This window comes from Chenopodium quinoa, unplaced genomic scaffold (assembly GCF_001683475.1).
Source record: "Chenopodium quinoa cultivar QQ74 unplaced genomic scaffold, ASM168347v1, whole genome shotgun sequence".
In the NCBI taxonomy this organism is placed as follows: Eukaryota; Viridiplantae; Streptophyta; class Magnoliopsida; order Caryophyllales; family Amaranthaceae; genus Chenopodium; species Chenopodium quinoa.
The window spans coordinates 2,422,178-2,494,266 of NW_018745410.1; the positions used below are offsets into that span (position 1 = coordinate 2,422,178).

The 72,089-nt window shown below is 39.1% G+C and overlaps 1 protein-coding gene across 1 annotated transcript; it reads left to right on the top strand.

Annotated features, from left to right (window-relative positions):
* The first annotated feature begins 26,536 nt into the window (after positions 1-26,536).
* On the top strand, positions 26,537-35,626 carry LOC110713250 (dolichyl-diphosphooligosaccharide--protein glycosyltransferase subunit STT3B-like). Its single transcript, XM_021891707.1, has 6 exons — positions 26,537-27,755; positions 27,966-28,499; positions 29,790-30,244; positions 31,208-31,330; positions 34,246-34,305; positions 35,159-35,626. The coding sequence occupies exons 1-6, from the start codon at positions 26,844-26,846 to the stop codon at positions 35,286-35,288; spliced, it is 2,214 nt and encodes a 737-aa protein (XP_021747399.1). The 5' UTR covers positions 26,537-26,843; the 3' UTR covers positions 35,289-35,626.
* The last annotated feature ends 36,463 nt before the right edge of the window (positions 35,627-72,089 follow it).

The following is a 72,089-nucleotide window of genomic DNA, read 5'->3' on the forward strand; positions in this document are numbered from 1 at the left end:
TGCTGATGGTCGTCGGCTGGCGCTAATTCCCAACTGCTGGCGCTGGACTATTTTCCGTGACGCCGATATTTCGCCGATCTTCTATCAAATTTTTAATTAATTCTGGGCGCGAGATTTTTTTTTTTAAAATAAAGTGGCAGCGCCCGTAAAGGGTTGCCTACATATCCTTTCTTAAGGAATTAGGCCAAACGTAGCTCTCTTAAGTATCCTACTCAAGTAATTATGGGTAGTATTTATTAAGTTGGTCAAGATTTGTTACGTTCGAGAACTCATTGCCATCCATATCAGTTAGTTTTGCTGGACCTCCTGACAGGATTGTTTTGAAAATGTAGGGTCCAGACCAATTAGGTCTAAATTTTCCCCTTGGATCTAAAACATTTTTCTTAATGCTTTTAACACCAAGTCTCCTACTTTGATGTTTCTTGTCTTGACCTTCTTGTTAAAATGCCTAGCCATATGAGTTTGATAACACTGAGTGTGATGTAGAGCTTCTAGTCGTTTTTCATCGAGTAGAATTAATTCTTCATATCTCGCCCTAGTCCATTCAACTTCATCGAGTTTGCTCTCTAATGCAATGCGTAGAGATGGAATTTCTAGTTCGACAAGTTGTACGGCATCCATTCCATATACCAAGGAAAATGGCGTATTTCCTGTTGATGTGCGAATTGACGTGCGGTAACCCCACAATGCGAAGTGAAGTTTGTCAGGCCAATCCTTATAATTTTTCGTCATTTTCTTGATGATAGTCTTTAAATTTTTATTATCTGCCTCGACTGCTCCATTTGCTTGAGGTCTGTAAGGGGAAGAGTGATGATGTTGAATGCCATATTTTTGTAACAATTCTTCACATTCGTCTTGAAAGTGAGTTCCATTGTCACTTATCATTTCATGTGGGACTCCATATCAAAAAATAATATTTCTCTCGATAAAGAGTGCTACATGTTTTGCAGTGAGTTTAGCGTATGATTGTGCTTCAACCCACTTTGTGAAGTAATCGATTGCTACTAATATATATTCGTGGCCTCCTATTCCTAGAGGAGTGATTTTGTCGATGATGTCAATTCCCCATGTAGAAAATGGCCATGGCGATGTGTAGGTGTAGAGCAAGGATGGAGGAACATGTTGTAAGTTGGCATAGATTTGGCACTTAGGGCACCTTTTTACATATTGATGGCAATCCCTATTCATTGTAGTCCAATAATATCCTTCTCGCATTATTTTTTGGACTAACATTTTGCCATTTATATGAGTGCCACAGATTCCTTCGTGGACTATTCTCATTGCTCTTTGTGCATCCTTTTTTCCTACACATAAGAGAGCTCGACCCTTAGGTACCCTTTTATGTAGCTCGTTGTCTATGAATACATATTGGGAAGCCAAAAGCCTTAATGATCGTTTCGCTCTTTTGTCAGCGAAGGGAGGGTATTCTCCTTTGGTGACATAATTGAGTATATATGTGTACCACGGTTCTTCTTCTTCTTCTTCTTCTTCTTCTTCTTCTTCTTCTTCTTCTTCGTCTTGGACTACTTCGTCGTCTTCTATAGCCTGGATGTATGCTGGTTTGTGCCTTTTCTCTATAGTTAGAGGCATTTGCTCGATTTCCGTGGGAATCCTAACCGTTGAGGCTAGTCTAGCCAAGGCATCAACGAATTGATTTTCTTCCCTAGGTAGATATGTGTATTCTACCTTCCCTAACTGATCGGTAAGAGTTTCCAGATAGGTTTGGTAAGGGGCTAGACTTTCGCTCCTTACTTTCCACCTCTTAGATATTTGATTGATAATCAAAGAAGAGTCTCCGAATATCCTTAAATTTTTTACTCCCAATGCCAAAGCTGTTTCAAGGCCTACCACGCATGCTTCATATTCAGCGGCATTGTTGGTAATGTCGAAATCAAGCTTTATGGTGATTGGAACATGCTCTTCTTTAGGTGATACTAGTTTTACTCCAACGCCACATCCCTTTTGGTTTGAGGCTCCGTCGAAGTATAAGGTCCAAGTATCATCTTCAGTAACCATTAAATCCTCATCTGGAAATTCATTGTCTTGTATTCGCGTCGAGTCTTCTATTGGAAAGTCTGCTAGAAAGTCTGACACCACGGATCCTTTGATAGCTTTTTGCGGCATGAATCTTACATCATACTAGGCTAAATTGACTATCCATCTTGATATGCGTCCATTGAATGTAGATTTCTCAAATAGATACTTGAGTGGATCTAATCGGGAGACTACGAAGACGGTGTGTACTAGCATGTAATGTCTTAACTTTGTTGTGGCCCACACCAAGGCGAGGCACAACTTCTCAAGTGGTGTGTAGCGTGTTTCGTATTCGAGCATCTTTTTGCTTAGATAGTAGATCGCGTTTTCTTTGCCTTCTACTACTTGTGCTAGCATAGCTCCCATTGTCTCTTTAGTAACCGTCAAATATAACCTAAGAGGTATTTCGGGAAGTGCTGGTGCTAATACGGGAGGATTTGCGAGATAGGCTTTGATCTTTTCAAAGGCCTTTTGACACTCGTCATCCCATATTACTGGTACATTCTTCTTAAGCTTTTTAAAGATTGGTTCACATATTGTTTTCAATTTTGATATGAACCTACTTATGTATTGCAACCGGCCAATAAATCCTCGAAACTGTTTCTCAGTTTTGTGCGGTGGCATTGACATGATTGCTTTGATTTTGGTTGGGTCTATCTCTATTCCTCTAGAGCTTATGACATAACCCAAAAGCTTTCCTGAGGTGACTCCAAAAGCACACTTAGATGGGTTTAACCTCATATTATATTTTCTTAGCCTTTCGAAAAATTTTCTTAAGGCTACTTGATGGCCTGGACGGTCTTTTGATTTTACAATCATGTCGTCAACATATACTTTGACTTCTTTATGCATCATGTCATTGAGTAAGGCAGTTGTTGCACGTTGGTAAGTAGCACCCGCGTTTTTCAACCCGAATGGCATTACCGTGTAGCAGTAAGTGCCCCATGGTGTTATAAAAGTTGTTTTCTCCATGTCTTCTTCTGCCATGAGAATCTGGTTGTAGCTTGCGTACCCATCCATGAATGAGAGAAGCGCGTGATTTGTTGTGTTATCTAGCAGAATATCGATGTGTGGTAAAGGGAAGTCGTCCTTTGGACTTGCCTTATCTAGATCTCAATAGTCGACACACATTCTTACCCTTCCATCTTTTTTCGGAACTGGGATGACGGTGGCGACCCATTCGGGGTATTTTGATACGTTGATGCAACCTGCAGTTATTTGTTTTTGGACTTCTTCTTTTATTTTAAGAGCTACGTCAGGTTTCATTCGACGTAACTTTTGTTTTACAGGTTTTACAGGTTTCATTCCTGGAATTAGTGGTATAGTGTGTTGAGCTATTTCTCTATTAATGTCTGGCATATCTTCGTATGACCAAGTGAATACATCGATGAATTCTTTAAGTAAGTTAATTAAATCGGTTCTTTCTTGTTCATTAAGTGTTAATCCGATTTTAACTTCTCTTTTATTGGTTGAATCATTTGAAATATCAACCGTTTCAGTTTCTTCAATTACCGGTGTTTTCTTTTCGAGTGTTTCCATTGCTTTAATAATTTCTTTGTCTTTTTCATTGTTAGTTAAGCAATGCTCGTCATCTTTGGTTAGAGAAGAACACAAGAAATAAGGAGAAGGAGAAATATTATTATACTCTGAGATCATTACATTAAAGAGTGATATGTCCTCAAGGACTTGATCACTAACTATTCCTAGGAGAAGAAATAGGAGGGGAAGGTGCTACTACTAAAGACCTAGCTGACTCTATAGGGAGAGACTCCGACTCAGACTCAGACTCAGATGACTCTTCAAACATTGGTCCTTGCCCTGTCGTGATGGATAATTTCCTTCCACTTGGAGTAGTCACCTTGATAGTCTTGCGCCACCCTTGTAGTGATCCTTCAGCTGGAGTGATTAGTTTTGAGGGATCGAAGCTTTTTCTTTGTAGGACTGTCTGAATGAGCAAGGAGTTATCTTCTCTGTAAGTTGGCTCATTCTTTTCTCGCCCAAATAGTAATCCCATGACGTTAAAGTCAAAGCATGGGGGTGCTTTCTCCTTATGGACAGGAGTTTAGATTTCATCTGTGAAATAAGAATCCAAGAAAATCTCAAATCCCGGTTGCCTTATGCCGTTTACAACAAATGGCTCGGGAAATTCATGGCATGGATAGTCCTCTCCTTCTTTTATAAATTGACCATTAAGTGTAAGAGGATACTGATCCATTGGGATTGCTTTCTTTTGAGTGCGAGCGTCTCTACGTGCCTTTGACTTTTCCTGAGCCCGCTTAAGATCTTTCTGAGTCGGTTCAAAACCAAGTCCGAAAGTGTCTAACTTAGGGAGGCTAGGTGACTCCAGCATTTTTGCTATCCCTTTCTTCTTTCCTAAGGTCATCCCAGGAAAATTTCCTTGTTTCTTCAGAATAGCATTTACAATCATGTTGGAATGGGGGTCATGGAAAAGAAGGGTCCTTTCATCCTCCTGGATTAAGGAGACTTCTTCGTTAAAGCCCCATAAGTCGTCATCATCCGCGTCGTGCTCCACATTAATTATTGGATTTTCTATAGACTTGATCCTCATAGGTGAAGCGTCGATGGTGATAGGAATTCCCCCAACTATGGCTTTTACTTGTTGGTGGAGAGATGAGGGGACGGCCTTTAGGTCATGAAGCCAAGGGCGCCCCAACAGCAAATTGAACGAAGCTTAAATGTCTAAAACTTGGAAAGTAGTAGCATGTTCTATTGCTCCCGCCGTTACGTTCAGGGTAATTTTACCAAGAGCTTGACGACGACTGTTGTCGTAGGCCCTTATTCCTTGTGTAGACGGAGTTAAATCATCATCCCTTATGCTTAGCATCCTCGCAGTTCTAAGTGGACAGATGTTGATGGCCGATCCATTGTCTACAAGAGTCATAGGGACATTCATTCTCTTGCAAACCACTGTGAGGTTTAATGCCTTGTAATGTTTGTCACCTTCTGGAGGTAAATCCTTGTCAGAAAAGGTGATCAAATTAATTGGACTAGGAAGATCACTTGTGAGGAAGTTGGCCAACCCCTCAGGAGTAGTGTCAGAATCTATCCCTATTTTGTCCAAGGCACTCATTACAGCCAACCTATGCCCTCAAGATGTTGCCAAAAGTTTCCATACATTCATCTCAACTTTTTTCTTCTTAAACTGCTTAACGATATCATTATCTTCAATGATAGGTATGGGAACTTGTTGTGTGGTTGGCATAGGTTGTGTTGAAATGGGAGGTTGCATTCCTCCGGATCTTGTGAGGACGTTTATTGATGAGTCTTCTTCAGCCCAAAAGTCATCCATGGCGTACGACACAGAAGGTGGAGATCCTACTATGTCTTTTAAATAGACTTCTTCTTCATCACTGTCCCAAACTCCATTAATGGTTGCATCGTCCTCTTGTGGAACTTGGACTAGTTTCTTTTCATCAATCATTTTCTGAACTAAATCCTTGAATTTAAAACAGTTTTCGATGGTGTGACCCCCTAATTGAAGATACTGACAGTAATATCTATATGTCCTCTTCAGTGATTCGAATGGTCTCGGTTCGAGAGGTTTGATTTCGCCACTCTCGGAGAGCATTTCAAACATTTGTGCATATGGGATCCCAATTGAAGTGTAAATTCTATTACTCTTCTTGGGTTTTTCAGTGACTTGTAAAGGAAAACACTTTGCCTCATAAGTCGTTCTCATGGGTGTGAATTCTCTCTTGGGTTCATCTTTCGGGAGTGGAACCTCGTCATATTTCTTTTGAAGTTCCTTTATAGCTTTAAGGGTTTCACGTTGCAAATGCGACCCTTCCATCATAGACAGTGTGAGCGATTGTATGTCTTCTTTACTTGCCGGTTCTGGAAGGCTATCCATGGCGTTGAAGAATATCTTCTCGTCTTCTTCAATGGCATGGATTTCTTTTACAGGTTTAATAAGAGACGAGGGATCAACCTCGTTTTCCTTATCAGAGATAGCCAATGCATGAGCGAGAGGCGCATTATCAATGCTTGGCTTCTTACTGGCAGGGGGTAATGGTAGCTTGTTGTTATCGATTAAGTCTTGGATAGCTTCCTTAAGCTTCCAACAATTTTCGGTGAGATGGCCCCTACCTTGGTGATAATTACAGTGTGCATTGGGGTTCCAATTAGCCGACCTCTTTTCGGCTGGTGGGTCCCCAAATGGTCCAATAGGAGTTATAAGACCTTTTGCATTTAATTGAAATGCGATGTCATAACTCATGCCGATAGGAGTAAAGTTTCTCCTAAATGGTTTCTTTTGTCCTTGATTGTTCATAGTAAGGACTTCACCTAAATTATAAGTGCTAACGTTGTTTGAGTGGGTGGTTTTGGAAGAAGAAGGATTGTCGTTCTTCTTTCCTTTCCAGCCATTGTTGGAGTTATTGTTGGCAGCTTTTAACTTAGCCAGATCGTCTTTAATATTGATCCCAATGTCGTAGACAGCCTTGAAGGTATGGAGATTATTTTGATACTTGAGATGCTTAGAATATTTTTCTTGAAGGTTTTTTATGTACAACCTTACAGACTCTTTTTCACTTGGCACCTCAATCATCTTAGCTGAGGCTTCTCTCCATTTGTTAAAGAAAGACGTGAAGCCTTCGTTCTCTTTCTGCTTGAGGATTTCAAGTTCTCTATGGTCAGTCTCAACTTGAATGTTGCACTTGTATCTATCAACGAAAGTGTTTGCTATGGACTCCCAGGTAAAGGTCTTTTCTTTTTCGAGAGAAAAGAACCATTGTTGGCAAACGGTCTCGAGAGATAGTGAGAACAGAGAGGGGAAAACCTTCTTATCGATACCCTTAATACTCATTATTGTTTCGAAGGCTCTTAAATGAAAATAAGGGTTATCAGTTGCTTTTAATTTCGGGATGTCGTTGGCATTGAACTTCTGCGAAAGAAGATCTTTGTCCACCGAGACCCCTTGTGAAGTAAGCCCTTGAAACTTATAGTCGCTAGATAGCTTGCTTAGACTCTCTTGCATGAGGTCCATCTGTTGTTGTTTCACGGGATCATCGATCTTAAGTGTGAGGAGCTTCAGTGCCTCAGTCACGGTAACCAGTTGGTTCCTAAGCTCATTGACTTCTTCTTGTGTTGCCATTATGGTCTTAGCTTTCCTCTTACGAGCTATGGGTTTGTCGAAAAGTTGGACTTGAACAAAAAGGTTGTCTTTGATTAACCGCCCTTCCTTTCTTGACCACGCGCTGTAATTTAAACCTTTTTGCGTTTTAATTACTTAACTCAAATCGACTTGACTTTACGGTTTTTTAAAGAGGCAAAAATAAAAAAATGGGTGCATATTTTTTGGCAAAAATAAGGTACATATTTTTAGGGAACTAAGTATAGTTTTTAAATTGGAGGATAAATATTCGACTTACCCCCCTAAAAATGACGGAAAAAACGCGCATACAAGACTCTCTTAGACATGGTCAAAGTTTGTGTATTGGTGTGTGCGTTGAGTGTAAGTGACATGCTTGGACTCTTATGTAAGACCATGGGACTTAGTGCCTAAACTCGATTAATGACTCAAACAAGTACTATTGACAGCGAAAATTAACCGAATTAATTAGCAATCTAGTTAATTAGACACTAGGTGATGACTCGACCAATAATCCGAACTGTCGGCAAAACGACAGGAATGGTGTCGCAATGTGTAGTGTAGCGCTAGACGATAAAGATGTCGCCAGGCGCCACACTCCACAGAGTGGCGCTACAGTCCAGACTTTGGCGCCAATGCTGGATCTTCAATCTGAGATTGTTTTCGGTGTTATTAATCAACAGGGGTATGCTTAAAGTCGTACTAGGTCAATTCTGATATTGGACTTTATTGACTCAAATTAATTAATTAATTAATTAGGCAAAGTTCTTTAAGTTATTCATTTATTTAATCTCAACACAAGTCAAACAAACGGCTAAGAAAACATATATATGCACAACAATTAATGCACAATTAGTCAAGTAGGCACAATATGATGCAATGGGTTTGCAACCTAACCATGGCTCTAGTTCTCTAAAGTTCGGGATATGGTTTAGTCAATAGAGGGTCCATGGTTAATTGTCCAAATGCACCGCGCGGAAGCCTAACCGTGAAGGGTTGGCGCGAGTGGATGGGACACCGCGAGTTTTAGAAAAACTTGCTTCCATGGTTTGGTGAATTCAACATTCTCGGATGTACCCTTTGTTGCTCAGAGCGTTCAATCAGGTAGATGGAGCATGAATTCCCAGAGGGTTATGTCCATATGTAGAACACATATGGGTTTCAGAAAAGTGAGAAAAACTCAATCAAGAAGTAGGATCGGGCAAACAATACGAAAAACTGGTAGAAATTAAAACGCATATTTCTGGCTCGGTATTGGAAGAATTTGGCACCAGTAATCGGAGATTGGCGGCAAGTTTTAGCTGTAGCGCCTGGCGCCAATGCTGGCGTCTGGCGCTACAGTTAAAATTCTGGCGCCAATGCTCTGGTTGCTGACGTTAATTCCTACATGCCTCAGCAGCTTTGTGTGCTCGATAAAATTTTCCAGTTTCGCGCAGTGTTATTTCGGACCTAATTGTGAAAGATATTTCTCAAATTTCCTACGTGTAAAATCCTATGTTTTTAACTCATTACGGTTGAACTTTCCAATGAGATCTTTTTTATGCATATGACAATAATGTAAATCAAAATTACGCACATGAAATACTTAGAACGTTTCGAGTCTCATCCACTCATTCATAATCATTACCGAAACAAATTCAGGAATTAAAATAGAAATCCTCCCCAGTGGAGTCGCTAAAAACTGTAGGGAATAATTTCAAGCGTTAACCCCTAGCTTGAACCCCACTATGATCATGCACTAAAGTACGGTGGCGTTCAAAGGGAAAGAAGATAGAGCAAAAGAGTCGCCAACAAGTTTTTTAGGAACTTGTAAACCGTTCACGAGGTGAAGGTTACACCCCTTAACGATCCAAGAGATCGTCAACTCCATAAGGTCTTGAACCAAATAAGGGTTCGGGGATGAAGGTACAAATCCAACCTAAAAGAGATAGAACCTGCCCTAATAATAGGCCTCTACTTTATTCTGATCATATTCATGTGCGCTTTCTGACTAACATGCAATCAATAGGTTTAACCCTAAACCTGTTTAATCTATGTTGGTTGAATATAATGCACAAACAAATCAATTATTGGCGATCACTTGAATTATAATCAAATTAACCCTAAATAAGATTATTAATCATCTCATTAAGCGTGATTACAAGTATCAATTCCCTTTAAACATGCAATTAAAAGGTGTGATCAAGCAATAACAATAAATAAGCATCAAGCAACATAATAAATCATAATAATTATAATAATAATAATCATCATCATAAAATTATAATAATCAAAACAATTATAAAAATAATCATGAATCATGTTAAAGCATAATAATAGCAAGATCCTAGGCATGATACTAACAAGATTAATAACAAACCCTAGCATGTCACTAAGCAATAAAAATCAAATCTTTAACCCTAACATGATACTAACAATAATAAATATTAGGAAAAAAAATAGGAAGCATCGTAACAATCATATTTAATATTAAAGTTACCCTAGACATGATACTAGGAATATCATAATAATAATCTAATCATGAACTATATATCATAACATCAATAAAAACCATTAAAGTACTTATTTTGATGCCTCGTACCTCTTTCTAATAACAAAATACACACGTTAGTAACTTCAACGAAAATAATAATTAACAATTAAATAATTGAAATAGAGACTTGGGACCAAACCCTCATAAATTAAACCTTTCACGTCTAGGTCGAAGACAACTTCGAATATGGATAGGTGTATCTAGATCTAATGAATGCGGAATTTTTATATTTGAGAGCAGCTAGTTTAGAAAAGAGAGAGAGAATAATAAAGAGAATCTTGATGAGAGTTGGTGAATCATAGAGAGAATGAGAGAGAATTGATTAAAACTGGTTATTGGTCCCTAAAAACGGAGTTTTTATCACGTTATTTATAAAGAAAATCAGCCAAAAAGATAAAATATCAAAACAGAGTCTGGCGCATGTAAAACGTGATCAGCGTCAACGCTGGCTATTGGCGCCAGACGTCAACACTAGCACCAGGCGCTACAGCTGGCGTTTGGCGCTGATTCAGAAAATCACGCGTTTTCTTAAAATCAGATAAAAATTGTCGTACAGGAGGATAAAATTGTATTTCCCTCAAAAATGCTATTTGATTTTAATTAAAACTCTGAAAAGTCAACAAAAGTCAATTTATCAATGCTAATTGAATTAGGAATGAAAAGAACCTTCTAGTAGAATCTAGAAGACTAAAACCATTCCTAATTGCATTAGGAATGATAAATCTTTATTAGGCCCTCCCCTAGATCATTGGGCCGCACATAAGGCTCAAACCGGGTCCAGTTTAGTAAATTGGCCATAACTTCCTCAATAGTCATCGGAATTGAGCTTATAATATAGCGTTGGAAAGCCCTTGTCAAGCCCCATCCAACTACACCACTATTGGACCTATATCATGGATCAAACAAACTGGATTGGCTGTTTTCTTAAAATAAGTTTTCAAAAACAGAGAGAAGAGAAAAGAAATTAAAACTATCCGCAACACTAGACTTTCAACACTTTCACTTCATTCGATTATGATTCAACGTGAAAGGTACTCATCACTGGGTTTGGTTTTGGGGAGACACAAATGGGTGTCTACAACTGCGAAAGATAAAGGAAAAAGGAAAGCTGACACCACAGAAAAGAAAGCTTAGATAGACTAGAAGCATGGGGTCCTAGCTGAGGGGGAAACTATTTACTCCAAGATTGAATGTAGGTCCTCTAAAGGATGCCTACTAGCTAAAGTTATGGTTGAGGAAGAAGAAGAAGACAAGAATTGGAAAAGGGCTAAGAAAGAGAAAGAAGATTAAGAGCATTGCTTAATTTCCAATTATTAGACTTAGTTTTTTTATTTAAAGTTAATTTATTTAAGCTTTATTTGAATTCCATCAATAAAGTAATTTATTTTATTAATGAAATTTCAGCTTTTTAATTAAATTATTTATTTTATTAAAGCAATGAAAACCGAAGAGTTAATTTTCCAGGAAAAAAATTTTCGAGTACAGAAGTTGAAAATTTTCTGAAAAACACCAAAATATTCCCAGACATTTAACTGTGAATTGGCGCCACGATTCTGCGACTGGCGCCGGCTGCGGCAGTCTGGCGTCAGGCGACAGATGCCGTCGTCTGGCACTAACGTTCATCGGCTGGTGCCAGAATAATTTTCGTGACGCCGATGTTTCGTCGATCTTCTGTTGAATTTTTTATTAAGTATGAGATGCGAGATTTGAAAAAAAATAAAGTGGCCGCTCCCGTAAAGGGTTGCCTACGTATCCTTTCTTAAGGAATCAGGCCAAACATAACTCTCTTGAGTATTCTACTCAAGTAATTATGGGTAGTATTTTTTAAGTTGGTCAAGAATTTTCATGTTCGAGAACTCATTGCAATCCATGTCAATTAATTTTGCTGCACCTCCTGACAGGATTATTTTGACAATGTAGGGTCCAGACCAATTAGGTCTAAATTTTCCCCTTAGATCTAAAACATTTTTCCTTAATGCTTTTAACACCAAGTCTCCTACTTTGATGTTTCTTGTCTTGACCTTCTTGTTAAAATGCCTAGCCATACGAGTTTGGTAACACCGAGTGTGATGCAGAGCTTCTAGTCGTTTTTCATCGAGTAGAATTAGCTCTTCATATCTTGCTCTAGTCCATTCAACCTCATCGAGTTTACTTTCTAATGCGATGCGTAGAGATGGAATTTCTAGTTCGACAGGTTGTACGGCATCCATTCCATTAACCAAGGAAAATGGCGTATTTCCTGTGCCACAATGCGAAGTGAAGTTTGTCAGGCCAATCCTTGTTATTTTCCGTCATTTTCTCGATGATAGTTTTTAGATTTTTAATAGCTGCTTCGACTGCTCCATTTGCTTGAGGCCTATAAGGGGAAGAATGATAATGTTGAAAGCCATATTTTTGTAGCAATTCTTCACATTCGGCTTGAAAGTGAGTTCCATTGTCACTTATCATTTCATGTGGGACTCCGTATCGACAAATAATATTTCTCTCGATGAAGAGTACTACATGTTTTTGCAGTGAGTTTAGCGTATGATTGCGCTTTGACCCACTTTGTGAAGTAATCAATTGCCACTAGGATATATTCGTGGCCTCCTGTTTCTGGGGGAGTGATTTTGTCGATGATGTCAATTCCCCATGTAGAGAATGGCCATGGCAACGTGTAGGTGTAGAGCAAATATGGAGGAACGTGTTTTAAATTGGCATAAATTTGGCACTTAGGGCATCTTTTTACGTATTGATGGCAATCCCAATTCATTGTAGTCCAATAATATCCTTCTCGCATTATCTTTTGGACTAACATTTTACCATTTACGTGAGTTCCACAAATTCCTTCATGGACTATCCTCAATTCTCTTTGGGCATCCTTTTTTCCTACACATAAGAGAGCTCGACCCTTATCTGTATACCACGGTTCTTCTTCCTCTTCTTCTTCGTCTTGGATTACTTCATCATCTTCTATAGCTTGAATTTATGCTGGTTTGTGCCTTTTTTCTATAGTTAGAGGCATTTGCTCGATTTCCGTGGGAATCCTAACCATTGAGGCTAGTCTTGCCAAGGCATCAGCAAATTGATTTTCTTCTCTAGGTAGATATGTGTATTCTACCTTCTCTAACTGATTAGTAAGGTAGGGTTTCCAGATAGGTTTGGTAAGGGGCTAGACTTTCACTCCTTAATTTCCACCTTTTGGATATTTGATTGATGATCAATGAAGAGTCTCCGAATATCCGTAACTTTTTTACTCCCAATTCCAAAGCTGTTTCAAGGCCTACCATGCATTCGTATTCAACAGTGTTGTTGGTAACGTCGAAATCAAGCTTTATGGATATTGGGACATGCTCTTCTTTAGGTGATACTAGTAATACTCTAACGCCACATCCCTTTTGGTTTGAGGCTCCGTCGAAGTATAAGGTCCAAGTATCATCTTCAGTGACCATTAAGTCTTCATCTGGAAATCATTGTCGTGTATTGGCGTCGAGTCTTCTATTGGAAAGTCCGCTAGAAAGTCTGACACCTCAAATCCTTTGATAGCTTTTTGCGGCATAAATCTTACATCAAACTGGGCTAAATTGACTATCCATCTCGATATGCGCCCATTGGGTGTAGATTTCTCGAATAGATACTTGAGTGGATCTAATCGGGAGACTACGAAGACTGTATGCCCTGGCATATAATGTCTTTACTTGGTTGTGGCCCACACCAAGGCGAGGCACAATTTCTCAAGTGGTGTATAACGTGTTTCATATTCGAGCATTTTCTTGCTTAGATAGTAGATCGCATTTTCTTTGCCTTCTACTTCTTGTGCTAGCATAGCCCCCATTGTCTCTTTGGTAACTGTTAAGTACAACCTAAGAGGTATTCCCGGAAGTGCTGGTGCTAATACGGGAGGATTTGCGAGATAGGCTTTGATGTTTTCAAAGGCTTTTTGACACTACCCATCCCATATTACTGGTACATTCTTCTTAATCTTTTTAAAGATTGGTTCACATATCGTTGTCAATTTTGATATGAACCTACTTATGTATTGCAACCGGCCAATAAATCCTCAAATCTGCTTCTCGGTTTTGGGTGGTGACATTGACATGATTGCTTTGATCTTGGTTGGGTCTATCTATATTCCTCTAGAGCTTATGACATAACCCAAAAGCTTGCCTGAGGTGACTCCAAAAGAACACTTAGATGGGTTCAACCTCATATTGTATTTTCTTAGCCTTTTGAAAAAATTTCTTAAGGCTACTTGATGGCTTGGGCGGTCTTTTGATTTTACAATCATGTCGTCCACATATACTTCGACTTCTTTATGCATCATGTCATGGAGGAAGGTAGTCGCTGCACGTTGGTAAGTAGCACCTGCGTTTTTCAACCCGAATGGCATTACCGTGTAGCAGTAAGTGCCCCATGGTGTTATAAAAGTTGTTTTCTCCATGTCTTCTTTTGCCATGAGAATCTGATTGTAGCCTGCGTATCCATCCATGAACGAGAGAAATGCGTGATTTTCTATGTTATCTACCAGAATATCGATGTGCGGTAAAAGGAAGTCGTCCTTTGGACTTGCCTTATTTAGATCTCGATAGTCGACACACATTCTTACCCTTCCATCTTTTTTCGGAACTGGGACAACGTTAGCGACCCATTCGGGGTATTTTAATATCTTGATGAAACCTGCATTTATTTGTTTTTGAACTTCTTCTTTTATTTTAAGAGCTACGTCGGGTTTCATTCGACGTAACTTTTGTTTTACAAGTTTCATTCCCGGAATTAGTGGTATAGTGTGTTGAGCTATTTCTCTATTAATTCCTGGCATATCTTCGTATGACCAAGCAAATACATCGATGAACTCTTTAAGCAAGTTAATTAAATCGGTTCTTTCTTGTTCATTAAGTGTAAGTCCAATTTTAACTTCTCTTTTATTGGTTGAATCATTTGAGATATCAACCGTCTCAGCTTCTTCAATTATCGGTGTTTTCTTTTCAAGTGTTTCCATTGGTTTAATAAGTCCTTTGTCTTTTTCATTGTTAGTTAAGCAATTCTCGTCATCTTGGGTTAATGAAGAACACAAGGAGTAAGGAGAAGAATTCATATTATTATACTCTGAGATCATTACATCAAAGAGTGATATGTCCTTAGGGACTTGATCACTAACGTTTCTAGGAGAAGATATAAAAGAAGGTTCTACAACTAAAGACCTAGATGACTCTATAGGGAGAGACTCTGACTCTGACTCTGACTCAGACAACTCTTCGAACATCGATCCTTGCCCTGTCGTGATGGAGATCTTCCTTCCACTTGGAGTAGTCACCTTGACGGTCTTACGCCACCGTTGTAGTGATCCTTTCGTTGGAGTGATTAGCTTCGAGGGATCGAAATTTTCACTTTGTAGGACTGTTTGAATGAGCAAGGAGTTATCCTATTTGTATTTCGGCTCATCCTTTTCTCACCCAAATAATAATCCTATGACATTAAAATCAAAGCATGGGGGTGCTTTCTCCTTAGGGACAGGAGTTGGAATTTCATCTGTGAAATAGCAATCTAAGAAAATTTCGAATCCCGGTTGCCTTATGCCGTTTACGACAAATGGTTTAGGAAATTCGTAGCATGGGTAGTCCTCTCCTTCTTTTATGAATTTTCCATTGAGTCTGAGAGGGTATTGATCCATTGGGATTGCTTTCTTTTGAATGCGAGCGTCCCTATGGGCCTTCGACTTTTCCTGGACTCGCTTAAGATCTTTCTAAGTCGGTTTGAAACCAAGTCCGAAAGTGTTTAACTTAGGGAGGCCAGGTGACTCCAGCGGTTTTGCTATTCCTTTCTTCTTTCCTAGGGTCATCCCAGGAAAATGTCCTTGCTTTTTCAGAATAACATTCACGGTCATGTTGGAATGGGGGTCATGACAGAGAGGGGTCCTTTCATCCTCTTGGATCAAGGAGACCTCTTCATTAAAGCCCCATAAATCTTCATCGTCTTCATCATGCTCCACATTAATTATTGGATTCTCTATTGATTTGATTCTCATAGGTGAAGCATCGATGGTGATAGGAATTCCCCCAACTATAGGTTTTTCTTGTTGGTGGAGAGATGAGAGGACGAACTTTAGGTCATGAAGCCAAGGGCGTCCCAACAATAAATTGAATGAAGCTTTAATATCTACTACTTGGAAAGTAGTAGCATGTTCTATCGATCCCGCCGTTACATTCATAGTAATTTTACCAAGAGCTTGACGACGAGTGTTGTCGTAGGCTCTTATTCCTTGCGTTGACGGGGTTAAATCTTCATCCCTTATGTCTAGCATCCTCACAGTTTTAAGTGGACAGACGTTAATGGCTGATCCGTTGTCTACAAGAGTCATAGGGACGTTCATTCTCTTGCAAACCACTGTGAGGTTTATGCCTTATAGTATTTGTCACCTTCTGGGGGGTAAATCCTTGTCAGAAAAGGTGATCAAATTGATGGGACTAGGGAGATCACTCGTGAGGAAGTTAGCCAACCCCTCAGGAGTGGTTTTAGAATCTATCCCTATTTTGTCCAAGGCATTCATTACAGCCAACCTATGTTCTCGAGATGTTGCCAGAAGTTTCCATACGTTCATTTTAACTTTTGTTTTCTTGAATTGTTTGACGATGTCATTATCTTCAATGATAGGTATGGGAACTTGCTGTGTGGTTGGCATGGGTTGTGTTGAAACAGGAGGTTGCATTCTCCCAGATCTTGTGAGGACGTCTATTGATGAATCTTCTTCAACCCAAAAGTCATCCATGGCATATGACATCGAAGGTGGAGGTCCTACCATATCTTTCAAATAGACGTCTTCTTTGTCACTGTCCCAAACTCCATTAATATTTACATCCTCTTCTTGTGGAACTTGGACTATCTACTTTTCATCAATCATTTTCTGAATTAAATCCTTAAATTTAAAACAGTTTTCGATAGTGTGACCCTCTGATTGATGATATTGACAGTAATATCTATCTGTCCTTTTCAATTATTCAACTGGTCTCGGTTCGAGAGGTTTGATCTTGCCACTCGCGGAGTGCATTTCAAACATTTGTATATATGGGATCCCAATTGGAGTATAGAGTATATTACTCTTCTTGGGTTTTTCGGTGACTTGTAAAGGAAAACATTTCGCCTCATAAGTCGTTCCCATGGGTGTGAGCTCTCTCTTAGGTTCATTTTTCGGGAGTGGAACCTCGTCATATTTCTTCTGAAGTTCCTTTATAACCTTGAGAATTTCACGTAGCAAGTGTGATCCTTCCATCATAGATAGTGTAAGCGATTGTATGTCCTCTTTACTTGCTAGTTCTGGAAGGTTATCCATGGCGTCGAAAAAGATCTCCTCCTCTTCTTCGATGGCATGGATTTCTTTAACAGGTTTGATGAGAGACGAGGGATCAACCTCGTTTTCCTCATCAGAGATGGCTAAGGAGTGAGCGAGAGGCGCATTATCAATACTTGGCTTTTTACTGGCAAGGGGCAACTGCAGCTTGTTGTTGTCGATTAAGTCTTGGATAGCTTCTTTAAACTTCTAACAGTTCTCGGTAAGATGGCCCCTACCTTAGTGATACTTGCAATGTGCATTGGGTTCCAGTTAGCCGTCCTTTTTTCAACTGGTGGGTCCCCGAACGGTCCAATAGGAGTTATAAGACCTTTTGCATTTAATCGGTCAAATGCGGTGTCATAACTCATGCCAATAGGAGTAAAGTTCCTCTTAAATGGTTTCTTTTGTCCTTGATTATTCATAGCAAGGACTTTACCTAGGTTAAAAGTGCTAACATTATATTGTTTGAGTGGGTGGTTTTGGAAGAAGAAGGATTGTCGTTCTTCTTGCCTTTCCAGCCACTGTTGAAGTTATTATTGGCAGCTTTCAACTTAGCCAGGTCGTCTTCAATATTGATTCCAATGTCGTAGACGGCCTTGAAGGTATGGAGATTATTCTGATATTTGAGATGCTTGGAGTATTTTTCTTGATGGTTTTTGATGAATAACCTTACAGACTCTTTTTCACTTGGCACCTCAATCATCTTAGCTGAGGTTTCTCTCCACTTGTTAAAAAAAGAGGTGAAGCCTTCATTCTCCTTTTGCTTGAGGATTTCAAGTTCCCTATGGTCAGTCTCAACTTGAATGTTGCATTTATATCTATCAACGAAAGCATTTGCTATGGACTCCCAGGTGGAGGTTTTTTCTTTCTCGAGAGAAAAGAACCATTGCTGGCAAACGGTTTCGAGAGATAGTGAGAACAGAGAGGGGAAAACTTTCTTATCGATACCCTTAATACTTATTATTGTTTTGAAGGCTCTTAAATGAAAATAAGGGTTATCAATTGCTTTGAATTTCGGGATGTCGTTGGCATTGAACTTCTGCGGAAGAAGATCTTTGTCCACCGAGACCCCTTGTGAACTAATCCCTTGAAACTTGTAGTCGCTTGATAGCTTGCTCAGACTCTCTTGCATGAGGTCCATCTGTTGTTGTTTCACAGGATCATCGATCTTAAGGGTTAGGATCTTTAGTGCCTCAGTCACGGTAACCAGTTGGTTCCTGAGCTCATTAACTTCTTCTTGCGTGGCCATTACTGTCCTAGCTTTCCTCTTACGAGCAATGGGTTTGTCGAAAAGTTGGACTTGTACGAAAAGGTTATCTTTGATTAACCGCCCTTCCTTTCTTGACCACGCGCTGTAATTTAAACCGTTTTTGTTTTAATTACTTCACTCAAATCAACCTTGACTTTACGGTTTTAAAGAGGAAAAAATAATAAATAGGTTCATATTTTTGGAAAAAATAAGGTATATATTTTTAGGAACCAAGTATGGTATTTAAATTGGAGGATTAATAATATCTGACTTACCCCCCTAAAAAAATGACGGAAAAAACGTGCATACAAGACTTTCTTAGACATGGTCAAAGTATATGTATTGGTGTGTGCGTTGAGTGTAAGTGACATACTTGGACTTTTGTGTAAGACCATGGGACTTGGTGCCTAGACTCAATTAATGACTTAACAAGGTATTATTAACAGTAAAATTTAACCGAATTATTTAGTAAACTGGTTAATTAGACACAAAGTGATGACTCGATCAATAATCCTAACCGTCGTCAAAACAACAGGACTGGCGCCTCTCTTTGCAGTGTAGCGCCAGACGACAGAACTTTCGCCAGGCGCCACACTCCACAGAGTGGCGCTACAGTTCAAACTTCGGCGCCATTGCTAGAGCTTCGATCTAAAACTGTTTTCGGTATTATTAATCAACAGGGGTATGCCTAAAGTCGTACTAGGTTAATTCTAGTTAAAATATTATACTTTATTTTACTCAAATGAATGAATTAATTAATTAATTAGGTAAAGTTCTTTTAGTCATTAATTTATTTAATCTTAGCACAAGTCAAACAAACAGTTAGGAAAAACACATAGAGTATGCACAACAATAATGCATAATTACTCAAGTAGGCACAATATGATGCAATGAGTTTGCAACCTAACCATGGCTCTAGTTCTCTAAAGTTCGGGATATGGGTTAGTCAATAGAGGGTCCATGGTTAATTGTCCAGATGCACCGCGCGGAAGCCTAACTGTGAAGGGTTGGCGCGAGTGGATGGGACACCGCGAATATTTTTTTAAAAAAATAAAAATTCGCTTCCATGGTTTGGTGAATTCAACATTCTCGGATGTACCCTTTGTTGCTCAGCGCGTTCAATCAGGTAGATGGAGCATGAATTCCCAGAGGGTTATGTCCATATGTAGAACACATATGGGTTTCAGAAAAGTGAGAAAAACTCAATCAGGAAGTAGGATCGAGCGAACAATGCTAAAAACTGGTCGAAATTAGAACGCATATTTCTGGCTCGGTATTGGAAGAATTTGGCGCCAACAAACAGAGATTGGCACCGGCTTTTGGCTTTAGCGCCTGGCAACAGGGCTGTCGTCTAGCGCTAAAGTCAATATTCTGGCGCTAACTTCTGTTCGCTGACGCTAATTCCTACATGCCTCAGCAGCTTTTTGTGCTCGATAAAATTTTTCAGTTTCGCACAGTGTTATTTCGATCCTAGTTGTGAAAGATATTTCTCAAATTTCCTACGTGTAAAAATCCTATGTTTTAACTCATTATGGATGGTCTTTCCAATGAGATCTTTTTTATGCATATGACAATAATGTTAATCAAAATTACGCACATGAAATACTTAGAACGTTTCAAGTCTCATCCACTCATTCTAAATCATTGCCGAAATAAATTCCAGGAATTAAAATATAAATCCTCCCCAGTGGAGTCTCCAAAAACTGTAGGGAATATTTCAAGCATTACCCCTAGCTCGAACCCCACTGTGATCATACACTAAAGTACGGTGGCATCCAAAGGGAAGGAAGATAGAGCAAAAGAGTCGCCAACAAGTTTTTTAGGAACTTGTAAACCTTTCACGAGGTGAAGGTTACACCCCTTAACGATCCAAGAGATCATCAACTCCAATAGGTCTTGAACCATGACTGGTAGTTCGGAGATGAAGGTACAAATCCAACCTAAAAGAGATTGAACCTGCCCTAGTAATAGGCCTCTACTTTATTCTGATAGTATTCATGTGCGCTTTCTGACTAACATGCAATCAATAGGATTACCCTAAACCTGTTTAATCTATGTTGGTTGAATTTAATGCACAAACAAACTATTATTGGCGATCACTTGAATTATAATCATATTAACCCTAAACAAGATTATTAATTATCTTATTAAGCATGATTACAAGTACAAATTCCCTTTAAACATGCATAAAAGGTGTGATCAAGCAATAACAATAAATATAATCAAGCAACAAAATAATAATCATTATTATTATAATAATAATAATCATCATTATAACAATCATAATTAAAATAATCATATCAACGCTAAAGCATAATAATAGCAAGATCCTAGGCATGATACTAAAAAGATTAATAACAAACCCTAACTTGTCACTAAGAAATAAAAATCAAAGCTTTAACCCTAACATGATACTAACAATCATAAATATTAGGAAGAACATAAAAGGCATCATACTTTTAAACATACTTAATATTAAAGTTACCCTAGACATGATACTAGGAAGATTAAAGCGCCCTAACATAACATTAGGAATGATAATAACATCCTAAGCATGATTTCTACATAATAACATCAATAAAAACCATTAAAGTACTTACTTGGATGCCTCGTACCTCTTTCTAATAACAAAATACACACGTTAGTAACTTCAAGGAAAATAATAAACAAACAATTAAATTAAATAATTGAAAGAGAGATTTGGGATCAAACCCTCAGAAATTAAAACCTTTCACGTCTAGGGCGAAGGAAACTTCGAATATGGCTAGGTGAGTCTAAGTCTTGTGAATGCGGAATTTTGTATTTTGAGAAAAGCTAGTTAGAGAAAAGAGAGAGAGAGTAATTAAGAATTTCTTGATGAGAGTTGGTGAGAATTGGTGAATGAAAACGGAGTTTTTAGAAGGCTATTTATAGAGAAAATCAGCCAAAAAGATAAAAATATCGAACCAGAGTTCTGACGCGTAAAACGAGGTTAGCGCCAGACGCTGACATTAGCGCCAGGTGCTAACGCTGCGCTAGGCGCCAAGCTTAGCGTCAGGTGCTAATGCTGGCGTTTGGCGCTAACTTAATTATTGACGCGTTTTCTAAAATCAGATAGAAATTGTCGTACAGGAGGATAAAATCGTATTTTCCTCAAAAACATTCTCTTATTCTGATTAAAACTCAAAAAAGTCAACAAAAGTCAACTTATCAATGCTAATTGAATTAGGAATGAAAAGAACCTTCTAGAAGAATCTAGAAGACTAAAACCATTCCTAATTGCATTAGGAATGATAAATCCATATTAGGACCTCCACTAGATCATTGGGCCGCATATAAGGCTCAAACTAGGCCCAGTTTAGTAATTTGGCCATAACTTTCTCAATATTCATCGGAATTGGGCTTATAATATATCGTTGGAAAGCTCTTTTCAAGGCCTATCCAACTAGACTACTATTGGACCCATATCACGGACCAACCAAACTGGATTGACTGTTTTCTTAAAATAGGTTTTCAAAAACAGAGAGAAGAGAAAAGAAATTAAAACTATCCGCAACACTAAACTTTCCACACTTTCACTTCATTCGATTATGATTCGGCGTGAAAGGTACTCATCACTGGGTTTGGTTTTGGGGAGACACAAATGGGTGTCTACACTAGTCAAGAAATAAGAAAGGCTATGTTCTCTATTCATCATTTGAAATCACCAGGGCCCGATGGAATTATAGCAAAAAAATTTCACGTACACTAGAATATAGTTGGGAACACAGTGGTAGAAGCAGTGCAACATTTTTTTTCAGAACGGGGCTCCTCTTAAAAGAGTTCAATAATTCGCTTTTAATCATGCTCCCAAAAGTTGAGTATTTGGAATTAGCTACACACTTTCGACCAATAAGTCTATTAAACACAATAAACAAGTGCATCACAGAGTGTATGGTTAATAGAATGAAGAGCACTCTGCCGACTCTAATCACGGATTTTCAGCATGTTTTTGTGCCAGGAAGGTATATGGAGGACAATATCCTCTTGAGTCATGAATTAACCCATGTCTTTAATAATACAAATATCAAAGCTCCAATGGCGGCGATAAAAATTGATATGTCAAAAGCTTATGACAGGGTAAACTGGACTTTTGTCATCAAAATATTGAGAAAGTATGGGTTTTCTAGCCAGTGGGTTCAATGGGTGGAACAGTGTATTACTAGAGTTTCGTACAAAACTTTGGTGAATGGAAGGGTAACCGATTCCTTTAAACCATAGTGTGATTTAAGGCAAGGGGATCCACTATCCCCTTACCTTTTTATTTTTTGCATGGACATTCTCTCATGAATGCTCCTTCTTGCAGAAAATATTGGCCAGATTCAAGGAATTAAGGTAACTAGAAGATCACCGCCCATTTCTTACTTATTTTTTGTAGATGATGCGATGATCTTTTTTAAAGCCACTACGAATTCATGTGAGAACATCATTGCTAGCCAGATTTGAAAGGGTTTCAGGACAACAGTTAAATCTTAAAAAATATTTTGTGAAGTTCAGTCCTTCAACGATAGTGCTAGAAAAGGAAAACTTCAAAAATATTCTGAAAATGGAACAACGGCAAGATTTGGGAACTCATCTCGGTGCCCCAATTGATCTTAAAAATAAAAAAGCGGACAATTTTAGATACTTGGTGGATAAGGTAGCCACAAAGGTTATGCAATGGAGTTCGTTAAGACTTTCACAAGCGGCAAAACTTGTTCTAATTAATACAGTTCTAGTGAGCATATCCTCCCATGTTATGAAATGCTCCAAATTACCTCTCTCCACAGCAAATGCTATAGACTCTATAATATAGCAAGATTCTTTTGGTTTTCTAACGGAGAAAAGGGTATGCATTGGGTCAAGAAAGACACCATCCACCTTCCAAAGGGAATGGGAGGTCTGGGAATTCAATCAATCTTAACTTTAAACGATGCTATGCTTTTCAGGCAAGTGCAAAGGATGCACTGTAACCCCCAACTTCTCGTTTCTCATATTCTCTACAACAAAAATTCATGCCCTCTTGTTACTGCAAGACGACAAATTCTCACTAAGCCCTATTTATCTTGGGGAAGGAGGGGGCTATAAAAGGTTGCTAATACCTTCATCGACGGTTGTGCATGGAAGGTAGGTTCAGGTGAGAAAATTAGGTATGAAAATATGAAATGGGTTAATGGCAAGGTGCCTGAGGTGGCTTCAAATCAACTTCTGAGAGGAGTTGGAGCGAGCATGGTTAGTAGTTTGATCTTAGAAAATCTAAGAATATGGGACATAAGTGGCATTAGGGAGCGGTTCAATTGGAATAACGCCAAGGAATTCTAAATTTGGAGTTATAAGAAAGACATCAAGATGATTTGTTATATTGGATTTCTCATAAATCTGGGAAGTATACAACAAAGATAGGGTGTGCTTACCTTCAAAGCATAAAAATTCAAAACGAAGACACTATGTTAGACTCACAATTTTGCAAAGTTATTTGGAGGATCAATATTCCCCCAAAGTGGAGTCTTTTTATCTGGAAATTAGTCATGAATGGGTTTGTTGTAAGGGCTAATTTACACCATAGAGGCTTGCAAGTGAACTTGGCTTTGTGAATTATGTGGAAGGGAGCAGGAAGATACAATTCATATCTTTAAAAAATACATTGTAGCTAGAAGAATGTGGGAGGATAGCTCATTAATCCTTCAATCAAAAACGACTGGAGCTACTCATATGCGACAACGGGTCCAGAGTCATATCCTGTTGTTTTATAGCGAGGATGGTACTCATAGAAATCGAATTACTATGTTTATAGTAAATCTTTGGAGTTTATGGATAAATAGGAATGGGAAGATTTTCAAGGGGGAAGAGGGAAATTTGGTTAATCTAAAGCGCCACATTGAAAATGCGAGGAAGAAACTAGACCTCTACAAAACACAACCAAAAGTCCATAAAGAAGCTTTGACACTGAGTACGAGACCACCAGGTTTTGAGTATGCATCTATAGGAAGGGATGATTACAAACTACGACAATATCAGGTGTGTAACCAAGGAATCACAATTGAAATTGATGGATTGTGGCAGAAGCTGACGGGTAATGCAGGGCTGGGCTGGATACGCATAAGGGAGGAAGAGGAAATAGAAGAAAGAAGAGGCCACTACTGCAAGGCGATTTCGAGCCTTCACGCATAAGCACTAGCTTGTTTAAAGGCCATCAAGTGGGTCCACAACAAAGGATACATCAAGATTTTCCTTCTTACATATTGTGTCAATTTGGTTAACACTCTGGAAAGACGACATGAACCGGATATGAGGATGTTGTGGACAATTCAGGATATTTGGAAGCGTGCAAATATGTTCAAACTTTTGTAGTATGGAAGGTTAGCAGGAACCAAGTTTAGAGGGCACACCTACGAGCGAATGAGTGTAGGAACAATTTTACTTGCTTTGTTACTTAGTTTTATTTTCTTTCTTTGATGTCAAAAAAAAAAGGAAAAAAAAAGGAAGACCTTGATACTATGCTTGTTGATATGATGAAAAATTTTAATGTGAGTCTTGAAGGAATGAATGAGAAAATTGAGAAGAGTATGCAAGAAATTGCTCAAACCAATCAAAGGGTTGAAACTTTGTCAACTCAAGTGGTTGGGGAAGGATGAATAATCAACAATGAACATCCTAGGGAGTCATGAGAAATTTTTCCATTGACAATGTTCGAGATTTTAAGTTGTTGGAACTTCCGGAATTTACAGGTGATGGGGATGCTGAAGACTTTTTAGATTGGGTTCGTTAGATGGAAAAGGTCTTTGACAACAAAGGGTTTGATGAGCAAAAAGCCTACAAGATTGTAAACCTAAAACTAACTAAATATGCTTCTCTATGTTTGAGAGTTTACGTGCCAAGAGATTGAGAGAAGATGAGCGATAAATAAATACTTGGAGTGAGTTGAAGAGACAATTAAGGAAACGGTTCTTACCACGGGAGTTTATCCAAGATCAATTCTTGAAGTTGAATCATCTTGAACAAAAGAATCTCAGTGTTGCCGAATACACTAAGAGTTTGAGAAATTGTGCATGCTTTGTGATTTGCAGAAAAAAGAGGAGATGAAGATCGGACGATACATGAAAGGGTTGACACTTTCGATTTCTCACAAGGTGGAAACATCAAATTATGTGTTCTTTGATGATGTCTTAAGGTTGGTAGAAAGATTTGAAAAGCAGGAGAAAGAAAAGAAAACTTCTTATTTCAAGGAAAGAAAGTCATTCTTTACTGGTGAGGGTTCGAATCACAATAGTGCTCCTAACTCTAACAATTCGAACAATGAAGGGAAGATGATTGTTGTTACTCCCGAACAAGCTACATTGACGAAAAAAGTTTGTTTCAAGTGCCATGGTGTAAGACACGTTGCTAGAGATTGTGGCAACAAAGTGACGATATCCAAAAAGGAACATAGAATGTTGTTGGCTTATCTTGACCAAGAAGAGTAATATAAAATCAACAGATCGAGTAGTTAAATAAAGCAAAAAGATAGTTATAAGAAAGGGGACTCGATTCACATCATTATTTTGGCAGAGTTTGAGAATGCAATTTTAGTTTTTTTATTACCCGGCCCGAAAAGCCCACATAACCTGACCATTTTAGATGGTTTTAGGCACGTAGTTTTCAGCCCGACTCGAGAAATGGGCTGATATTTTTGGACTCGACGGGTAGGACCGACCCTGCCTGCCCAATGAGATTACCTCCACCATCCGTCAATTAGGGCTGAGCAAAACTACCCGAAATACCGAAAGCCCGAAAAAACCGATCCGTAACCGTTTCGAAAATTAGGGTACCCGATCCTGATAACCATAACGATTCGGGTACGCGTTCCGATAATTTGTTATCGAGTATGGTTATGGGTGTCATTTTAAAATTAACGGTTACCCGATCCGATCCGATAAGCATTTTTTTTGCTTTTTTTTCCCTACTTAAATCTATTAATATAAATCTAAACTTTTACTTTAGTTCATAATCACTTTATAATATCAATGATTAGTAATATTATTAATAATTTGGTCAAGATCATATGGTATTGTTTTTAATTAGTTGTAAATTATATCATAATAACTACATACTTAAGTTTAATTATCATTATTGGATATCTTATTGGGTACCCAATAATCGATCCGAAAATCCGGGTACCCGAACTTATCGGTTCCGATTATGGGTATCACTTTTAGTAATTTTGGTTATCGGGTACCCGAACCGTTAATACTAACGGTACGGGTATCAGTCCCATGCTCACCCCTACCGTCAATCACTCACCCAAATGATCTCTAGTCTCTACCGAAGAACCAAAAGTCAGTTACGCCCTTGCAATCGATCCTAGTTCCTGAAGTTTTAAACTATCCTCAACTTAAAACCTTTGTCACTGCTCGAAAATGTCACTGTTTCAATCCACACTCAGTTGAATCACCTCAAATTCTTCCCTTTCACCTACTTTACAAGGGTTTTTCAATTTCTTCATTTCCATAAACCCTACATTGTTTGATCACAATGCAAGATTGATGCTTTAAAATTCAACCGCCTTTAATTCAATTTCATTCTCTGTTTTCCCCTTTTAAAATCTCAACTGCCCAGATCAACAAATCTGATCACAATGGCGGCCAAAACGGAAGCCATGGCTAAACCTCAAGATCCCAAATCATCAGATCCATTGATCAGCAACTCAGGTTTCAATATCTCTCTCAAATCTTTTAAGCTGAAAACTAAACAACAAGAAATCCTGATTAGGGTTACAATCCTTTTCCTTGTTTATGTACTTGCTTTTAGTACTCGTCTCTTTAGTGTTCTTCGTTATGAAAGTATGATCCATGAATTTGATCCGTATTTTAATTATCGTACTACTCTCTATTTAACTGAAAAAGGGTTTTATGAATTTTGGAATTGGTTTGATTCTGAGAGTTGGTACCCTTTGGGAAGAATCATTGGGGGTACCCTTTACCCTGGTCTTATGGTAACTGCTGCCTTGATTTACTGGGGTCTTCGATTTCTCCGTTTCGCGGTCCATATTCGTGAGGTTTGTGTTCTTACTGCGCCATTTTTCGCATCGAATACTACTATAGTAGCTTATTTCTTTGGGAAAGAGATTTGGGATACTGGGGCAGGGCTTGTAGCTGCGGCATTGATTGCTATTTGTCCCGGTTATATTTCGAGGTCGGTTGCTGGGTCTTATGACAATGAAGGGGTTGCAATCTTTGCCTTACTGCTTACTTTCTATCTGTTTGTTAAGGCAGTTAATACAGGTTCGCTTGCTTGGGCATTGGCCTCTGCTTTTGGGTACTTTTATATGGTTTCAGCTTGGGGAGGTTATGTATTTATCATTAATTTGATACCTTTGTATGTGCTGGTGCTTTTGATCACGGGGCGATACTCAATGAGGCTCTACATTGCATATAATTGTATGTATGTGGTGGGTATGTTGTTGGCAATGCAAATTCGGTTTGTTGGATTTCAACATGTGCAGTCTGGTGAGCATATGGCTGCCATGGGCGTATTTTTCTTGATCCAGGTATTGTTTCTGCTTGTGTAAATTCACTTGTTACTGTTGATAGAGTTCTTTGCATACAAATAATTTCCAATTTTGATGCTCAAAGCTTCCAATCTCATGCATATTCAGTCGTTTAACTTTCATTTTCAGTAATGTGCTGTTGGTTTATCGTTATTTTTGTTTGATACATTAGTTTGATTGATATTAACTGGAATTGTGTTGTATGTTCAGGTGTTTTACTTTTTGAATTGGGTGAAGCACATGCTTAGTGATACAAAGCTGTTTGAGTCCTTTTTGAGGATAACAGTTACCTCAGCAGTTGGTGTGGGTGTTGTTGCATTGGGAGTCGGCAGTGCATCTGGCTACATATCTCCCTGGACAGGACGATTTTACTCTCTCTTGGATCCAACTTATGCAAAGGATCACATCCCAATCATTGCTTCTGTCTCTGAGCATCAACCTACAGCTTGGTCATCCTTTATGTTTGATTTCCATATTCTGCTTTTCCTTTTCCCGGCAGGTTTATATTTTTGCTTTAAGCGGTTGTCTGATGCCACCATATTTATCGTTATGTATGGCTTGACCAGTATGTATTTTGCTGGTGTTATGGTTCGGTTGATCCTTGTTGCCACTCCTGCCGTATGTCTTATAAGTGCTATCGCAGTTTCTGCAACTATAAAGAATATAACTTCACTGCTGAGGTCTAAGAGCAAGGTTAATACTGGCTCCATCAAGGGAAGTGCTAGTGTCAAGGCTTCTTCTAAGGTCAGTTCAACTACTGAATTTAATGCTCCTTATCTTATTTGTGAAAAGAGAAAAAAAGAAGGGGGGGGGGGGGGGGGTTCACTTCATGTCTGCTGCTTTATTACCAAGGAATTTGAAGGGGTGTTGTAGTTATTACAGTTATTGTTATTTTCATACATAAGTAAATTAATTACTTGGACTTCCAAAGAGCTTTCCGTGCTGTAGATCAATTTTATGTTGTTTTTAACTTATGCTATGTTCATTTCAAGGGATTATTTAATTTGGTATGGTCAAAGGTTTGAGCATGACTGTTAAAGTGTTAAGTCACTTGATGTACGCCTATTTTTCCAATTCTTACTCTTGGTATTGGTAACATAGGTTTATTAGAAGAAACTTCAGCAATATGCTTATTGAAGCAAAACATAGGTGTCATCAACTAGTTTTATATTTATTGAATGGCTGCACTTTGGATTAATGAAGTAAAAGAGACTAATTTAGTGCTCTCTAGGTGGTGTATGGCTGTATGCAGTGTGCCTTTTGCTTTTGTTGCACTTTCTAGAAATTTCCGTAAAGCACTTTTTTAAAAAAAAAAAAAGTTTCTCTAATATATTGTCTCTAAATTTATGAAATTCATGAAAATTTTGGGTTGCACTTTAAATTAACAAAAGGAATGAGAAAAAAGAGCTTTTTCAACCATGGTTAGGTGTGTGCCTCCTTGTTTTTATTTTTATTTTTTATTTTGCTTGCATGTGTTTTAGATTTTAATTCAAGTCTTTAGCATTCAGTATTTATTTATTTTCTTTGATGTATACATGAACATTTGCTTGGTGTTTGGTTGATTAATAAGTCCTTCCTCTCCCAAGTTTATTTTAACTAAATATGTTACTAGATTAGTCTCCAATAGATTTAATTTCACCTACCTTTTTTTCGGGTTGTTTTTGCAACGGTGGTCTGTATCTTAGGTCTGAAATTTATGTTCTAGAACCTAATTTTCCTGCTGGGCTTGGTTGAATTTGCAGGTTGGGACTATTGCTTTCAGATCTAAATTACAAGATACTTGCTAGACTTTTTGCTGATTCACAAGATCTTATTAGATTTTGAATACTTGGTAGACTTGTTGATTTACATGTGCCTTTGTTCATAATCTCTGCTTTATTTCTAGTGCAGTGGTGTGGTATTAACCACACTTTGGGTAGTTTAGAAGGGTGGTGAATAGCTTATATTCAATAGTGATGCTATGCATGTTTCTGCACTTGAATTTCTTATTCATCTCTTCCTTTCTTCTTGCTCTTATGTGGTTTGACGAAGCAGGCTTCTGTTGATCAATCGTTGCCTTTCCAAAAAAATGTCGCTATCGCGTTGCTTCTGGGTGCATTTTACTTGCTCAGCAGATATGTTATCCACTGTACATGGGTCACATCAGAGGCTTATTCATCTCCATCTATAGTTTTAGCTGCAAGAGGTGCTCATGGAAACCGGGTTATCTTTGATGATTACCGTGAGGCATATTACTGGCTTCGACAAAATACACCTGCTGACGCAAAAGTAATGTCATGGTGGGATTATGGTTATCAGATCACTGCAATGGGAAACAGAACAGTAATTGTTGATAATAATACTTGGAATAACACCCACATTGCTACAGTTGGACGGGCAATGTCGTCTTATGAAGATGAAGCATACGAAATCATGCAATCACTTGATGTGGATTATGTATTAGTTGTATTTGGTGGTGTAACTGGCTACTCTTCAGATGATATTAACAAGTAAGTGACTTTATCATTATTATAATTTACAATAAATATTCTATTGCCAATCCCATAAAGTTACTGAATTTGTTCCTTTTTCTGATCTGCAGTTTATTACTGTGAAGTTAATTTTGTGGTTATATCTTTAATCATAGTGGCAAGCAAGTTGCTATTTGTTGCTTGATGAGATAAACTCTCTTATAGTATTACTAACAATTGATATGTGACAATGTGATATAGGATCTTTGCATCTTGCAGGCAACATCAGGTTAGGGGTCAATTGACTCTTGACTTGTGCTGATAGTGCTTTACTTATTGCAGGCTGTATTTCTATTTGTCATTTCAAGAAGTTATGATGATTGTTTTTCTTTTTCCGGTTTCATCATACTACCGGTATTTTCTTTGTTCTACTCACTTTAGTTTTGCAACCCAAAGAATATGAATGTGGCTGTATGAAAAAGGTGGATAATTTATGAGAGATGGAGTAAAAAGGTGGGTGGGTGTAAGAAAAATGATTGGAAAGGTGGATACATTGTGGGGAAAGTAAGCATAAAGGTGGATAAATTGTGAAGTAAGAGGGGATCAACAGTAAAAGACGTTTGTAAAAAGAGGAATAAAGTAGAAGTGGGTAGAACAGATAGAAACCCAATAACGAAAGATGGGTAGAACCTACAAAAATGGAGCTATTAGTGTTACACTGTTACTTTTATAATGACCAGAAACTCGGACAAAAATTAAAACCTTGGTATTTATTATAAAGAGAACTGTAGTTGAGGAAGCATTGTTTTTCCTTTAGTTGAAAGTTTGAATAAATTGGTTGTTGCTATATGTATGCGTGTATTAATAATGCTTTTATGATTCCATATACAGCTTTACTGTCGTTGCAAGTTACTTTAACGGCTGTTGTTTTTGCTACTTTATTTTGTAATTTAAACAAATTTTAGAAATAGACCATATTCATTTCATTTATTTCATTTTCAGGTTCTTGTGGATGGTGAGAATTGGCGGTGGAGTTTTTCCTGTCATTAAAGAGCCTGATTATCTTGTCAATGGAGAGTATCGTGTTGACAAAGGGGCTGCTCCTAAGATGTTAAATTGTCTCATGTAAGTTCTTATAATAGTTTTGTGTTTTTTTTTTTTGGTTTTGTTTTGTTTTTTTGTTTTTAAAAAAAACTCCTTTGACGACTTTGATTAACTATTACTTATTTCCTATACATCAACATCATTGGACTTGCTTGAGCTAGACCGCTTATTTCTTTGTTCATTGTTACATCAGTTGGAATATAATCTATTGTTGATGGAATTTCGTGAGAGTCATGGCATTTATGATTAAAAATCAGTATCCATATCAGCACAGAAAGATAATGAATTAATTGCTAGAAATAAGGTTCAAATTTGTATTTTCCTTAACATTATACTTTCAGCTGTTTGAAAACCTTAGAATTATTACCCCCAAACCTTTCTTTGCGTCCTCAATGTTGCCACTTATTATGTGTAGCCCTTTACTAAAATCCAGCTTCTTAAGATGTTGTTTGGTTGGAAGTAAAAGACATGGGAAATTTCATTTCCTAGGAACTAAGATATGGGTGTGGTGTTTGATTGACACAGAATTATCAAATTGGGGGAAATGAAATTTCCAAGGGAAGTTTCAATTCCCGTGGAACATGGGAATTCACTTACCAAGCCCTTCCTTGGTAAGTCACATTTACCATGACTAGGTTTGATCCCGTGCCTTGCACGACCATATTTTCTTTTTTATGGCATACAAAATAAAAATTAATATCTTTGTAGAATAAATTATATTCCACCAGAATTACATCTTCTATAATTTTTTTATTTCCTTATTACTCTTTACCTAATTGCGTAATAACATTAGAAAGTTGAATATTATTGCTTGTTTATTTTGTTGACAAAAAAAACTTTTTTTAAAAATAATTTCCTTTAAAAAAAATTTCTTATTAAATAAATATTTTTAAAAAAAAAAAACCAAAATACTAAGAACACACCATAAATTGACACGTGTCATTACTAGTGTGTCTTTTAGTTTATAGGTTATTGATTATTGATTGATTAAATAAATATTTTAAAAAAAAACCAAAATACTTAGAACACACTAGAAATTGACATGTCTCATTACTGGTGTGTCTTTTAGTATGTAGTTATTGATTATTGTGGGGCCTAGTTGCATCATTAGCGCTAATCATTTAGTCTCTTTCTTTCTCTCTCCAAATTAGACAACAAAAAAAAAAAAAAAAAAATCAAGCTTACCATAAAACATAGGAAATCAATTCCTAGGAAAGTGAAGTTCCTATATTATCAACCAAACAAACTTATGTCGATTCCTAGGAAATGGGTAAAGGAAGTTATTTCCCATGAAATATAATTTCCTTTGGGAACTCATTTCCCATGTTAACCAAACAACACCTAAGATAACCAATTTCTTTTCCCTACAAGTGTATCAGCATTAGGTTGCTTTAGCAAGTTTTTAATTGCGGGATGAATCCCCAGGCTTGTGGCTTTATGAATTACTCGTTGATTGGCCTGAGTGTCGATCACCAGATGTCTGATAAGGTCCTGTTATCCCTATTTGTTGATTTTACTAGGAATAGTAGATAGTACACTTCCTTAATCTGTGATAGGCTTGTTGTGAACCCTACTGAGAGAAGGATATCATAGGACCAATGCATACCATAGGGATGCATGGGGGTATTCAGCAAAGTGCATTTATGCCTTGAAGCATTTGATGAGTATGTTGAATTTCTGGTGACATGCAGGTAGCAGTGGTCTGATCTATTCTAAATTGTGAACCATGCATTTTGTGTCTGAAAAGTAGCCTCATGGAATGTCTAGAAATTGTAGTCATGTTTTCTGATACAGTAATGTGTATACTGTATATGATGGGATTACTATAAAGTCTCCCTTTTGGTATGAATGAGGCAGAGAAAATGGGACTCATGGGAGAGACCATTATTGTGGAAGGTATTTTGATGTAATCATATAAAATATTTAATCACCCTGGGTTGGGAATTGTGGCAATCATTTATTAATGATGGGATTAGGACATATGCCCAGTATAAGAAAACATTGTCCATGAAATATGTCTAATCTAGAGTGTCTCTGAACTCTCTCTATGATGCTTTTGCTGTTCAGATATGAGGGAATTATAGTAGTAGGAGTGTAGGACTAGTATCCAGTTTCTGCAACCATAAATGGAGGATAAGGCACCCACAATTGTGCAAGAAATTAAAAAATTAAGTCCTTAACAGTTTGACCTGTAATTTATTGAACAACTTGCAATTTCTGACTAAAGTGAAACATGGGCCAATGTTGACAATAATGTTTCATATTACTTGCTTCTAAAATCCAAGTATCTATCTTGAACTTAAACCTCTACAGAACTGTCATTTACCAACCTACCAAATCTTGCCGCAAAAAATGGAGTGGCATTGGTATTATTTAGGAATCAAAGATTCAACTAAAGAGAGTTGATTGGTGCTGAAGTTGTATAAAGATCTGCCTCTACTTTACGCTTGCTTGATAAGTACACAGTGTGAGTGTTTTGCTCAAGTATTAGAGAGTTGAAAATCTAGACGTTTAAAAAATTGTATTGAAAACAATAACCAAAAAAAAAAAAAAAAATGGTTTGGGTGCTGTCTGTTTCTATCAGAAATGTGCTTACTGTTTGTTTCTGAGATTTTGAACCTTGTTAATGTATCAAATGCTTCATCCATCCAACTTGGAGTGAAGTTGACAGTACTGTCGGATAGCCCTTTCATTTTCCAGCCCTTGTGCTTGATAAAAAATAATAATACTTCTGGCACTGACCCCCCGGGAAATTAGATATGTGGAAGTAAATTTCAAAAGTCTTCTGAATGTGGCAGTGGCAATCCTACTTCTGTTTACTATTTTCTTTCTTATAAGTGGGTAATTGGTGCATTGCATACGTTTTGTTGTGTATATACAGTTTATGAAAAGAGAAATAAACTCATGAAATTTTTATGTTTGATTGTGGGCTGTAGGTACAAATTATGTTACTACCGGTTTGGAGAGATGCGCACAGAATACGGCAAGCCTCCTGGGTGAGTTTATTTTCATTTTCTTTGTTTTTCTGTTTTGACCCGAGATAGGCTTTTGATGTTTAATGGTCTGTGTTCTTTTTATGGTGGTGGTGAAGCTATCTAATGGTTGTAGTTTCAAGTTTGCTATAAAGATGACAATTAAATGTGCATTTTCTTGATAAGATTACGGCATATCTGGCAGCAAAAAATTTTGATGTTGATGCATTGCATAATAAATACAGTATATGGTAAGATATTATGCATAGTCAAAGCCATTACAAAACATACTGGTTATCTATGTACAGTGAATGTAAGATATTTACATATTTCGTTATCAAAATTATCAATGACAATCTTTGATTACCATTTATTGTATACTATATTCTAAACACTTGTGTATAGCCTTAAGAAAGCAAATATTCAATTTCTGGTGCACTATATATTTTTTTATAGTATTGGTACCTCCTTATTCAAATTGTGTTAACATTTGTGCCATAACATTATCTGCTTTGTTACTGCCAGCATAATCATTATTTTTTTAATTTTAAATTGATCAAACAAGCAAGCTGATCTCATGTCTGCTCGTAGATTTGCATTACTAAACACGTGCAAAATTATTACGTTTATAAGTTTATCTCTATGGCCTATGGGTGACAAAGTTAGGTGTCTAGATGGACTGTGTCCGTCTGTTCCCTCATTTGGCAGTTCATATTGAAAAATCCTACTTGTAGAATGTTTAGTTTTGCTATATAATCCAGGAATGATTGCTTTTTATTAAGAAGTTTTTAAGAGCCAATAGTTTAATGTTTCCTCTCTTTGTTAGTTTATTGTACTTGCTTCTAATGCCATTTGCTTATGATTTTCCAATTGTCAGTTATGATCGTGCTAGAGGTGTTGAAATCGGGAACAAGGATGTGAAGCTTGAATACTTGGAAGAAGCATTCACAACATCAAACTGGATAGTTCGGATATACAAAGTTAAACCACCTAAAAATAGGTGGTGAGGTCTCAACTCCCTCCCCAAAACAAAAGGGACAAAGGGTGCCTTGCGGACAGGAATAGATGTGATCTCGACAAATTCAGATTATTCCTAATTTGACGACAGTTAGAAAGAGCTTTGTTTTGCTTAGTCTAGTTTTATAACCTTTTTTGTTTCTCCATCTTCTATTCAATATATTAAGGAGTGTGTAGAGCCGTAGAGAAGATTGCGGACTGGTTTTTGACCTTATATTGGTAATATTTTGGGACTTCAAGCTTCTACCTGAGATTCACATTGGGATCAAAATATCATTTACATCATATATTAGGAAATTTTATCAGAAATGACCTTTTATGACTTTTATGTTGGCCATGGTGAGAAAAAACTTGTTTTTTAACTGCTTTGGGACATTAAATTAAGTTTTCTTTAATTCTCAACCACCATTTCCACCATCCCACCACCATCCATTGTCATGCCTTCCCATCATCGCCTGGTGCTTACTCGACAACAGTTCATACACAATATCAAATGCTATTAAACCATGTTTGATTTTTTTTTTGTATAGTGGAATTAGAAGGGGGAAGTAGAAAAGAGAAAGTAGGTTGTGTGGGTAAGTGTTGTTTGGGGCAAAAATTACCCCAAAACGTGGACCACTCCCCAATAGTGACATGTGGCCCAGTCTCGAGGTGACACGTGTCACTATGAAAGATACCACGTATGCAAACCCTATTAAGGGCACTTGAATTAGAGAGAAAAGGGCCTCATTACATAAGGAGGCCCAAATGCCGAGAAAGCCGTTAAACGACGCTTCTCAAGGACACGTGTCCCTATCTGATTGCGCCGTCAATCAGAAAACGCCATTCTAAGCCGTAAAACGACGCTTCTCAAGGACACGTGTCCCTACCTGATTGAGCCGTCAATCAGAAAACGTCATTCTAGGGTACCAACCCTAAAAAGCTTAGATTCCCACCCCTACAAATACCCCAATCATTTATGATGGGAGGGGTGGATTCAGGTTACAAACATAATCGTCGGAGGTAAATATTCCGTCATCGGAATATTCGTGTTTTGCAGGTATCCGAGTCTACTTGTCAGAAGAACGTGACCAGTGTCCCAGGGAAAAATCACAAAATCACCCGAAACATTTGGAGTCGTCTGTGGGGATACTCGTCCGTTATGGCAATAGACAACCAGACACTGAACATAGGTCCCGCTTCTGGTGAGGACGAACATGTAGAGGATATAGTTGTAACAATCAATTCTAGTTATCCTCTCACCTTGAGCAAGCTCCAAAAGGAGTTTGAGGGTAAGATGCCTTCTTCCTCTAGGCAACCGCCCAGGAAAGGAGGAGAGGGCACTCAAAAGAGGACCCAAAGCAAGGCAACTAATGCCGAAGATGCTGGAAACACCAATTTTAGTGGAAGATCTCCCAGGGTGACACGGACGAACATGTATAGGTTTCTTGAGAAAACACAGTTGGGGGGACAACCTCAAAAGGAAGAGCTTGAATCGTCTTTGCGCTGGAAAGACGCAAGAGAATACATCCGGTACAAGCAACGGGAACCAGCAGCCAAGTCAGAGACTGCCTCTTCTCCCATAATGCCCGATGAATTTTCAAATTCCTTTCTTTCCATACATACCAGCTCGGCCAGGACTAGTAGAAGTCAAGCTCATCATACGCAAACTCCTATTCCAGTTGTTCAACCGTTTCAATATCAGACCCCCCATAATTTTAATGCATTTCTACTGCCTAACCCTCCTATCTTCGGACAGTATGGGCAATATGGCCAGCCGTTCGGCCAGGCAGCTTACTTGGTGATATGAGTATTTTACACTCGTCCCTTGGTCATAATTGGTAGTGTTTTTGGCTCTTTAGAGCCACTTTTATTACTGATTGGTGTTTTCTAGTGTTTTCGTAGTTTTGGTTGAGTTTTGTAGGGATTTTCACCTTTAGAGCATTTTCCCAGGATTTTTAAGGAGCAACTACGAGCATGGGAGGAGCACGACCAGTTTTCATAGCCCAGCGCCGGTTAGAGTTGTCATACCGGTGATTAAAGGCTTGGTGCATGTGTTACCGAGGCATTTGGACCGAGTATTCAAGACCCGGAGAGGAAATTCGGATTGGGTCGAAGAATTGGAGCCCAATCGAGAAGTCCAAGTTGCAAAAGAGTGTGGCCCGGCCAAAATAGGCTCCGCTTGAAGTGCGCCCGGCCGGGCGGGGAAGAATACCTTTCGCCCTGTCTCGCGCTCGGCCTGGCGCGAGAGACACCCATGATGGAAAAAAGGCGGGCTCGATAAGGCGGTGTGGCGCCCGACCGAGTGCGATTTCTGAGGAGTTGACTTTGGTGATTTTCGTTAGTTTTAATTAGGATTAATTAAATGTTTAATATAAATACGTTTTTAGTGTTTTTTAGACGATCTCTCTCTCTCTCTCTCTCTCTCTCTCTCTCTCTCTCTATTCTCTTACTTCTATTATTCTTTTGCTTAGTCTTTCTCACTCTACTTAGTTTTTAGATTATTTTCTCTCTTTACAACTTTGTTCTTAATTCAACTCTTTGATTCCGATTACTTTGGTAACGATTTCTTCTACTTTAATCTCAGTTATTTATTTTATTTCTTTCATCATGACTTGTTTAGGGTTCGTTTGGCATTGCTGTGGTTTTCTGTTTTTTTGTTTTTTAAAAGTATATGATATATGACCCATAATGAATCAAAAATTATTTAAACATATTAAAATTATAATAATTTTGAAAACTGACAACAGAAAAGTGGAAACACCTTTTTCTTGTTTGTCGTTTTTGGTTTAAAAAAAAAAAAACCAGAAAACTGAAAACCAAAAATGATGCCAAACAAGCCTTTAATTGCTTTGTTTAGTTTATATTTAATTATGTGTGAGTAGTTTTCTTTCTAAGGTTTATGGGGATCCATAAATAATATGAAGGGGTAATTTATTGTTGTTGATTATCAATGCTTGATTAATTTCCTATTGATTGATTTAATGCTCTGCAACTAGATTAGTGTGGTCTTTTATGTATGAGTTTAGCAATATTGATTCTAGATTCGAGAGATGAGAATTGATATTTAGGCTTAGTTTCAATAGGCAGGTTAATTTATAAATGGTTAAGTCGAGATTCGAGAGATGAGATTTAATACCGGTAGATTAATTATGTGATTGTAATAAGTAGCGAGAGCCCTTTATGATCTGATTAATTGATGCATTGATGATTGATTATTATGTCTTACCCTGGAATATTATTTATTGGTGAACCTATGCCCTAGGTATTTTATTCCTTGATTTTCCTCCTACTTTTAATCCTTCCTACTTTTACTCTTAGTAGTTTAGTTCTCCTTTATAATAACAAATTGGTTACTTGATAATCTAGATTTTATTGATTAATTAGGAATAAATTGACTTGTTTCCATGTGGTTTGACCCTTCTTCCCTATCTACATAGTTAGTGGATTTAGGTATTATTTTTTATTAGGTGATTACGACTTTAGCCTGTCATTGGCGCCATTGCCGGGAAAACGGTTTCATTTTTATTTCTGATTGTTTTCTGTAGTCTAGGTTATTTCTTCTTGTATCAGAGAACGTTAGTTCTTTGAGGCAAGTCTCATATTTGATTTTTAGTTCTTTGTTTATGCCCAGGTGTTTCAGATCAGGTTATATTCCATTCGATCCTGAGACCGAACGTTGTTTTCATAGACAAAAGAATCTTTACAGGAAAATCCTGGCGGGTTATTGGGATAACAATAATCGCCGAGACCATTCAGAAGTTCCTTCAGATTCAGAATCAGAGATGAAGACACCTAAGAAGCTTAGTGATTATTCGCAGCCGACGCTAACAGATTTTCCACACCTTACTCCCACTCCAGCTCTTGATGGGGTGCAATTTGAGATTAAACCCCAAATTATCACGCTGATAGAAAGGAAGCAATTCAGTGGAGCTAAGGGTGAAGACCCAAATCTTCATATTGTAGACTACTGTGAATATTGTAATACCGTCAGGCAAGCTGGGGTCACACAGGACCAAATCAGGGAGATTCTCTTTCCTTTTTCTTTATGTGGAAAAGCCAAATTATGATATACTGGATTAATAGAACTGCACTTGGTATAACTAATTGGAAGACTCTTGTTTTGAATTTCTATAATAAATATTACCCTGTAGAGAGGACAACTTTGCTAAGAAGCGCAATTCAAAACTTTGCCCAAGAGCCAGATGAAACTTTGTATGAGGCTTAGGAAAGATTCAAGGATCTGCAGAGGGAGTGTCCCCACCATATATAATTTAGCACAGTGGCAGTTGATCAAAGCCTTTTATAATGGGATTAGAAATTCATCTAGAACAATATTGGATTCTGCAGCTAGTGGGAGGTTTATGAACCTTAATGTTGATGATGCAGGTCAAGTTATCGTAGATATGGCAATCCACAATTCCAATATGGGAATCATAGAGACTTTGCTAACAAAGTAAAACATAGTGTCGACTTTGTATCCTTTTTACAAGCTCAATTAACCTCTATTTGTCAAAAATTAGATAATCTTAGTACTGCAAATATAGTTAATGTTTTTGCAATTAATAATAATTCTAATGAGGCATTATGTGAAAATAGTGGAATTGCAGGTCATTGGGAGCAAGATTGCAGGAGTTCAGTGGAGCAAGTCAATGCCTTTCAAGCTTATAGACAGAATGACCCATACTCCAACACCTACAATCCTGGGTTCCAGAATCATCCATATCTTTCTTACCGGAGCACCAATGTTCAAAATCCGCCACCTCCACAACAATCACAGGGGCCACAACAAGCACTGCAAAAATATTACCATCCCAATGCTGGCCAGAAGAACCAACCACAACAACCCTCCTCATCTTCCTACCCTGCTTTAGCAGAAATTAGAGCAATGCTGGCTAGTATGCAAAACCACATGGAGAGTAGAGACGCTCAAATTGATTCGATCATAGCACATAATAAAATAGTAGATAATCAAATTGCGCAGATTTCATTCTACTCTACAAGCCCATCAATAGGGAGCTCTGCCAGCATAGCCAACCAGGCCTACGGATCAAGCTTTTGCAATTACTCTAAGGAGTGGTTCATGCTATGATGGACCCCATATGCCCAGAGATGATGAACCTGTTTTAGTGAATAATGCTAATCTTGATTCCATTAAACCTAACAGTGTTGCTAATAGCCCTACACGACTAAAGAGTAGTATAATATTTCTGATAATACATTGCAGGGTACAACTCTAGGGAAGGTAGCAGCTCCAAATAAGAGCAGTAATGCTCCAAAGCCAATTATCAAATTTCCATTCTCCAGTCCTCATTTAAAAACAAATTTGGATAAGAAGTTTAGTAAGTTTTTGGAGATGGTTAAAGATTTGCAGGTAATAGTTCCCTTCACAGAACTAATTACACAAATTCCTGCATATGCTAAATTCATGAAGGAAATATTGACTAGAAAGAGATCTATTAGTGAGGTAGAGGCAGTCTCTTTTACTGCAGAATGTAGTGCCGTACTACAAAATAAATCTCCACTTAAACTGAAAGATCCGGGTAGTTTTTCTATCCCTTGTCATATTGGCAATCTAATGATTGATAATGCATTATGTGATTTGGGTGCTAGCGTTAGTGTCATGCCATTGTTTGTGTGTTCCAAGCTAAATATGGGTAAATTAATGGCCGACCGTTCTTTTAAATACCCCTTAGGTGTTCTAGAGGATGATCCTGTTAGAGTAGGTAAATTTTATATACATGTTGACTTTGTTCTTGATATGGCTAAGGATTTTCAAACCCCAATTATTTTGGGCAGACCATTCCTTAACACTGCAAGAGCAGTTATAGATGTGAAATGTGGCAAACTGACACTATCAGTGGGGGATAATAAAATCACTTTTAATTTGAATAATACCCCTAAAAGCCCCATGACAGAGGAGAAGTGTTTTAGTGTTAATGTGGATGATAATTGTTCTAATAAGCCCCAAGCTCTTATAAAAGATCCCTTGGAGGCGGTATCTTGTGTTGCATCTTCTACAGATGAATTAGACAAATGGAAAAAGGAAGTTGATCCATTCAAAAAAAAAAATCATACCCATTTTTCAAGTATGGCATCAAAGAGGTCAAGGACGATTCTTGGGAGGAGTTCTAGCTCAAGTCAACAATATGATCCGGAATAGCAACTTCCGCAATGTCCAACCATCCGAATTGCAACCTAGGAGCAAAAATAACGGCTTGAGCAACTCTACGGGCCAGAGGTAATCCCTTCACGGTGGTTACACCGCTCCACTCTTGAATCTTGTGGTTTATATGATTATGTTAAATGTTTTTTGAATGATATAGGAATGAGAAAATTTGTCGATATGCACTACCCTACTTATCGTGAATTAACGTGTGAATTCCTTTCCTGTTTGTCTGTTGTGAACAGTAAAAATGGGCCGAAATTGATGTTTAGGTTAAATAATAGGAATAATATTCTAACCTTTGTTGAATTTTGTAAAATTTTTGATTTGAATTCTGAATTACCCATCCAATGGCATGAACAATACAAAATGGAAGATATCTATCATGTTTTGATTGGTTTACCGGCGCCTAACAACCTACATGCTAGTGCCAAACCTATCCATCACCCTACACCTTAAATCTGGCAAAGAATTACAGGTGTTTGTTTTCTAGGTAGGAATGAGCCGCATAATGCCCAAATTAATGAACTAGCTGTAATTGGACATTATGTGTTTGGGTACGGTAAACTGAACATTGCTAGATACATCATCTTTCACCTTAGTAGACATGCCTTAGCTAGTAACCATAATACTACCTTGATTCGTCTAGGAGGCCTAATTACTAGGATATCAGTTAAGAAGGCCGAGTTTGTTGAGAGTGAACCTTGTTTAGGGTAAAAATACCCTATGTATGTGGGCCAATCCCGTAGCAACACGTGGCCCAATTAAAGGGTGACACGTGTCATTGGGAAGATGACGCGTGTTTAAGGCTCAAATGGGCACCTGAAATCAGTATTAAAAAGGGCACTTGAAATCAATATTAAAAAGGGCCTTCTTACATTATGGCCCAAATCCCGAGACATATCCATGAAAGTTGCAAAACGGCGCCCCCGTATTACACGTGGCACCTCTTGATTGCACAGCCAATCATGTCACGGAAATTTAGGGTACAAACCCTAGAGGGGCACAAACTCCCACCCCTATAAATACCCCAATCATTTATAATGGGAGGGGTGGAATGACATTGCAGAAAAAGAGCATTAAATAGCTCCAACTTCTCTCTACTTTCTCTCACCCGCCTTATCCGTTAAGATCTCTAACTTGATCGCCGGACGCGAATATTTCTGTAAAGGAATATTCATTTATTTTGCAGGTTTCCGAGTCTCATTGCCTGGAGAGCGCGACCAATATCTGAGGAAATTCAAAAAATACACGAAACATTTGGCGTCTTCTATGGGGATACACGTCTGTTATGGAAATAGATGGTCAGACGCCTAATGTCGTCCCTGGTCCAGGCGAGGACGATCATATAGAGGACCTAGTCCATATAATTCATTCCAGCAATCCATTGACTGCCTCATTCCAAGAGGTCGATAATCCTCCTATTACTTTACTTCCTTGTAGATCGCACTCAACAAACTTCGAAAGGAGTCTGAGAGCAACCGAGCTTCTACCTTTAGGCAGCCGCATAGAAAAGAGGGGGAAAGAGCTCTAAAGAAAACTCAGAACAGAGCAACCAATGCAACAGATGCTGGGAATACCCCATTTCGCCGGCCGAATGGGAAGTCTCCAAGGGTGCCACGGACGATTTTTTCTAGTCTGTTGGCAAAAACCCAATCGACTGGGGGAGGGGCAGACAACCTCGAAGAGAGGAGACAGAGTCGTCTCGACGCTGGAAGGACGCAAGAGACTACCTTAGGCATAAACAACGGGAACGTGCCTGTAGACACCCATTTGTGTCTCCCCAAAACAAAACTCAGTGATGAGTACCTTTCGCGTCGAACCATAATCGAATGAAGTGAAAGTGTGGAAAGTCTAGCGTTGCGAATAGTTTTAATTTCTTTTCTTTTCTCTCTGTTTTTGAAAACTTATTTTAAGAAAACAGCCAATCTAGTTTGGTTGGTCCATAATATGGGTCCAATAGTAGTATAGTTGGATGGGGCTTGCAAAGACCTTTCCAACGATATATTATAAGCCCAATTCCGATGAATATTGAGGAAGTTATGGCCAATTTACCAAACTGGGCCCGGTTTGAGCCTAATATGCGGCCCAATGATCTAGAAGAGGGCCTATTATTAATTATCATTCATAAAGCTATTAGGATTGATTATAGTCTTTTAGAATACTCTAAAAGGTTCTTTTAAATCCTTGTTTTGTACAAAGTGGAATATATTCAGATTTTATTTTCGTGCCTCATAATATTTATCAAAATTTTATATGGTTGGATAGATCTTGAAATTATCTTTCCAATGATATATTATAATATTAAATCCGAGTTATAACGAAAAAGATATGAATGAGACATGAAACTTTATCCAAAACTGACAGCCTTCCACTATTTTGGCCATATATTTTTATCTACAGAATATTTTAATTTTATCTAATTGCGTTAGAAAGTAGACTTTAAGAGCTTTCCAAAGACATATTATATGCCTAATTTGGACTTCCGGATCAAAAGATATGATAAAAACAAAAACGCAAAAACGGGCTTGGTGCCTGACTCCAGGCATTGGCGCCTGGAACCAGGCCTGGCGCCTGGTGCTAGCCATTGGCGCCTGACGCCAATGGCCAATGCCTGGCGCCAACCTCGTTTTGCGTGCGCCAGATTCTGTTTTGTTAATTTTATCTTTTTGGCTGATTTTCTCTATAAATAACATATTAAAAACTCCGTTTTCGATAACCTGTTTTCACCAATTCTTTTCATTCACCAACTCTCATTAAGATTTTCTTGATTATTATCTATCTCTATTTTCTTTTCTAAACTTTGTTTTCTCATACAAAATTCCACATTCGCAAGATCTAGATACACCTAGCCATATTCGAAGTTGCCTTCGCCCTAGACGTGAAAGGTTAAATTTCTGAGGGTTTGGTCCCAACTCTCTCTTTCAATTATTTAATTTAATTGTTTGATTATTATTTTCCTCGAAGTTACTAACGTGTGTATTTTGTTATTAGAAAGAGGTACGAAGCATCAAAGTAAGTATTTAATTGATTTGGCAACAATTGTGCAAGGAAAAAATGAGGGCCTATGTTCGTACGTCCAAAGATTTAACAAAAAAAAAGCCTAGATTCATTATCTTCCGGATGAAATGGCTTACTCTGAATTTCTCCGGGGATTAAGGCATAATGGGTTTAAGTTTGATTTGGTAAGAAAAAAGGTTCGGACATACGCAGGCGTTCTACGGGAAGCCGAAGCCTACATTGAAGAAGCCGACTTTTGTTCTCTTACAAAAGCAGAGGTGCTGGCCAAGGGGGCTGAGAAGAAGCAATCTACTCTGCAAGACTCGACAGGTAAAAAGAAGGAAGGAAACAAAAGGAAAGAAGTCTAGGTGGTCGACGACCAGCAACCCAAGTCAAAGAAAGTAAAGACGTACGAGCCTCAGTATGAGTTCAGTAAGGATTGCTACTCAATCCTGATGGAAATCAAGGATAAGTTTGAGTTTGAAAAGCCCCAACTGTTAAGAGGCTCGGCCTAGTACTGGAACAAAAAAAAGTACTGCCACTAACACAAGGATGTGAGGCATGACACGAACGATTGTATCAATCTGAAGAGACTGTTAGACAAACTGGCCGAGAAGGCCATGCTGAACTCTTATGTGATGAAGTCCAAGTTCACTTATACACTGACAAACAATGCGTCCGAAAAGACAAAGAAGAATGACAAGGAAGATGATGGGAATAGTACCGATTCGGGCTTTATGGTCGTAATATCGGGGGGTTTCGCCTCAGGCTGACCGGGGGGAGGTCAAAGCCCTGCACAACGATCCTATGGTTTTTATCATGAAGATAGCCAACTTGAAAGTGGGCTGATTACTGATAGATACGGGAAGCTCATCCGATATCATCAGCCTGGCCGCCCTGAAAAATTTAAAGTTCCCAGAATATGCTCTGAAAGACATCAATCACCCCTTAGTGGGATTTAGGGGAAACATCATTCATCTAGTCGAACAGATATATTTTCCAGTCCGATTTGGGCAGAAAGGAGAAGGGAGGGACATGGTCGTCCGATTCTTGGTGGTGAAAGAATTGACTGGCTATAATGTCATACTCGGCCGCCCCACCCTAAATGCCGTAAAGGTTGTGATCATCCCCCATCTGATGATGTTGAAGTTTGAGCGTTCGGAAGGAAAAATTGGTTCGATTCAAGGGAGTCAGAAAAAGGCAAAAGAGTGTAACCAGCTAGCTATTATGCCAACAATTCACGGACATGGAAAGTCGTCCGAGTCGAAAGGGAAAGAACCCCCACTCCAAGCATACCAAGTCGTGCGAAAGCGAAAGCAGACCATGGCCGACCAGGCATAGCAATTAATGACCATCGGCCGGCTTGAGGAGCTGAGACTCCAGCCGGCCGGCAATCACCAAGATGTAGTGCTTGATCCCGATCAACCAGGTCGGATGGTCAGTGTTGGCACCATAGCTATGGGTCTGCTTGGAGATGAGTTAGTTCAGCTGTTGAGAGAATTCAAAGATGTATTTGCGTTTGAAGTCAGTGAAATGCCGGGCATAAGCCCTGACTTGGCCATGCTCAAGCTGGTTGTGAATCTAGTTATTAAACCTGTCCGCCAGAAGAAAATAAATCATGGAGAAGAGAGGAACCAAGCGGCCGCAGCCAAGGTAAAAAAGCTACTGGACGCTGGTTTCATTCGGCAATGCTATAACCCCGATTGGGTGGCTAATGTAATCTTGGTAAAGAAGCCGAATGGAACTTTGAGGATGTGCATGGACTGTACAGATTTGAACAAGGAATGCCCTAAGGATAGCCTTCCCTTGCCTAAAATCGACCGCCTGGTTGATTCTGTGGTCGGGCATGCCCTAATGAGTTTTATGGACGCATACTCTGGTTTCCATCAAATCCCTCTATTGGAAGAGGATCAAGAGAAAATCGCGTTTGGGACTAGGTAGGGGTTGTATTGTTACAAGGTTATGCCATACGGCCTCAAGAATGCCCCTACAACATTTCAGCGACTGTCAATACGGTCTTTAGAAATCAGCTCGGCCGAAACATGGAGGCGTACATTGATGACAAGATTGTTAAGTCAAAGGAGCCGGCCGACCATCTGAATGATCTTCAAGAAACATTTACCGAACTCAGGCAGCATAAGATGATGTTAAACCCGAAGAAATGTGTCTTTGGTGTTGAGTTCGGTAAATTTCTCAGATTTTTAATTGATCAAAGTGGAATTAAGGCTAACCCTGAAAAAATTCAAGTCGTCTTGGACATGAAGTCTCCAAGAACAATTAAGGAGGTGCAAAGACTGACCGGCTGTTTAGCAGCACTCGGTCGATTTCTGTCAAGATCAGGGGATAAATGCGGATACTTTTTTCAAACCATCATAAAGAAAGCCATGTTTGAGTGAACGGAAGAAGCTGAGGAAGCATTCGTATAGTTAAAAAGTCATTTGCATACATTGCCTCGGCTCGTCAGTCCACTCAAGAATGAGAGGTAGTACATTTATCTCGCCATCTCAGAACACACCTTAAGTGCCGTCCGGCTTGTTGAAAGGGACGACCATCAAATTCCAGTCACTTTATCAGCCATGTACAACACAACGCCGAGCTTAGGTATCCCCCTATTGAAAAGTTTGGCCTAGAATTGTACATGGCATCTAAAAAGCTGCGGCCTTAGTTCCTAGCACATTCAATTGTGGTTTACACTGATCAACCCCTCAAGAAGTCGTTTGCAACTTTAAAAGCTAGTAGTCGCATGCTTAAATGGGCTATAGAATGAGAGGCTTTGACATCACGTACGGGCCTAAAAAGGCTATAAAGGGGCAGGCCTTTGCTGATTTTTTGGCTGAGATGACGCGACCGAACTTGCAGCCGACTGGAGACCAGATCTAGAAGGTATATGTAGATGGTAGTGCAACAGCGACCGGATGTGGTGCTGGAATTATTTGTCAATCTCCTCAAGGGGACAAGTTTGAGTATGCACTGAGATTTCAATTTCAATCCTCTAACAACGAGGCCGAGTATGAAGCCCTCCTGGCCGGCCTCAGAATGTGTAAGGCAACAGGAGCAATAAAAGTTGATGTAAGCTCGGACTCCCAGCTAATAGACGGCCAAGTGAATGGTGACTTTGAAGCAAGGGAGCCGGCCATGATGAAGTATTTGAAGAAAGTTTAAGAAGAGGCCGAGAGCCTAGAACACTTTACTCTACAATAAGTTCCCCGTTCGTCCAATCATCAAGTGGACGCCCTCTCCAAGTTAGCATCCTCGACATCATGCGATACTCCCAGATCAGTGTTTTGGGAAGTAAAGGAAAAAAGGAGTATTGATGCCAAGCCTATACAGATCATTGATAGAAGCTCAACTTGGATGGACGGAATCATTTCCTTCCTAAGGGATGGATTGCTCCCGGCCGACCTTAAGGAGAGCTGGTTGATGAAAAAGAGAGCGGCCTGGTTCGAAATGAAGTAGGGGGAGTTGTTTAAGAAAGCTTTTGTGAAGCCCTATCTGAAGTGTATTACTCCTTAAGGGGGTTATGATGTGCTAGACGACCTCCACCAAGGGCATTGCGGCTTCCACATTGGAGGACGAGCCTTGGCTGAAAAGGTCACCCATTTAGGATACTGCTGTCCGAGTTTGAAATCGGACGCCATAAAATGGTAAAGATATGTGACAAGTGCCAGAGGTTCACAACCCTAATTCATCGCCCAGCTAAGAGTTTGTCGACCATAAGTAGTCCGCTCCCCTTTGCAAAATGGGGCATGGACATCTTGGGTCCGTATACGCCAGTGTAGAAACCCAAATGTGTCTCCCCAAAACCAAACCCAGTGATGAATACCTTTCATGTCATTTAATTATCGAATAAAGCGAAAGTGTGAAAAGTCTAGTGATGAGGATGTTTTTACTACGTATTAAAATATCTCTTCTTTCTTTTTTTAAAATATTTCTTTTCTTACCTTATTTATGAAAAATGTTCATTCTAGTTAAGTTTGGTCCATGATATGGGTCCAATAATGGTGTATTTGGATGGGTCTTGAAAAGATCTTTCCAACAATACATTAAAAGCCCAATTCCGATGATTAATGAGGAAGTTATGTCCAAAATACTAAACTGGGCTCGAACCGGATCTTACCTACGGCCTAATTATCATGTAGAGGGTCCAAAGGTCTAATCCTATTCCTAAACTAATTAGGATTAATTAGAAGCTTCTATAAGTTTTTAAAAGATCTTAATTATCCTTTTTGAAAAAGATAAGATTAAATAAGTTGAGTTAAATAAAAACTTTCCTTTTATAAAAACTTTCTTTTTTTAAATCTTAATTCTATTCGAATTTAAAGATGTTCAAAGACAGTCAGATATTATTTTCGTGCATCATTATCTTTATCCAATTCTTATACGGTTGGATAGATCTTGAAATTATCTTTCCAATAATATATTATAATATTATATCCAAGCTATAACGAAAAAGATATAAATGAGATACAAAACTCTATCCAAAACTGACACCGTCCTACTATTTCGGCCATATCTTTTTATATACTCCCTCCGTTTTTAAATACTTGCTCCATTTCTCCATGCGCGGAGTTTTAGGAGAAATTGGAGAATATAATAAAATATGGTGGTAGTGGGGTAGTTGAGAAAATAAAAAATTGTATAAAGCAAAAGTGGTGGAAGAATAGGAGGAGAGAGAGTATTATGTTGGGTCCACTAAGTGTGAGAAATGAATTAAATATTGTTAAATATTTCCATAAAAGGAAATGGAGCAAGTATTTAAAAACGACCATAAAAGAAAAGTGGAGCAAATATTTAAAAACGGAGGGAGTACAATAGATTTTAATTTGATTCCAATTGAATTGGAAAATAGACTTCAAGAGCTTTCCAACGACATATTATATGCCTTATTTGGACTTCTGGATCAAAAGATATGATAAAAACAAAATCCGCAAAAACTACTGTCCATCGAGTTCTATTTTGATTCGAATTCGGATTCTTTTTTTATTCTTCGGCCCCCTTTTTTCTCTATAAATACAGGTCATATCTCCCCTTTTTCAATCATCAATTCTCATCAATTAGCATCAATTCTCTAATTCTCTTCTCTCTTTAAGCTAAAGCTTATTTTCTCTCTCTTTTCTAAACTAGTTTTTTGCATACAAAATTCCGCATTCACAAGACTTAGAAGCACCTAGCATTGTTTGAAGTTGCCTTCGCCCTAGACATGAAAGGTTTTAATTTCTGAGGGTTTGGTCTCAAATTTCTCTTTCAATCATTTAATTTAATTGTTGTTTAATATTTTCCTTGAAGTTACTAACGCGTGTATTTTGTTATTAGAAAGAGATACTAGGCATCCAAGTAAGTGCTTTAATTGGTTTATTGATATTATGATATAGAAATCATGTCTAGATTGTTATTATGATTCCTAGTGTCACATTAGGGCGTTTTGATCTTCCTGGTATCATGTTAGGATGCTTTCTTAAGTATGATATTTAGGGTGTTTTGCTTATGTCAATTATGATTCCTGAGATGCTTCCTACTTTCTTTCCTAATATTTTTGTTAGTATCATGTTAGGGCTATATATTTGATCTTTATTTTTTAGTGACATGTTAGGGTTTGTTATTAATCTTGTTAGTATCATGCCTAGGATCTTGCTATTATTATTATGCTTTAACGTGACTACTATTTTGATGATTATAATTGTCATGATTATTATTATGATTATTTTCATGATTATTATTGATGATTATTATCATGTTTCTTGATATTTGTTGTTATTATTTCTTGATCACGCCTTTTATGCATGTTTAAAGGGAATTTAGGTACTTGTAATCACGCTTAATAAGATAATTAATAATCTTGTTTAGGGTTAATTTGATTATAATTCAAGTGATAATAATGGTTTTGTTTGTGCATTAAATTTAACCAACATAGATAAACAGGTTTAGGGTTAGTTCTATTGATTGCATGTTAGTCAGAAAGCGCACATGAATACGATCAGAATAAAGTAGAGGCCAATTATTAGGGCATGTTCAATACTCCCTTCAGCCTCACCCTCATCTTCCTCCTCGTCTGAAGTGGACGATGTAACGACCAGTTTGGGAGAAGGTTGACCGGCCTTCTTAGCCTCTTCCCAAAGAAAGACAAAGTTGAGACGCTTAGTGAAGCGCTCCTAATAATAGGCGGCCTCTCCTTTCTCCACCATGAGCTCGAACGCCTCAAAGAAGTGGCTCTTCAACTTCTCTTTGGTGTTGTGCTCAATGCGGACGATCTCCTCTGCACTGGGCGGCCGAGGTGCTTTCAGCTATTTTGTTAAGTCCACAATGGAATTCTTTAAAGTCTCCACCTCGGCGCTGAGAGCGTCCGCCTTATATAAGGCCTTTTTGAGGTTCTGTTGAGAAAGGGTCACGTCCCTCTTCAGCTTCTCAAAGGCCTCGAACCCCTCCTTCCAGCGCTGGCCACCCAGGATGGATGCATCCCTCTCCTGCCTCAAAGTCTCCCCAGCCAAAGACTCTTGTTCAAGAGCTTTTCCTAGTTTGACTAGGTCCTCAACCTGCCGCGTAGCTTTCTCGGATAGCGCGGTGATTTGGGTTTCAAAGTAGGTGCACTGGAGAGCGACCGTCCCAATAACGGCATCTTGGGCCTTCTGGACTTCATTCCAAGCCCTCTTTAGCCTCTCATTTTCTTTCTCCTTCCATTCAAGGAAGGCGTTCAGCCAAAGGAAGAGCTGCATACAGGACAAAGTGAGTTAGCAAAATAATAAAGGAAATACTCTAAGTATAAAAGAGTAAAGGGTTGTAAAATGTTACCTTGGCGCTAAAGTTAATCATAGGGCCAAGGAAGCCCTCATGAATCCCCCGCAACTTGTCTCGTTACTCGGCGGGGACGGCTTTGACCATGGCTTCCCGCATAGCCTTCCTGTCCGCGCTAGTAAGGGACCGCCCAGGAAACTTCATGTTAAGCTCCTCCACAATATCCGCACACGATCGCAAAAGGGTTTTAGTTTGAGCAACAAGACTTATATTAAAAACGAGATTGTGCAAGGTTATTTAAACTGACTGTCCGAGAAGCTCGGAGGAGAAAGAGTGTTGAAGGTGAATGGAGAAGGCGGCATAGGTTTGTCGCTCTCCTCACCTGTGCGGTCGGGTTGATTACCATCTTACCGAGAGGCCTCAAGCCAATCAGATTTTTGAACTCTCTCGACATGCGGAGTCGAGATGGGGTCGGTCGGTTTTACCGAGGTCGACTTACCCCCGTCTTCCGTTTTCACAGACTCATCATGGACTGGCTTAGCGGCCGGATTCATGGACTTGGAGACCCCGCTATCACCCAGTCGGGGTGGCTCTCCTTTAGACTGGTTAGAAGCAGTCTGCGACTTAGTCTTCACCGCCATTGTGGAAGGGGTCTTGGATGCGATCGTGTAGACTCTGGGGGTGGGAGTGGCCAGCTGAAAAAAGCAAGTAAAAGTTGGTGAAACAAAAATAAAGAAATTTTCCAACGTCCGTGTAGACTCAGTTAGGAGCCTGCTCCCGACATACCAACTCGGACGAAGAATCGTCTGTGTGAAAAAGGGAAGGATCCTTCTCCTAGCCTATCAACACAGACGAAAGACCCAGAGAAAGAATTTTATACCTCCTTGGTCCGCTCGTACATCTTTTGACGAGCCTTGTATCTGGCCAAGTCAATCTCTGCCTTGTCTATCTCCCCCTTTTGCTCTTTGTCCAGCATGGCGTACGCTTCCGCTTCAAAATCGAAAAAGAAAAAGAGTTAAACAATTTTGAGAATAAAAAAAAATGTGCGTACAAGAAAAATCCAAACATCCTACGTCGGGGAAAATTCTTGTACAGGCTGTAGGCCGACATGAATGTTGGGTCCCTAAGCCAACTAGACAAAGGAACCCAGTTCTTAAGCACGGCCACCATTTTGCCGTCCCTCTCCATCCTATTGACTCCAAAGTAGTCAAGTTGGTGTCGCTGGCTGGGGTGAACGGGCGGCTTGTACGGTTTGTGGTCCCCTCGTCCAAGATGGATCGACTTGGCGTTGAATCGGTTCATCCGCAAGTTAAATTCAACATCTTTAGTTTTTATGCGGTAGAAACGATTCTTCCAGTCTCGCCACTTGGAGACGTGGTCAAGCACCACTATACAATCCTTAGTGGTGCTAAGGATGAACCAGCCGTCCGTGTGCTTCTCCAGCTTGGTCATGGAGTGCATCTCACAGAAGACCGGAAAACCCAGCTTAAAGCCCTTGTGGATGCACGTCACTAAGTACCCAAAATTGTTCAGCCAACTGTTCGGCATCAGTTGGAAAGGAGCAATATTATATTCGTCCAGGACAGTGCGGACGAAGGGGTGAAGGGGGAAGTAGAGTCCAACGTCAAAGGCGGCCCTATAAACGTAGAAGGCTTTACGGCGCGGCCGCTCATCCACCCATGCAGCCACGGAGTGAGATTTCCTTGACGCCACTAGCTCAAAACCCTCTCCCAGATGGAAGAACTCCTTGTACTCATCAAACCCGTTATTAAGGTAGCCCAAGGTCGTGCCATCCACTGTATAGGCGTATGGGTCCTTGAAATTATTAATATTGGCGACGTCACCCTCGGCCGCCGCCTCTCCCTCGGCTGCCTCACCTTTGGCCTCGGCCTCATTTTCTGCCTCCTCAACCTCTTGGTGAGGGGCGGTTCCAAATTCAGAGGACAACACTATGTCCAAATCTACTGCCTCGGCCGAGCTGCAGCTCCTGGACATATGGCCGCCCCCAGTGGAAGGAGATTCTAAAGGCACTAAGGGACCTTTACCCTTATCCTTGGCAGTGGTCGCCCTATTTTCCGAAGAAGGGCCACTGCGAGGACGCAAGTCGGACGGTTCATTAATGGAAATTCCAACTCTTGGTCTGTCCGACCTGCTATGTTGGAGATGGGATGGTGCAAGAGCTGAGGTGGACGGACCAGCAGTGGCAGCCTGAGAAAGGGAAGGAGGCCTCTCATGAGATAGTAACTCGACCGATTGCATGGCCGAGTTGGCTTGTTGTGAGGACCTAAGTTCTAGGGTTGGCCCGGACACCCCAACAACAGAAGAGACGCCCTGTTCACGTTGGCGCTCTTCAAAGGAAGAAGTTACTTCCACAGCCAAGCAATGAGTACCTGTGGATGCGGTGGTAGGGGTAGTAGACCTAGTTTCTATGTCTGTGCTATTTGGGTCATAAGGGATTCTAGGATTGACCAGACTACCGTCTGGATTTCTGGCCGCATGACGATCATGCGCTTGCATTGTCCTCGCCATGTCCGACTACAGGGACAGAGAAGAATAGGTGGAGGTGAGTTGGTACGCACTAGAAATAGACCCTCTCCATGAAGGAGACAACTCGTCTTCGTCCACTCTAGACTCCTCAGTCCTAGGCGAACGACCTGCCTCATGAGGAGAAACTGACGAAGTTGAGTGTTGAGCCAGATTTAAAAAATAAAAAGCAAAATGAAAAATAATGCAAGTAAAGAAGGGAAAGAAAAAAGGCGGCCTACCTTTGTACGTGTAGAAAACTCGATGAGTTCTTGAGAAGTCTTGAAAGTTGACCAGAAAGCTCAAAAATATGCCCAGAAAACTCAATTACACGGCGAAGCGCTTGAAGATTCAAAGAAAAAACGCTTTCTCTCTCCAAAAGTTCTGGTCTCTCTAAAATTCGCAAAGTTCCAAAGTGCGAAAGTGAGGTTAAACCCTCTGTAGATATAGGAAACATTTATGCGGTCATATTAGTAAATTCATCTTTCTCGCTTACATAATACAAACGGTTTTTATTTTTAAATTTAACCTAGAATTCAAAAGGGCGAAAAGACAGTTCTGTTAAGATGAACGGAGAAAGAGACGGTCGAATAACGGCGCGTCCAAATAGACGGTGAAAGTAAACAGGATTAAGGTCCCCATCCTAAAATCCAGGCGTCCGATCTCTCTCCTGAAAAATCAGGCGGCATGCTTCGTCCGCCAAACTCTCAGGCCTAGGCGTCCTCTAGAGGAGTTTCAGGCAGACAAAGACAGTTAGCCAGCCCAAAACGACCAACTTAAAAGGGGGCGAACATATCTGTGCGCCTCCTCAGCGGCCCAATCTCCATATACCCAAACGCCTCAAGACAAGCAAAAACTAAAAGGAGGCGGCCTTTAGCGTACCAGCCACCTTCTCTGAGGGGCAAATGTTAAAGGGTGACATGTGTCACTATGGGAAGATGACGCGTGTCTAAGGCTCAAAAGAGCACCTGAAATCAACATTAAAATGGGCCTTCTTACATCATGGCCCAAATCCCGAGAGATATCCATGAAAGTCGCAAAACGGCGCCCCCGTATTACACGTGGCACCTCCTAATTGTGCAGTCAATCATGTCACGGAAATTTAGGGTACAAACCCTAAAGGGCACAAACTCCCACCCCTATAAATACCCCAATCATTTATGATAGGAGGGAGGGATTATGACATTGCAGAAAAAGAGCATTAAATAGCTCCAACTCTCTCTACTTTCTCTCTCTGGCCTGTTTCGTTCAGATCTCCAACTTGATCGTCGGAGGCAAATATTCCGGTAAAGGAATATTCGTTTATTTTGCAAGTGTCCGAGTCTCATTGCCTGGAGAGCGCGACCAGTATCCGAGGAAATCCAAAAAATACCCGAAACAAACGGTTTCACTAACTGTGGACCAGACACCTACATGGCTGCTAGGTACCTTGAAGATTTTGGTTGGGTACGTTTGGATAGCCAACGAGTCCACCTTTTGTGCATTAGGACAGGAACAGAGCAACCATTGCCTATCCTTCCCCTGCCTAGTCCCGAGTAGACCGCTTTTCCCCCTGGGCAAGAGTCCTACAAATATGACCTTTTAGTTTCCCACGCCCGGGGGCAGGCACCACTAGTTCCGCCACCACCCCACCTTGAGCCCGAGGTAGTGCTTTCACCACCTCGCATGTTGCATGAGACAGTTTGGGACCTTCAGAGTATAGGTTGGGCCATAGAACGCATAGAGTATTCACATAGCGACCTTAGGAGGATGGTAGGCTCCCTTAACCAGCGATTAGGCTACCTTGAGAGGAACCAGGGTAGAGCCCTGTATCCTATGTATGATAATTATGCTCGTCGGGGCAATATTCCCGATGATGCTGTTTACCCTGATTGGTTTCAGCCCCACCCCAGGGATACGATAGAGATCCCACCGCCCGTGGTATTTATACTGACTGTTCATCTTTTCATGGGTACGGCCAGGAGATTCCTTTCGGGAGACCAATTGGGCGGGGTTTCAAGCCTAACTATTTTGGTGGTAGCTCTTCTGGTGCAGGTGGTAGCGGTGGAGGATTCGGCTCTATGGATAAGGATGATGAGGATTATCTAGATGGGCTAGTTCCCGAGCCAATGAGGACATTGTCTGATTTTGGCTTGGGGGAGATTTTTGGATTTGGTATCTTTCTTTTTCCCTTTTCTTTTATATTTGGTGTGTTTTCTTAGATTAGATTATTGCTTTCTAGTATAGTTTTATTGCTTTCTTATATGAAAAATACAAAAAACTTAAAAAATCAACAAAAATCCAAAAATACGTTCCAGTGAATTGTAAATCATGCTTCCATGTGCCCCATACTGAAAAAAATATATATATATATTTTTTAATTCTTGGTACATGATGATGAGCATTGTGGATTTGTTGATCATGATTTGAAGTTTGATTGCTTGGATGCCCTAACATGCGTCAGTTTTGTCCAACCGCTTGTGAATATAATGCTTGACTAGTTGATTTGGTTAGGAATGTGTGTTAGTTCCTTGTATGTCAATGACTTTGAGTATTGATTTGCAACTATGAGTAGTTTTTCATGTCTCATTTTTATGCGCATTGTGGAGGACGAAGGCATTTGTTCTTTTAGGTGACCTTCAGATGATTTTAGATACACTTGTTCCCTTCTTGCTACCCATGTTGATGCCTTGAGTTTTTATTGTTTATAAACTGCATTACAAGCCTATTTTGCCCCATTAGTTACTCGTCCCAAGCTTGGCTTGGGGGAGCTATTAGTGAGTGAGGTGAGGGAGTTTGTAGTGTGCTTATTATTTACACAATTTGGGTGGATTTTGAGAAGTTATTTTGTTCTTGATCGTAGTTTATTTTTGATGAGTTTGAAAGTTTAATTTTCTTGAGAGAAAAAAATAAAGTATGATGATAAGAAAAAAAAAAAGAAGTTCAGGAAAAAAAAAAGTGAAAAAAATAAGCGAACTTCAAAAGAAAAAAATAGAGTAAAAAAGAAAAAATTTGTTTAATGTTCAAGTGTTCTAGTTGGAGGTTGATCAAAAGAAACAAAGAAAAAATTGAGTTTCAATGAAAATCAAGTTTGGAGAATAAAGTTTGTTTATTCACTCAAGTTCTATATTGTTATACTTTTGTGAGTGATATTGTAAGTGTTGGGATTGTTTGTTATGCTTGGAGTTATATTTGGTGAACTTTTGTTGGAGTTGAGTATGTTGGATATGTTTGGTCATTATTTTTTTTTTACCTTGGTTTTATTAGGTTTTGGCTCCCTTTAAGCATGACTTTTCTCTCACTTTTTCCCAAATATTTCCTACCCTTTTACCCTAGCCTTACATTACAAGCTTTAAAGACCTTCCCACCTTGTGCATAGATTCTGCGAATGTAAAAGTGTTTCTTATCAATGCAAGGAATGACTTGACATATTTCAAGTCGACTATTAGGTTGAGTGCTTGTCTTTTTAAACACACGAGCGTTGTGAGTTTGGGAGGGCATTGTTCACATAAAGGGGTTGGGATGGAGAACGATCGAATACATCTTTTACTTGCCGCATAAATGAGAGTTAAGTGTGTGAGCACTAGTCTTGAGTTCTATATGCTGTTGTGGTTTGCTCTATTTGACAATTGTTAGGGAGGATGCGTGATTGGATGGATGAGATTGGTTGATGTTGAAGCATGTTTATTGGATTTTTCATGAATTATTTGTGCTTGATTTTGACTATTTGGGGTGAGGCATGTATTTATTTATTCATTAATGAGATCTTTGCTTAGGGACAAGCAAAGGTTTAGCTTGGAGGAGTTTGATATGTCCATTTTATATAGTATTTTACCCCCGCACCTTGGTCAAAATTGGTAGTGTTTTTGGCTCTTTAGAGCCACTTTTATTACTAATTGGTGTTTTCTAGTGTTTTTGTAGTTTTGGTTGAGTTTTGTAGGGATTTTCACCTTTGGAGCATTTTCCCGAGATTTTTATGGAGCAACTATGAGCATTGGAGGAGCACGACCAGTTTTCATAGCCCAGGGCCGGTTAGAGTTGTCAAACCGGTGATTAAAGGCTTGGTGCATGTGATACCGAGGCATTTGGACTGAGTATTCAAGATCCGAAGAAGAAATTCATATTAGACCGAAGAATCAGAGCCCAATAGAGAAATCCAAATTGCAAAAGAGTGTGGCCCGGCCAAAATAGGCTCCGCCCGAAGGCGGGCCTGGACGGGCGAGGAAGAATACCTTTCGCCCTGTCTCGCGCCCGGACGGGCGCGAGAGACGCCCATGATGGAAAAAAGGTGGCCCCGATCGGGCGGTGTGGTGCCCGACCGGGCTCGTGTTTCTAAGGAGCTGACTTCGGCAATTTTTGTTAGTTTTAATTAGGATTAATTAAATGTTTAATATAAATACGTTTTTAGAGTTTTTTAGACGATCTCTCTCTCTCTCTCTCTCTCTCTCTCTCTCTCTTCTTTTACTTTTATTATTCTTTCTCTTATACTTTCTCTCTCTACTTAGTTTTTAGATTATTTTCTCTCTCTATAACTTTGTTCTTAATTCTACTCTTTAATTTCGATTACTTTGGTAACGATTTCTTCTACTTTAATCTCAGTTATTTATTTTATTTCTTTCATCATGACTTGTTTAATTGCTTTGTTTAGTTTAGATTTAATTAAGTCTGAGTTGTTTTCTTTCTAGGGTTTATGGGGATCCATAAATAATATGAAGGGGTAATTTATTGTTGTTGATTATCAATGCTTGATTAATTTCCAATTGATTGATTTAATCCTCTGCAACTAGATTAGCGTTGGTCTTTTATGTATGAGTTTAGCAATATTGATTCGAGATTCTAGAGATGAGAATCGATATTTAGGCTTAGTTTCAATAGGCAGGTTAATTTATAAATGGTTAAGTCGAGATTCGAGAGATGAGATTTAATACCGGTAGATTAATCATGTGATTGTAATAAGTAGCGAGAGCCCTTTATGATCTGATTAATTGATGCATTGATGATTAATTATTATGTCTTACCCTGGAATATTATTTATTGGTGAACCTATGTCCTAGGTCTTTTATTCCTTGATTTTCCTCCTATTTTTATTCCTTCTCACTTTTACTCCTAGTAGTTTAGTTCTCCTTTATAATAACAAATTGGTTACTTGATAATTTAGATTTTATTGATTAATTAGGAATAAACTTGTTTCCCTGTGGTTCGACCCTTCTTCCCTATCTACATAGTTAGTGGATTTAGGTATTATTTTTTATTAGGTGATTACGACTTTAGGCTATCATCTGGTCAGACCGTCCGCACAACTTAGCCCATTGATTGGCAAATGTGTTTGTTAAATCTCAGTGACAAGCCACTTCCGTTTTCTCAAGAAATTCTTAACTCCCCTAAACCAGCAAAGGTTACAAGTGTACTTGTGGGTGCCTATGATGGTACAGGATACCCGGAAGAACACGTCACTTCGTATAGAAATATATGTATTTGGAAAGTGTGGACGATGCCACATGGTGCAGGAGCTTCCTAATCACCCTTAAGGGCGTGACGTATGACTGGTTCAATAGTATGCCAGGCGGGTGCATCAACTGCTTTACCACTCTCATCTATTGTTCGTGGGGAACTTCTCATACAACATTCCCTCAAGGAAGAAATGGCCTATTCTGAATTTCTCCGGGGGTTAAGGCATAATGGTTTTAATTTTGATTTAGTTAGGAAAAAGGCTTGGACGTACGTAGGCATGCTGCAGGAGGTCGAAACCATATTGAAGCATCCGATTTTTGTTCGCTTACCAAAGCAGAACAGCCGGCCAAGGGGGATGAGAAGAACTAACCTTCTCTACAAGACTCGGCTTGGAAGAAAAAATAAGGTAACAAACGAAAGGAAGTCTGGGTGGCCGACAGCCAGCAGACAAAATCAAAGAAGGTCAAGACGTAAAAACCATTGTACGAGTTTGACAAGGATTGTTACTCAATCCTAATAATCAAAGATAAATTTGAGTTCAAGAAGCCCCAATCAATGAGAGGTTCGGCTCAATACTGTAACAAAATTCATTCAATAAGGATTGTTACTCAATCCTAATGAAAATCAAAGATAAATTTGAGTTCGAGAAACCCCAACAAATGAGAGGTTCGGCCTAGTACTATAACAAAAACAAATAAAGTCATTACTACAAGGACGTGGGACATGACACGAATGAGTGTATCAATTTGAAAAGGTTGCTGGGTAAACTAGTCGAAAGGGGCATGTTGAATTCGTACGTCTTAAAATCAAAATTCACTTACACTCGGACAAATAACAAATCTGTGAAGAAAAAGCAAAATGACAAGGAAGATGATGGAAATAGCACTGACTCTGTTTTTATGGCCGTCATCTCAGGCGGCCCTACCATGAAGGGAATCAAGTATGTAGGACGCTTGGAAATTGGGGAATGTGATTCACACCGAGGGGGTGAAGGACGAGCCCTTCCCAGAAGTCACGGTGAGCGAAGCAGATTGAGGCGAGGTAAGATCCCCTCACAATGACCTTATGATGTTCATCATGAAGGTAGCTAACCTGAAGGTCAACCGGGTGCTAGTTGTTACCGGCAGCTCGTCCGACGTAATCAGCCTAGGATGTCTTAAAAATTTGAAGTTTCCAGAAGATGCTCACTAGGATATCTTCAATCCTTTTGTTAGATTTGGTGGGAGTATCATTCATCCGGTCGGACGGATTGATTTACCCGTCCAATTTGGGAAGAAGGGAGAAGGAAGGGACATGGTCGCTCGCTTCCGGTTGATCAAAGAGCTTACAGGCTATAATGTCATTATCGGCCGTCCGACTTTAACAGCAGCTCAAGTAGTAATCGTACCTCATTTAATGCTGATGAATTTTGAGAGGACGGACGGAAAATTGGTACCATTTATGGTAACCAAAAAATGGCTAAGGAATGTAATTAGTTGGCCGTGAAGCCAACAGCTAGAGGACGACCACGGTTGTCTAAGCCAAATTCCAATGAAGGGCTACTCCAAACACAGTAGGTCGGCCAGAAGTGTATCAAGAAAGAGTAGGCATAGCAGCTAGTGGTCGTTAGCCGGCTAGAAGAGTTAAGGCCACAACCGGCTGGCGATCATACGGACATAGTGCTTGATCCGAACCAGCCTGATCGAACGGTCAAGGTGGGTATAGTAATATGGTCGTGGGCTTGCTAGGAGATGACCTGATAAAGTTGTTACGAGAATTCAAGGATGTTTTTTGCATTTGAGGTTCATGTGACGCCGGGCATAGATCCAAGTCTGGTTGTCCACAAGCTTGCAGTAAATCCAATGATAAAGCCTGTCGGTAGAAAAAGAGAAATCATGGAGAAGAAAGGATTCAGGTGGCCACAGCAGAGGTTAAAAAGTTGTTGGATGCCAGTTTCATTCAGCAATGTTACTACCTGGATTGGGTAGCACATGTAGTTTCAGAAAAAAAAATTAAAAAACAAACCGAATGGAACATGGAGAATGTCCGTGGATTACACTGACCTCAACAAGCTGTGTCCTAAGGATAGCTTTCCCTTGCCTAAAATCGATCGAATAGTCGCTTCAACGGCCGGAGATGCCCTAATGAGCTTTATGGACGTATACTCCAGAATTCACCAGATCCCCTTGTAGGAAGAAGACCAAGAGAAAACCGCATTTGTGACCAAGCAGGGCCTGTACTACTATAAAGTCATGTCATTCGGCCTTAAGAATTCCCCTGCTACATTTCAAGGACTTGTTAACACTATTTTTAGAGATCAAATTGGTCGGAACATGGAGGCGTATATTAATGACATGATTATCAAATCAAAGCTATCGGCCGACCATTTGAATGATCTTCGACAAATTTTCACTGAACTCAGGCAGCATAAGATGATGTTAAATCCAAAGAAGTAAGTCTTTAGTGTTGAGTCCGGCAAGTTTCTAGGATTTCTGATTGATCAACGCGGCATTGAGGACAACACTGAAAAAATCCAAACGGTCCTAGATATGAAGTTGCTGAGGACAATCAAAGAAGTGCAAAGAATGACCGGCTGCCTAGCTGCACTCAGCCGATTTTTGTCAAGGTCATGAGATAAGTGCCGATATTTTTTTCAAACAATCAAGAAAAAAGGTATGTTTGAGTGGACTAAAGAGGCCAAGGAAGCCTTTGTACTATCATCTGCATACACCTCCTCGGCTTGTCAGCCCACTCAAAGATGAGAAGCTATACATGTACCTTGCTATTTCAGATCATTCTTTAAGTGTCATCCTCCTTGTTGAGAGGGAAGGCCATCAGATCCCCTTGTATTTCATAAGCCATGTCTTACACAATGCCGAGCTAAGATATCTGATGAGTGTCATTTATGGCACTCATTTGGTTCTTTTTAGGGTGAATTTCATGTTATTCTATATCTCTTTTACTTAGCTTTTCCTTATTTTTACTCTTTATTTCTTTTAGTTTGCATTTTCTTAGTCGGATTTCTTTCTTTATGCATTTCTTGGTTTATTTTGTTATTTTCTCTTTTATTTGCTTGTTTTCCTTTATTTTTCAGGTTAAGGTTGTTATCCAAGTTTCCCAAGGCCTCTTCCAAAATTTGGCATTGATAAGGATGTCTAATGTTCTCCATTTGAAGCTCAAGCATGGAGAAGTGCAAGTTCCTAAAGTCCTTGAGCTGTGCATTCAAGCCGTGGGGGCATGATTTCTAGTGTTGAACCCGCAAACATGGAGTTTAGAAACTGCAAGGTCCTGTGTTTATCAAGAGCATTAAGTGGAACGCACGAGGAGCATCGGCATGATAGGGAAGAAGGAGCTTCCGTACCTATGCTCAACCGACTTTGGAGTTCTTGGCCACGGTTGATCTTGTGGTGGCCGAGGGTGGTTTCTACAGTGTGCGATTTCTGGATATGGTGACTTTGTGACTTGGTATGCCAAGATTAGTAAGGTGTACCAACCATGTCTCTGGGTTCTCCATAGGCTTTTGGGGTATTCGGTGTTTCTGAAGCAGGAATAAGGAAAGATGAGCCAGTTGGAACTTTGAATTCTATGGGTGGCTACTCGTGCGGAGTATCAGGGTCGCCTAAAATTGGGGTACACTTTTGCCAGCTATTGCCAAGGATTGCAAGATAGGGATCCCGACGAGATCCCTTGTGGGAGCATGGTCACAAGGCTAGTGACCAACCTTGAGCTCGGGCACTATTTGCCATCTTGCACTCCAGTGGGGGATGTTGATTCTCTCTACCTCGACGTCCGGAAATTAAAGAAAATCCAATTTTTAACAAAGAATGATGACGACGAGGTGTTTGATTGGCTAAGGGATAATGAACATTGGTGATATCTCCCTAACCCCTCCTTGAATTCTCTCCACCGCGAGAATATGGAAAACATTTGGCATGTCTCCAAAAGTCACCGCCCTCCCTACTATGATGATGATGAGGAGATGGGTGAAGAAGAGGAAGTAGAGACGCAACAACAACAACAACAACAACAACAACAACAACAACAATATCAACAACAACAACATCAACAACAACAACATCAAGAGCAACATCACCAATATGTTAACTCCGACTTGGATGCCCTTAGTGCTCAAATGAAGGGAATGAAAATCCGGTTGGAGGGCATGTATGATCAAGATTTTGAGGCCCTCTATTCTCATATGAGAGGGATTTTGGAGATGCAACAAGGTATGTTTCTCGAACAACAACATTTGTATGATGCGGGTGTTAACCGGGGAGAAATCACTTCCCCGCTTAACTACCCTTACTTTCCACCCCAATATGGTCCCATACCATCTTTTGGGGGTGATGGGGTATCCACGTACCATATTGGCAAGGACCCCCGGGGTTCAACACCGAGACTCGCTCATTCCCCGATGAGCACGGTAACTACGATTACCGTGTTCCCGCTGGGAGCATAAAGGGGTGATCCTAACTACCCCTATGTACACCTCGATCACCCACTACCGCTCGCCTTGCCCTAGAAATTCACTCCCCTTTCCCCTTGGCAACAACATAACTTTAGGGGGCATTATGCTTTGCCACCCGGTTACACCAGGGGATGAGATCCTTATGGTCCCCCATCCGGGTTTTCCTATGATGGGGATAACAATGATGGCTCCACGCTGAGTAGTAGTGGTAGCTAGTTCCCTCATTTTTGTGCCATGTGCCTCCATCCCTTGACTTATGTGTGATTGCTTTGTATTGTTGGGATGTTGAAATGTATCAATGATTAGCTTGGGAGAACTTTTCCTTTTCTTAAGGGTTTGTCTCGGTGGCCAATTGTTGTTGAAACTCACCTTATTTCTTTTGCCTCTTTTCATGATGATCTCTTTCTTGATTCTTCTTTGATGATGTTTGCTCATCCTTGATCTTCTTGTTGTTGTGATGATGATGCGTGATTTACTCCCTAGAATCCAAACCCCTAATATCCAAATCCCATGAATCCAAACCCTTGAATCCAAATTTTGTAGTTTAGTACTTTGTTGATTAGTTAGATGTTTAGTTAGTTCTTTAGTTCTTATTTTCTTATTTTTGCTTTCTTGATAGTTTAGTTTCACTTATTTTTGCTTTCTATTTTCTTTCCTTTTCGTTTTCTTTTCTTTTCTTTTGTTTTGAAGTTACTAACCGTTTTCTTTGTCCATAGTTCTCTTTTCCATTTTTTTTTCTCATATGGCTTTGGTGATGATGCTTTGATTCTTGGAGCTTCATGAGGTGGTTGATTCTTCACCTTACTATTTTACATTGCTCGGAAGCCGGTGAGATATTTCTTATTTCTCTTTATTCTCTTTTATTTTCTTGAATGCATAGTTTAGGATTAGTTTTAGGAAATTTTGAATGGTTCGAGGATGGATGCTTTTAACACCTAGAGTGTTTGGGATCATTGGCGATGTTGTCATTTGATCACTTGTTTGTCGATTGGGAATTATATGTTTTACTTGCATATTCTTTCCATTCTTTATTTTCCTTCTTTCCCTTTATCTATGCTTTTCTTTTCTCTTTTCTTATCTTTTATTTTTCTTTCTTTTTCTTTTTGGATTTTGGTATGTTTTAAGGCTTTATTATTCACTTTTTGTTTTTGTTTTTGAATTGGACTATATACAACCAATTTTTGCTTTTGAATGAATATCTTCCTAAATGTTATGTTATGCACGGTTTGAGAATATGCTTGGTTGACTCTAGGATAGGTTTATGCTAAGGTAGCATGTTCTAGAACTAGGAGGATCATGAAACCGGATTCTACTTGTTTGTGGCATGTTGGTAGTTGCTTCCTATGGTCAATTTGACACCTATAGTGAGTTTTTGCTACATCCATGTGAGGTTCATCATTTTTTCAAGCCTTCTACATATCTTGCATGAGTGGCATGGATCCTTGACTATTGCGGACCTAATCTCGAATCTTGATTCATAATTCTCAAACACGAGACCGAACCATCTAGGGAGGACATAGACATCTTTTCGGGGTGGTAAATTTTTCTTTTTCTAGGTTTAATCTTCTTTATTTTAGTTCTTTGGGTTTACATTTTCCTTCTTGCTAACCATTTGAGCCTTTTCCCTTCTTTTCAAGCCACATATTTAGAACTTTGAGCCTTTTGTGTCTTTTTGTTCCATTTTTTGGTTTTTGTGAAGCAAATGATCATGTTATTGGAGTTTGTGGTTTATAAGTATGGATATTGGTTCCTTTTGTAAGCAAGCTTGTGTTTTGTGAATATTTTGTGAATAATGGCAAATTATTGATTGAAAAAGCCGTCCTATGTGTAAAAAATGCAAGGACTTAATAAATGAAAAATTTGTAAAAGTCGTCCTAAGTCAAAGAGGCATGGACATTTTCTTTGAAAATCAAAAAGAATTGAAAGTTAGAAAAATCAAAAATATTTTGATGTGACTCTTTTCCCTTTTTCAAGCATTGAGGACAATGCTTCCTTTAAGCTTGGGGGAGAAGCGTTTACACTTTTTGTAAATATGATTGTGGTTATGGCTTTGAATAAGCTTGGGGGAGTTAGTTTGTTTTTGCTTGGCGATTGCTTGGTTATGAGGAGAAGGTTTGATCACCCTTTGCTTCACTAATTAGGAATACCGCCAAATTTTAAAATTTTAGATTACCCCTAACCCTTTTTTCCCTTACGTTACAACCATTGGGAAAGACCTTTCAACCTAGAGGTTGAGTTAAATTTCGAGGGAGGGCATTATGAGTTAAAGCCTAAAAAGAGGGGATGCATAGTCAAGACGTCGTGTAGCCCAAAAGTATTTCTTTTCCAACTCCTTCGAGGAGCTATTGAGATGCTCATTAGAGGGATATTTGAGATTATAGGAAGAACGCGGTAAGATCGAACGGGATGAAGGTGAATTGTGATAACTAGTTCTCTATGATTAGCATACTCTATGTTTCAATCAACTTCGGATATCTTGAAACGTGCATACCCTTATTGCTTAAGAAAGATGTTTATTCATTTGAAATGTGGTCATTTTGTAAAGTCCAATTTGTAAAGGTTTCAATTTTGTTTTTCTTTCTTTTACTTTCCTTTTTGTGGTTTGCCTCATGTATGTTGGTGGAGAGTTATAGGTTAAGCTCTTAGGAAACCTTTACGAGACCTCACTCGTCCTCATAGGTGACTTTGGGGTTTAAAGGGCTTGTTGTAGCTAAAAATAACCGTGATTCCTACGTTAGTGAGTCTTAGCGTATGTTCCCATCTTATGTCTTTCTTTTTCTTTTTTAAATAAGTCTTTCATCCTTATTCTTTCTTGCTTTGTTTTGCTCGAGGACGAGCAAAATTTTAGCTTGGGGGAATTTGATGAGTGTCATTTATGGCACTCATTTGGTTCTTTTTAGGGTGAATTTCATGTTATTCTATAGCTCTTTTACTTAGCTTTTCCTTATTTTTACTCTTTATTTCTTTTAGTTTGCTTTTTCTTAGTTGGATTTCTTTCTTTATGCATTTCTTGGTTTATTTTGTTATTTTCTCTTTTATTTGCTTTTTTTCCTTTATTTTTCAGGTTAAGGTCGTTATCTAAGTTTCCCGAGGCCTCTTCCCAAGTTTGAAGTTATGCATTCAAGCCGTGGGGGCATGATTTCTAGTGTTGAACCGGCAAACATGGAGTTTAGAAACTGCTAGGTCCCATGTTTATCAAAAGCATTATGTGGAACACACGAGGAGCATCAGCATGATAGGGAAAAAGGCTGCCCTGATCACAGGCGCGGCCGCGTGGCCTAGTGGCGCGGGCACGCCTCTCTCGAGCGCGGGCGCGCCTGTCTGGGTCTCTGATCCTGATATATCCAATTTATATAGTGTTTTACCCCTGTCCCACGGTCATAATTAGTAGTGTTTTTGGAACTTTAGGGCCACTTTTATTACCAATTTGTGTTTTCTAGTGTTTTCGTAGTTTTCGTTGTATTTTACAGGAAATTGCACTTTTGGAGCATTTTCCCGGGTTTTCATGGATCAACTACGGAAGCTAGAAGGACATGACCACTCTTGAAGCCCAGGATCGGTGAGAGCCGGTGATTAAGGGCTTGGTATGAGATACCTGGGCTATTGGATTGATTAATCAAGACCCGATGAGGAAACTTAGATTGGACCGAGGAATTGAGCCCAATCAAAATCCAAGCCTCGAAGAAGAAGACCGGGCCCGATCGGGCAAGCATACGCCCGATCGGGCGGCTGCGCACATAAGAACCCTCAAGGAAGAGGCGCGCCCGATCGGGTGAGCGTAAGCTCGATCGGGCGCGGCACACCAGTACCGGGCAAGGCAAAAAGGCGGGCCCGATCGAGCGCCCCTTCGCCCGATCGGGCGCGTGTTTTTCTTAGAGCTGATTAGATTAGTTTTGATTTTTGTTTTGAGGAATGTTTAAGTATGAATTATGTACGTAATTTTTTATTACCTTCTTCTTTAGATTTTCTCTCTCTACTTAGGATATTTCTCTCTCTTAAATTCTCTCTCAACTTTTGTTCTTAATTACTTTCATTAATCCAGATTTCTTTTGGTAACAATTTCTTCTCTTTTAGTTTCAGTTATTTTATTTACTTCTTTGATTATGCTTTGCTTTATTAATTTGATTAGTTTATTTATGATGATGCTTGGGTAGTTTTATTTCTAGGGTTTATGGGGATCTAATAAATGATATGAAGGGGTAAATTTGTAATTGTTAATTATCAATGCTTGGTTAATTTTCTATTGATTGATTTAATGCTATGCAATTAGGTTTGGCCAGATTTAATTGTATGAGTTTAGCAATATTAATTCGAGATTCGACAGATGAGAATTGATGTTTAGGCTCAGTTTCAATAGGCGGACTAATTTATAAATGGTTAAGTCGAGATTCGACAGATGAGATTTAATACCGGTAAATTAACTCTGTGATTATAATACGTAGCGAAAGCCCTTTATAATCTGATTAATCAATGCTTGATGATTTCTTATTATGATTTTCCCTGGAATATTGTTTATTAGTGAACCTATGCCCTAGGTCTTTTAATATTTGATTTCTCCCTACTTTCTTTCCCTCGATCTTATTCTTCGTAGTATAGAATTTATTTACAATAATATTGGTTACTTAGATAATTTAGATTATAATAATTAATTAGGAGTAGAAAGACTTGTTTTCCTGTGGAGTTCGACCTTACTTCCCTATCTAATTTAGTTAGAGGACTTAGGTAATTACTTTTTATTAGGGGAAACGACTTTATCCTGTCAAAATTTGGCCCCGTTGCCAGGGAAACGATTTTATTTTTATTTTTGATTAATTTTTTGTAGTCTAGATTATCCCCTTTTGTCTCAGAGAACGTTAGTTCTTTGAGGCAATTCTCATATTTGTCTTTTAGTTCCTTGTTTATCCCCAGGTGTTCCAGATCAGGTTACATCCCATTCGATCTTGAGATCGAGCGCTCTTTTCATAGGCAAAGGAAAACCTATAGACAAATTCTGGCGAGTTCAGAGGAGGACAACAGTCGAAGAGATCCTCCCTCTAATTTTAGTGACACAGATATTCCTTCAGATTCAGAATCAGAGATGATGGCCCAGAAGAAACTCAGTGACTACTCGCAGCCGAAGCTCACAGATTTCCCGCACCTTACTCCCACTCCGGCACTAGATGGAGTTCAGTTCAAAATCAAGCCCCAATTTATCACTATGATAGAGAGGAAGAAATTCAGTGGAGCTAAGGGTGAAGATCCTAATCTACACATCGTAGATTTCTGTCAGTATTGTAACACCATTAGACAAGCCGGGGTCACGCAAGACCAAATCAGGGAGATTCTTTTTCCTTTTTATTATGTGGCAAAGCTAAACTATGGTTTAATGGTTTGAATAGAACTGCACTTGGTATTACTGACTGGGAAACTCCTGCTTTGAATTTCTATAATAAATATTATCCTGTAGAGAGAACAGCGGTGCTAAGGAGTGTTATTCAGAACTTCTCTCAAGAGACCGACGAAACGCTATATGAGGCTTGGGAGAGGTTCAAGTATCTACAGAGAGAATGCCCCCACCACAATCTAGCGCAATGGAAATTGATCCAAGCATTCTACAATGGACTTGGAAATTCTTCTAGATCAGTGCTAGATTCTGCAGCCAGTGGGAGGTTCATGAATTCAAATGTGGACGATGCAGGACAGGTTATCGAAGACATGGAAATACACAATTCCCAATACGGGAATCCGAGAGGGTTTGCAAATAAAGGAAAACATAATGTTGATTTCGTATCCTTTTTGCAAGCTCAATTAACGTCTATTTGTCAAAAATTAGATAATCTTACTATTGCTCCTAACTCTGTAGCTAATGTTTCTGTTGTTGCTAACAATGAAGCTTTTTGTGAAAATTGTGGAATTGTAGGGCATTGGGAGCAAGATTGTAGGAGCTCTATGGAAAAAGTTAATGCCTTTCAAACCTATAGGCAGAATAACCCATGTTTCAATTCCTACAATGCCGGTTATAGGAACCATCCGTATCTTTCATACCGGAGCACCAATGTACAAAACCCTCCACCTCCACAACAACCACAACAGCAAACCTCACCACAGCAAAAACATTACCATCCTAATTCCGGCCAGAAAATCCAAGCATCATCCTCATCATCTTCCGACCCTGCCATAACAGAAATTAGAGCAATGCTTGCTAATATGCATAAGCATATGGAGAGTAGGGATTCGCAAATTGATTCTATTTTAGCCCACAATAAAATCATGGACAATCAAATTGCACAACTTTCATCTACCCTACAATCCCGTCAGCAGGGAGCTCTACCATCGTAACCTATCCATCCTACAAATCATGCCAATGCAATCACTCTAAGGAGTGGTTCACATTATGATGGACCTCCTATGCCAAAGGAAGAAAGACCAGTTCCTGATCTAGATTCCTCTATACCAAACGCTAATCCTGCTAGCCCTGCAGGGCTACAAATAGATACTAACTCTACTAATGTTTATGTGCAGGTTAAATCGCAGGATAAGGGAGAAGATGTGCAGAGCCCAGTTATCAAACTTCCATTCCCTAATAGACAATTGAAGAGTAAGTTTGATAAACAATTCGGTAAGTTTGTAGAGGTTGTGAAAAACCTGCAGGTAACAGTTCCTTTTACTGATTTAATCACTCAAGTTCCTGCTTATGCTAAATTTATGAAAGACATTCTGACTAGGAAAAGGGCCTTTAATGAAGTAGAAACTGTAGCTTTCACAGAGGAGTGTAGCGCTTTATTGCAAAACAAATCCCCTCCTAAATTAAAGGATCCCGGTAGTTTCTCTATCCCTTGTCATATAGGGAATGTTTTTATTGATAAAGCTTTGTGTGATTTGGGTGCTAGTGTTAGTGTCATGCCATCGTCTGTATGTGCTAAACTTAATATGGGGGAATTAAAAGTTACTAATATAACTTTGCAAATGGCAGATCGTTCGGTAAGATACCCTTTAGGTATTTTAGAGGACATCCCTGTCAGAGTTGGTAAATTTTTTATTCCTGTTGATTTTGTTGTGTTAGACATGGCAGAGGATACGCAAATACCCATTATATTAGGTAGGCCTTTTCTCCATACTGCAGGAGCAATTATTGATGTTAAAAATGGTAAACTAATCTTTTCTGTAGGTGACGACAATGTTACTTTTAATTTAAAGAAGGTTTTGAAAGGGCCTATGCTAGAGGAAAATTGTTGTTATATTGATGTAATTGATTTAATGGATGATATTTGTGATGATATCTTGCCACAGGTTCTTGCGAGGGATCCCCTAGAGAAAGTTCTCTGCGGGAATTTATCTAAAGACAATGCAAGCGTTTGGGGTAATGAGGTACAAAGATATTAAAAAGGCTCTTTCCTTAAAAGAGTTAAGCCCCAAGGAAACAATGAAGGTAGTAAATTTAGTTCAGGAATCAAAACCTGCAGAGGTCAAGAAACCTGAGCTAAGACCTCTCCCTTCTCATTTAAAAAATATTTTTCTTGATGAACAGGAACTATACCCCGTGATCATCAGTACTGCACTTACTGACCTACAAACTTCCCAACTTCTAGGGGTTCTCAAAACCCATAAGAAGGCTATTGGGTACAGTATTGATGATTTCAAGGGTATTAGCCCTTATTTTTGTATGCACAGGATACATCTAGAGGACAACTATAAGCCCTGCATTCAACCCCAACGAAGATTAAATCCCAACATGCAGGAAGTAGTCAAGAAGGAGGTTATGAAATTACTTGATGCAGGTATTATCTATCCTATTTCTGACTCCAAATGGGTAAGTCTCGTGCAGGTAGTGCAAAAAAATGGTGGGATGACTGTGATAACCAATGAAAAAAATGAATTAACTCCTACTAGAATTGTCACAGGGTGGCGTATGTGCATTGCTTATCGTAGATTAAATATCGCCACTAAAAAGGACCACTTCCCTCTTCCCTTTATAGATCAAATGCTTGAGAAGTTAGCTAACCATAAATTCTTTTTCTATTTGGATGGGTATTCGGGATTTTTCCAAATTCCGATTCACCCTGAAGATAGGAAAAGACAACTTTTACATGCCCTTATGGCACTTTTGCATATCGTAGAATGCCTTTTGGTTTATGTAATGCACCTGCTACCTTTCAACGTTGTATGATGAGCATTTTTTTCTGATTCCATAGAGTCTATTATGGAAGTCTTTATGGATGATTTTAGCATGTATTGTTCTTCATTTGATTCATGTTTAATTAACCTCGCTAAAATTTTGAAACGATGTGAAGAGTGCAATTTAGTTCTTAATTGGGAAAAATGTCACTTTATGGTGACAGAGAGAGTAGTTCTAGGACACATTGTATCTGATAAGGGCATACAAGTGGACAAAGCTAAGATATCAGTGATTGAGCAATTACCTCCCCCAGTTAATGTTAAGGGAGTTAGAAGTTTCTTGGGTCATGCGGGGTTTTATCGCCGCTTTATCAAAGATTTTTCTAAAATTGCTAAACCACTAACTCAGCTTTTGCTCAAGGA

What these genes read in the sequence shown, in the direction of transcription:
- LOC110713250 (XM_021891707.1), top strand. Translation starts at nt 26,844, where the DNA reads ATGGCGGCCAAAACGGAAGCCATGGCTAAACCTCAAGATCCCAAATCA. An exon ending in GTGTCAAGGCTTCTTCTAAG is followed by an intron (nt 28,500 to 29,789) that starts GTCAGTTCAACT and finishes TTGACGAAGCAG; the next exon opens with GCTTCTGTTGATCAATCGTT. An exon ending in AAGATGTTAAATTGTCTCAT is followed by an intron (nt 31,331 to 34,245) that starts GTAAGTTCTTAT and finishes TGTGGGCTGTAG; the next exon opens with GTACAAATTATGTTACTACC.